Here is a 72,089-nt window from a genome sequence, read left to right on the forward strand (position 1 = left end):
AATCTGCTTTGTGTTACTTTCTAATAAATGTCAATGAGTAAAGTGTTTATAATTTGAAATATAGTGGGGGGAATCCAGTAGCTTGCCACATGGAAATACATCCTCCTTGTCGATTCCAGGAAAATGTCAAATCAGTACAACTGTTCCAAGACTCTTGGTCTTCACTGCTGCATTGACAAGCTGCACGTGCTGTGTTTTTAGCATAACGAGCTGCATTTGTGGTGGGCTGTATCCAATGGCTCAGTAAGAATAGCAGGGCCCACAAATTTCAATGAATTCAATATTCACATCTATTTTGCAGTTGTGCAAATTAAGACACATGGAATAAACAACTTGCTTCAAAACAAGTTAGAATTAGAAGTCAGCAATAAGATTCAAGTCCAGCTTCAGTGTCTTCTATTTACCATCTCTGGGATGGCTTAATTTTGGTTTCATTGTTCAATGATGGCTATATAGAATCAGTTCTCACTTTCAAAGCTACAACAGAATTATGGAACTCTCACTACAGCTTATTGGAAACCAGCTTTCTTCCATTTAATTTGGGTCAACTGACCTTTAATAAGGACTTTACTAGATCTGTAGGTGAAAAGGCTAAATAAAGACAGCCCTTACCCATCAGGACTTGAGATTCTAACGAAGGGGGAAAAAGACTCCCCAAAGCAGACAATTTCAATTAAATGAAGCTACAGGATAAGATAAAGGTATTGAGTGCAATGGGAAGCTGGAGGAGGGGCACTGAGCCCAAGTGGGAGTCCAAAAAAGGCTTCCAGGAGGGGATGATGTCTAAAATGAATCCTGAAGGGTAATGAGGATTTAGCCAATTGAAGAAAGGAGGTAAAAGCATCCCAGGGGAAACTGAAAGAGTAAATCCAAGAAACAGAAAACATCACAGGATATACTGGGAGAGCATGCTACAAGGAGAGAAAGCAGAACTACTAAGCTGAAAACTCCAATTCATGGCCTTCCTGAATGGGGAAAATTAAGTGTCTAGACAGCATTATCAAAAGCTTTAAATTTCACAGTGTAAACTGTAACTGAGAAACCTACTGTTATTATATGATGCCCATACGAGGATGGAGAATTTAGTCCTATAACCATCTTTTATAAAAAATGGATTTATTTCTAGAAAAGCTAGTTGGTGACATGGCTCATGCCTGTTCTCAGGTCAGTGCCCTCACTGAGTGAAAGCTTGCTGAGAATCCAGCTAAGACAAATAGAAACTCAATGGTCTCTCAAGGATAATTCCCTGAAAATTATTTACTGAACATCCTGCACACCCAGCGTTTCTTCCTAGGGCTTCTATGAGGTACTTTGCACTTCTATCCCAGAGTCGCTTGCTACAAGGAAAGAACAAGAGTAGGCAGGAAACCAAGAGCAGTGCCCTCTCTGCCCCAAGGTCATCACTGGTTACCTAGTTGTGGAATTTGGCAGGCAGCCACCCCAAAATTTGGAGGGAACAACCTCCATTATTAAAATAAATTCAGATCCACCCAGGTTTTAGCCTTGAGGGAAGATGCTCTACGTCGGGAAAGGTAATTGTCCAAGAACCTCCAGCTGCATCCCCATTGAGTTTTTGTTCTCCTCATTTCTATGCTTTGATGATGGGTATCACCACCCCCTAGATGGTGCCTCTATGACTTGGGCACTAGAGTGATACACGTTCTCCAACTGCACAGGCTGAAAGTTTCAAAAACAGCTAGAATAAAAGAACAACAACAACACTGGAAGGAGAGTCTTTAGTTAAACTAACAAAGCGCTGTTTTCTCACCAACCAAAATTTGATTCTTAGAGTAAATACTAACTCCAAAAGGAAACACAACTTCATTAGCACCCTACACTCATTCCTTTCTCCTGTCCTCTGACCTGTCCCTGTGAGATGCAATAACACTTTGTCTTCTAAAGGGTCAGGTACCTGGTCACCAAGGCCATTCCTGGCCAAGACCAAGAAAACATGTTCAATCTGCATTCGAGTATAGAAGTTAAATAGGCTCTGAGTCAGACTGCCTGGTTTTGAACACCAGCTCCATCACTCACTGGCTATGTGATCTTAAGCAAATTACTTAGCCTCTTTGAGTCTGTTTCCTCATCTGTAGGATGAGAATAATAATTGTACTTAGAATTAAATGAGAAAATGCATCCACTGTATTTATCACACATAGTATATGATTAATAATTATTAGTAGTTATCTGTTTCCCATCTAGGACTCTAAAATTTGGAAGCCATATTTTTGCATAAAAGACATGACTTTCCACTGAACTATGTTAACTGGAACAATAAATGGTGTCACTCTTCAAGTATGCGCCTGCTACATAGCTACCAGAGGTGGTATGATCTCTTACGACCCAATGGTACAGCAATATGCTAACCATAATAACCTCTGGAACTTCCTCCAGGCTGTTCTCTGCCTAGAATGCTCTAGCTCCCCTCTCACTACCACACTCTTTAAGGTGGACATGACTAATCCACCTCAACAATACACTGCTCTCCACTCCTTCCTGAGCATCCCAGCCCTTTGCAGTTAGGTAGGGCTGTGAACTCAGTGCAGGTTAATGGTCTGTCAACAGTGGAGAAAAGCACTGCATAACCTTCCCCCTTGCTCTTCCCTTTTGGTGGAGAATATGGCGGCCATGTGTGGAGATGGGGGTCTGTTTGATGGACCTGAGTCACCGACAGAGTACAGCTGTCCCAGAGAACAGACTTTGTGTAAGCAAGAGACAAACTTTCAAGTGTTAAACCGCCATGATTTCGGGGCTGCTTCTCACCAAAGCTTCAGCCTGGCCCATCCTGAATAATATACTGCACTTACACCTCACCCCTATCCAGCCTTACTTCCCCAACCTTGACCCCCACCTCTCCATCTACCTGTCTGACAGGTTTCTTGTGAATCTTCACATCACGACTCATCTGTTCCTCAGAGAAGCCTGAGTCATCCTTTCTTAAGTAGGTCCCACCCTTGCTCTTCTCTATTATTGAGACCTTTTTTCCTTTTAAAGTTATTTCCCTCATAATTCATAATTATATATTTTATACATCTGTCCACTTATTTTTTTCCTCATCTCCACCAGTAGACTGTAAGAAACGAAAGGAATCTATAAGATCATCTAGGTTTTACTTACAAATAAATAGATAAATTAGGACTTAGAATATCAGTAGGTCTTAGAATGGTGTATTTTTTTAATGAATATTTATCCATCAAAAGAAGCATATATAAAGCAGAAGGAAGTTTGTTCTTTCATAATATGGACAAGGACATTAGGAGAAAGACAAATTCCACTAGACTATGAGCCGGGCCAGAAATTTGCATAGAGACTTGACTACGAAAAAGTTCTGTACACAGAAGAAACACACAGGCATAAAAAACTTCACATCTAAGAGGAAAATCTGCAGAAAGTCTTGAGCAAGAACCCCAAGCCAGAATTGCCATTATACTCTCTTCCATTCTGGTAATCCTGTCCACAAGCACTAGCTTTTCCTCACAGTGGGAAGGAGTCGGGACAGGGTCACGTGGAAAGCTCTGGATCTTATAGGAGCTTGAGGACACAGCGCCTCACCTGACCCTGGGAGATTATATTGTGGATTGTAAGGGCCATTTCTTTGCTATTTATGGGTAGGGCTATTCCAAAAAAAAAGGAAAGAAAGAAATGAAGCAAAAAAGGAAAAGGTAAAAAGTGAAAAAGTAAATACGTTTCTATCTATAAGAGCGGAGATAATAAAAATTGGGGAACCTTTCTTCTTTCTCTAGAGAAAATTGTCTTCTGCACTCCGTGTAGGGCAGACTACAAAGAATCAAAAGGAATAACGAATTCACATTACCTTTTGAGTATTTCACTATGCACTTTCACCTGAGATTCTTCCTTTCCTGGGCCATCCATTTCTGCCATCACTTCTACGCACAGAGAGAAGGGCATGCACTAAAACACTGGGTCAGGAAAACTAGTCACCTAAGAGCCTTTAGTTATAACGCTTTTTATGTTGCTCTCTTTATAGCAGTTTTGTACAGGAGCTAGGACTAGATAATACCTCATCTAGGTAAAAATAGCAGATACTAAGTCCTATGCCAGACACTTATCATTTTGTAGTTATCCAGCACCCACTCTCTCCACACATACCTACCTTCCTAACAGCACCCCAGTCTTCCCTTGGGAATAATTCAAGTGGTGAGTAGTCTTAGTGGGAGGGCACTAAGTGGCATCTCTCATTGCCATTTCCCACTTCAGAAGGGGGGAGGCTGCTCCTTCCTCCACTAACTCCCTGGTACACCCATGGGCCAGGCAAACAAATATCATTCCTGTAAATCCTGAGTGAGTGATGCAAAGGAAGAGGGCGCAGGCAGAGGTCAAATCCACTGCAGCGGCACTTGAGGCTTGAAGACCAGGCAGCTCCTGAGTTGAAACTTTGGTTAACTAAGGTCCTGATGCCAGAGATGTTCCAGCTCTTGTCACTTTTTCAGATTCTTGCAGCCTCCAATATCCTGCCAATGAATTCTCCTTTGGCTTAAGACACTCAGGGTTGGTTTCTGTTGCCAGCAACTAAGAACTCAGACCAGGGCTGCTATACACAGCTACGTAAGTTTGACTTTGTATGAGAGAACACAACAAAAGAAACCACAGGGGTTAAAATCCAGTCTGTTCTCCACTTGCCAAGCTCATGGGGCCATATTTTAGGGGAGGAAGGGGTAGCATTTTCCAATTTCCACAGATGCATTGCATAGGCAGGCAGTGGTCCTATCCCTGACTGACAGATTCCCATTTTTCAGTTGTAAAACAGAGTCCTAGAGAGTAAGTCATTGACATATAAGCTATGATTACAGTAATGCAGTGATATTGCATTGGGCTATTCTGCTGCTTTTCTCTTTGCCTATAGGTTAAACCATTTATTTATTCCTGCAAGGAAAATGTGAAAGGAGAAGGAATGTCCTCATAACAATTCATCCTTCTATGATAGGGCCTATCACAGTTGGAAGTACCTATAATGTGCCTACAAGTATTAAAAAGGTTGAAATTTTAATTTAAAAGATATTTGTAAATATCTAACATTCTGTGCTATGCTACAGTTTTTAATAGTTAACCCTTTATATTCATCATCACTGGCATAAAAACAACTCAAAGAACTCAAGAACTTCCCAAGTATCTTTAAATTCCTGCAAGCTAGATTTTTCCCAATTTTATAGAGAGATATAACGGAAAGGGAAAGATCTCAAATTATGCTGCCAAAGTTGTAATCCAATCTCTTCAGTTTTCCTGTGATTGTTTTACATTTCCCACGTCTTTCTCCCAATTTCAATCATAAATTTATCCAGAAGGTCTGTGGGCTAGTATATGTCCCATGCTTAGCATATGAACGGCATTTATTGTTAAAAAGGAAATTAGAGCATCACTGCTCCTCTCCTCAGGAACCTGACAGCTAAGCGTCTTTTCCTTTACGAAGTTTCCTTTCACCGTATTAAGTCCTCCGGTCTTCCTTTCATGTTACCTTAAGATGCTGCTCAAAATCTTTTGTTCCTACTTCCCCTCCTCATAAAAGAAAATTAGATTTGTTTTCAGGCTTTAATCCTGCTAAGATAAAGTGAATCAGCTCTGTTTTCATCACTGTCCAGTTGTTCCATCAATCACTGAGGGGAATCACCAAAAGCAATCAGCGAACAAGGTCAACAGCACTCAGCAGAGGGCCAGCACAATGGTACTTTAACAGATCAAAATGAAGACTGGAAAAAGATGACAGTGCTTCACAGCCCTAAGAGGCCCAGGACGGCTTCTTAGGAAGTCACCTCTAAATGGGAAGAGAGAAGATAAGCAAGAGAAGGGAATTATATTTATCGCGTAACAGGTCTCCTGATTCGAAGCTTGTTAATGTAACTAAGAGCTAAAAAGTTAATTGGGGGGTTAGGATCATCATTTCTCAGTACAATGACTCAGGTTGTGAACTTTGAGACAAGGAGCCTAAACTTTCACAGTTCTTCTCTAGCAATTTGTGTTGTCACATCCAATGAAGAATTGCAGAATCCTTTACAAACAGACAAAGATATCAGTTGGGGTTAACCAGTTGTAAGCAACAGAAACCAACTTTGATTAACTCAAGCAAAAAGGGAATTTAGTGGAAGGAAGTGAGAGTTACGAGAATCAAAGATGAGGCTGAAGTGCCAGGCTTGAAAAAGATAGGATCCAAGATGATCTAATGGGCAGAGAGTCTCAGAAGCAGGAACTATTCAGTAGTCAGGACTGAAGGAATTCTGACAGTTTTCTCGTCTTTGTATCTCTCTGCTTGAGAGAGAAAGTTCCAGGGCAAAGAGTCTAATTAGCCTAGAATTGGCCTATGCTTTCACTTCTTTGGTTAGGGCTAGACAGGCGACCTTGATTTTGGCCCCATGAATACTGCAGAAAAATGAAGGTGGGGCAGGTGGGGGTGGAATATGGAGGTGGTGGTGTTAATTACCCATAAGGAAATCTGCGTGCTGTTATCAACATAAGGGGGGATGCATCCTGGATGGCCAAGATGAAACCAATGTCCACTATGGTGTTAAAATAGAAATTGTTTTAATCCTAAAGGCCAGGAGCCATCAATTTACATTAATACAGCATATAGCCCATGTAGATTTTTCATATGCAAGCTAATAACCTAGTTTTAGTAAATAATACATTACCTAATGCATGGTAGCTGCTCAATAAATATCTTTTGAATGGATGAACTTCTTCTCTAATGTTATTTGTTCTCTTCCTTTACTTTATGCCATTTATATTTCCTAATATTTAACAAATATTCATTATTTGAGATTGATGAAATGGAATGCTAAAAGAGAAAATTCACTGCAGTGGAAAGAGTACTAGAAGAGAATCTTATCTTGCTTCTGCCCAATGGTGACCTTGGGGACAGGTCATAACCACTTTGGGCTTATTTCTTCGTCTGTAAAATGAAGTGGTAGCGGTAGATGCTCTTTAAGAATCTGTCCTATTCTCTAAGTCTAACATCATGGTCACAAATATATAGATGACAGAGACTCAGCAAACTTAGAAAAAAATGTTTATAATTTTCACAGTATGAAGTGGCTGTACCCTGAATCTGGACAGAAAGTAAAACCTAACTTACTTGGTAGTATTTAGGAGAAATTGCCAATATTGTAGAAAATCTAGATCACTGTTATCAAACTTTAAAAGGAAGGCAGCAGAATCAATTTTTCAAATGAAATCTTACATTGAATCCCAATGTCTAAAACAAATAAAGGTCAAAAAACTCTGACTGAAACAAAGAGCGACATGTGGGCCCCCATCCTCACACCTTCTCCCACAGGCTCCTGGGAGCACCAGTTGACATCACTCATGCAATTCCTCACTGAGTACCCCTAGACTTTCTGTGCCTTGTGATAGTTCTAAAATGAGATTACCAATTTCATTCAAACAGGAAAAATTAAGAAAAAACTTTCCATGGAAAAGGAAAAATATATATACTTTCTTTAAATGGCGTTAAAAAGACTTAGATCATTTTTTAGTCTATCCACATTTTAATTTGAAAAATAAAATCTAACAGCAATTAATTAATCCTTTGTACTACTAACAACTAGTAATATGTAGACTATTGTATCAAACAGTGAAAATTTAGCTTCCAAAACATTTTTACTATACTTATTTAACAAGCTAAATTGTAAAATATGAAGAAATCTCTTCGATAAATAGCATTTAAAATTTTGCTTATAATTTTGATAAATTTTAGCAAGACATCCTCCTCTTATATGATTTTTCCTACAGTTCTGCCTCAGAGGAAAGATACATATGTCTCCAAAGCCAAAGTAATTGAGCACATGTCTCTTTTTTAATTGCCAAAAGGGAAATTACTAAAAAATATTTAATGACAAACATAAACTGTCATCTTTGTGTTAATGATAGTGACCTACTTAGCCTTGGCAAAGAGAAGCAATTGCTTTTTTCATAAAATCAGTGTTCTGTCTATTCCTCTACCTGGAAATATTATCATCAAAATCATTAAGTCATATCCTATTAACTTGCACCGTAGATTTCTACATATAAATGCTAACCATGAGTCTTTGAGTAACAGGTTTTCAAAATTCAAACATCCTTATTAAAGTCATCTTTATTTACTTATTAACACTAATGTAGACAAAAGCACATCATTTTACCTTAAATAAGGGATTAATCTTGAAAATATAAACAAGATTCATGTGATCAATTTATTGAACAGTTACTGAACTTCGCTGATACCATATTTTGGTCAAAGTAAAAAGTTATTAAGATTTTTGTGCAAGACATTTTCAGTGCAGATAATAAAAAAGTATATTTCATAGTCATTGGTGATCCTACTGACCTCTCTTGGCAGAACATAAGGTTTGAATTGTCTAGGTACTATCAGTTGGATGGCATGGCTCATTATAAGGATTTGTGCCTTATAACCAAGAAGGCAGGCAAAAGTCATCTCTCATTGTTAAAAAATGTCTCTACTTCCTGGTCTCTGCAGATTCTGTCAATTCTTCTCCTGATCTCCTGATCAATGGTTTTAAGATTCACTTTATAGTAAATATTTAAGACACGCCATGTATAGCCTAGGGATGTGTAGATGCTGTTGGTACCCTGCCCTTATCCCTGTATCACGTACCATTTCCAGGCATCACAGTTTCACTTCTAACCACCAGCAGCTATGATTCTGCCTGAAGGCTTTCTCTGGCAGCCAGTATCTACTCTGCATGTACGTGGGACAGACCAGAAGTTACTAGGGAGTTAACAATTTCCTCTGTCAGAGTAACCCTCAATGACTGGCTGAAGTTGGTGGATAAATACCCTGGCCCCCAAACTCTTGGTTCGGACAACACTGAGGTATGTTGTATATGGCTCCCCAGAGTTCCCAAGTAGAATTAAGGTCTAATTGCCCACAGTGGTAACTCATTTGATACACTCTTTATTAGCTTCCCTCTATTTCTTGCCTCACTTCCTCAATCCCCTATCACCTCTGTAATAAACTATGCACGTTCAAATCTTTCTCTCTAGGTCTGCTTCAGAGGGAACTCAAACTAAGGCAAGAAGGTATAAAGATGAATACAAATGGTGTTCTACCTTCAAAGAACTCACAATCTAAAACAGGAGACTAATAATAAACAAAACAAACAACAAAAACAATAACCAAGAGGAAAAATATATGATACTACATTGTAAATAAAGGTGTGCTAGCACAGGTGAAGATAGTAATCTGGAGTTTTAAATGTTCTGTGCACCATTGGAATGTCAGTTATGGTCCTTCCTGTAACTCTCAATATTACTTTCATTCGGAAAAAGCTGCAAGACTACTTCTAACAGTCACCTTAATCTAAGATGTCATCCTACCTTGTTGCCATCACTGATACTGTTCTAATAGTTCCTTAATAATAGACTGTAGCCAAAAGGTAATGAAGAGGGTAGGAGTATAAACTTCATTCAATTCCATGACAGCTATGGAACAATAGGAAGAGGAAACCAGAGTAAGAATACAGTGATTCCATTTTACAAGTGAATTCAAACTATAGCTATTATAAAATGAAATTTATCCTTGCATTAATCTTTTGGACAGTCCACTAACTCCCAAGGCTAACATATAGAGAACAAAACCAAATCAATATTCTGGCAGTTGCTCATCACTGGTTTCTAATACACAGGGAGGTGATCATTTGCAATGTAACATTAATGAAAAAATCAATTATTGCTGCAGAGCATTTTTTAGAAGGTAACGTTTTGTGGAGTGACTGGGTGGATACCTTAGACTGAGTGATCAGACAAGGCCTAACTTGAGAGGATGAAGAGGGCAAACATGCTTGGGAAATCTGGTACAAAGTCCCCTGGCATGTTCAAGCAACTGAGTGAGTTTAATCACTTCTGCTTAGGTGATTTAGCTTTGATTTACTCTTCAGAAGTAACCAAAACATGACATTATTGAAAATCAAGTGATATAAGCTGAGATAAGCAGAAGCCAGATCATGTTGGGTTTTATACGCAGTTTAGAGTTTATGCTGCTTCAAGAAGCTCCTGATGGAATTTAAGGAAGGGGGTGACATGATCCAAATTTTATAAAGATCCCTGATTTTTTCAGAATAGATTGTAGGGCAGAAAAAGTAGAAGTAGGGATGAGTTAGGTGATCATTGAAGTAAACCCCAATGAACGATGGTGGTGTCTTGGACTAAGATACTATTAAGTGGCAGTATATAGATTCTGGATGTTATCAGTTAAGATGGTTCAGGGTGCAAGTAACCAAATACCCAACCTAAGATGTCTTTTTTTTTTTAAGATTGGCACCTGATCTAACATCTGTTGCCTATCTTTTTTTTTTTCCTTCTTCTCCCCAAAGCCCCCCCAGTATGTAGCTATACATTCTAGTTGTGAGTGCCTCTGATTGTGCCATGTGGAACGTCACCCCAGCATGGCCCAATGAGCCACGCCATGTCCACACCCAGGATCTGAACCTACGTAACCCTAAGCCACTGAAGCAGAGCACACGAACTTAACCACTTGGCCATGGGGCCAGCCCCTAAGATGTCTTAAATAAGGAAATTGGCAGGCTTATTTTATAGGAAGCCTAGTGCTAGAGCAGACTCAATGATATCATCAACAAATCATGTTCTTTCAGACTTTCCAATCATCTTAACCCTCAAACTGGAATGGGTGTTAGATGACTGCCACTAGCAGCTGAGACTAGATATTCCCTTATTCATATCCAGAGGGAGAGGCTCACTTTATCTGGCTATTTCAAGAGCCAGAATTCCTCTTTGCCAGGTGCTCCTAGCCTATTGTTTCATTGGCCCAAACTTATTTAAACCTGTCTGTCCCTCATCCACTCATTTGTATGGGTCATGGAGTTATAACTGGCTAAAGACCAAGCAGAGCCCATTCTGAACTGGAATGGGGTTGGCTTGCCTTGAGTCATGTGGCCTATGTATAAGGATGGACACCTGAGTTAAAAAATAAGTATTTGCTGAAAAAAAGGAAGGGGGGAAAGGATGCTGAGTAGGTGAATGGCGGTATTGTCGACATGGGATATGATTTAGAGGTGGGGTTGACAGGGCTGGTCAATGGGTTGAATGTCACAAGGAGAGAGGATTCAAGAACAATTCTTAGAAAGTTGGCTTCAACAATTGGGAAGACAGGGGGCATTTACTGCAATGAAGACTGAAGGAAAGATCAGGTTTGGGAAGGATAATCAAGGCTTTTGTTTTCATATAAACTGTTAACTGTTAATTGTTTTCACAAGTTAACTTTAAGATACCCATTAGACACTGGAAAGGTGATGGAGTTTTTATTTGGATATAGGAGTCTGGGGTTTCAGGGAGATGGCAAGACCAACAACAGAGAATGAAATCATAAGGAGTTTTTGTTTTCGTTTTGTTTCCCCCAGCAACTGAGACTGACATAGTCTAGACCCATGCCAAGATCTAGAGGTGGAGTACAACAGGAGCCATTAAGGTGGCTAGAAAACTTGAGTCCAAATCCCATGTCTTATGTGTTGTGTGGACTGAGAGTAGTGCAAATTGTTAGCTCTCTGCCAAAAGGGTGGAAGACTTTCCCTCTCTCAACTTGGTAAGTGTGGGACAGAAAAGATATGGATATCTTTTAAAAATACAGGGCAGGTCATGACATGCCATAAAAAGGCATTATTAATACACCATATAATCTTATAAGAGAGTTGACATTATCAGGCCTCTAAATTAAATATTTAGTGGGAATAGGATGAAGGGACATGGCATCCAATGGCAACAATTCTAATCCAAGGCCCGATGAAAAACGCTGACCATTATTACATCTACAATTTTAATTAAAAACTACTTCGAATGGAATTAAGTGATTATGGAAAATTACAAGGGAAAAAACCTGGATTCTAGTTTATATCTGATACCTGTTAGCTATGAACGTTTGACCCTTTCACTTCCTAACTTATCTTCTAGGAGACTCAGTTTTCTATCTGATTAAATGTTTACAACAGACAGGCCCTTCATGCCTGCTTCACAGAGTCATTGTGAAGATCAAAAGTTAAAGAAATCTATTAACTATAAAATACCATAAAGACAATTTTCTTTAGCTGTTTGACTAGTCTCACTTCCTACCTACCACTGATGTGTTTCATCATTCTGATGCCAAATATCAATTTTCAGATACTCAATCATTAACAGAGAAAACCACCTAAACTAAAATTTTAAATTTCATTAAGTACAAAACACTGGATAACTAAGAGATGATCCATTAAAAACTCTGCCCAGAGTGACACCAGCACCATGGTAGAATGAGCTGTTCCCTTACTCTCTCCCCACTAAGTTACAACCAAATAGATATTCATTAACCAACAGAAGATTCCCTATAAAGCACAATAGGATGTGTGAGAGATCCGGAAAGCCATACATCTGAAGGTGGGAGTAGTGGATCCTAGGGAAGCAGTGGAAGGAGGTGAGCAGATCCCCTCGCTCTCCCCAGCATTAGCATTCTAGGTTGAACGTCCTCACGCAGCAGCTGGCGTGTGACTGTAAGAGGAGGCAGGGGAGCAGGAAGGCCTGGACATAAATGCTTTTGCTTTCAGAGTTGCAGCCCGGCCAATGGGAATGCTCCACCTCAAGTGGTGTGGCTCAGCCACATGGGTGCCCCCAACAAGGCAGTGGATCCGCATCAGAGCTTCTGTGTGGGTGTGTGACCCACTAAGTGCCAGCAGGAAAATGCAGACAAGCCACATAAGCACAACTTGCAGCAGACGCAGCAGGTTTAGAAAACAGTTCCCAGTGGTGGTAGGTGGAATCTGCAACCTGATACTACCATTATGCACTGGCAAAGGATCATATTATCAAATATCATGAAGAACTAAATCAACACTCCAAAGCTGAAGGAAAACTATAAGTCTCCACAAACCACCCCTGAAGTCACAGAAATTTACAAAATCTAAATGACAAAGAATTCAAAATACTTGAAACAAAGAAACTCGACAAGTTACAAGAAAACTCAGAAAGACAGTTCAATGAACTAAGGAATAAAATTAATGAGCAGAACGAATTCTTCACAAAAGGGATTGAAACTCTAAAAATAAAACAAAACCAAAAGGAGATTCTGGATATGAAGAACACAATGAATGACATAAAGAACAATCCAGAAACCTTAGAAAAACAGAGCTGACGTTATGGAGGAGAGAATTAGTAATTGAGAGGACAGAAATACAGAAATGCTTCAGGAGGACAGAGAACTAAGACTTTAAAAAAATGAAATTCTTCAAGAAATATCCAACTCAATTAGGAAATGCAACATAAAGATTATAGGTATTCCAGAGGGAGAACAGAGGGAGAAAGGAGCAGAGAGCTTGTTCAAAGAAATAATATCTGAGAACTTCCCAAACCAGGGGAACTGGACTTACAAGTATATGAAGCCAACAGAACTCCTAATTACATCAATGGAGAAAGACCTTCTCCAAGGCATATAACAGTAAAACTGGGAAAAGCCAACGACAAAGAAAAATCTTAAGGGCAGCAAGGCAAAAGAAAATAATCTACAAAGGAACCCCTACTAGGCTTTTAGCAGATTACTCAGCAGAAACCTCACAAGCTAGGAGACACTAGAATGATACATTCAAAATACTGAAAGAGAAAAACTTCCAGCTAAGAATACTCTATCCAGTGAAACTATCCTTCAGATATGATGGAAAAATAAAAGCTTTCCCAGATAAACAAAAGCTGAGGGAGTTCATCACCACTAGACCTCCCTTACAAGAAATGATCAAGGATGTCCACATATCTGAAGCAAAAAGGCAAAGGTCAATAAAGCCTTGGGCAAGGAGATAAATAGACAGACAAAATCAGAAAATCGCAGCTCTCTATCAGAACAGGTTAGCAAACACTTATAAAAGATAAAGGGAAGGAAAGCATCAAAAATAACTATAAACACTTCATTTTAATCACAAACTCACAACACAAAACAGAATAACTTTGTGATGACTTAGATGGGAAAGATGAAAGGGATGGGACCTGTTTAGGCTAACAGAGATAAGAAGTTATCAGAAAATGGACTGTCTCATCTAGATCTTTTATACAAACCTCACGGTAACCAGTAAATTAAAAATCAGAGCAGACACAAATCATAAATAAAAGAGAAAACTGAGAAAACCATCCCAGGAAACCACCAAACTGAAATGGCAGTCAGAAATACAAGGGAAGGGAAATATAGAACAATCAGAAAACAAGAGATAAAATGGCAGTATTAAGCCCTCATATATCAATAATAACTCTAAACGTAAATGCATTGAATTCTCCAATCAAAAGACAGAGTGGCTGGATGGATTAAAAAATAAGACCAAACAATATACTGCCTCCAGGAAACACATCTCAGCTCTAAAGCCAAACACAGGCTCAGAGTGAAGGGATGGAAGACAATACTCAAAGCAAATGGCAAGCAAAAGAAAGTAGGCATTGCCATCCTTATATCAGGCAAAGCAGACTTCAAGATAAAAAAAAACAGGAATGAGAGACAAAGAGGGCACTATATAATGATAAAAGGGACACTCCACCACAAGGACATAATACTTATGAATACATACGCACTGAACGCAGGAACACCAAAGTATATAAAGCAACTATTAATAAGAGACCTGAAGGGAAAAATTAACAGCAAGAGAATAATAGTATGGGACCTCAACAGCCCACTTACATCAACGCATAGATCATTAAGACAGAAAGTTAACAAGGAAATAGTGGATTTAAATGGAAAACTAGAACAGACAGACTTGAGAACATTCCATCAAAAAATAGCAGAATACCCATTCTTCTCAAGTGCACTTGAACATTCTCAAAGACAGACCATATGATGGGAAACAAGACAAGCCTCAATAAATTTAAGAAGATTGAAATCATATCAAGCATCTTTTTGGAAGACAATGCTATGAAACTAGAAGTCAACTACAAGGAAAAAGCTGAGACAGTCACAAACATGTAGAGACTAAACAACATGCTACTGAATAACCACTGGATCAATGAAGAAATCAAAGGAGAAATGAAAAAATACCTGGAGACACATGAAAATACATCATACCAACTCTTATGGGATGCAGTTAAAGCCATTCTAAGAGGGGAATTCAGAGCAATACAGGCTCATCTCAACAAACAAGAAATATCTCAAATAAGTAATCATAAACTACACCTAACAGAACTAGAAAAAGAAGAACGAAGTTCAAAGTTAGCATAAGGAGGAAAATAATAAAAACTAGAGCATAAGTAAATGAAATAGAGACCAAAAAGACCATAGAAAGGATCAATGAAACTAAGAGTTGCTGCTTTGAGAAGATAAACAAAATTGAGAAACCCTTAGCTAGATTCACTAAAAAAAAGAGAGAAGGCTCAAATAAATAAAATTAGAAATGAAAGAAGAGAAACTACAATGGATACCACAGAAAAACAAAGGATTATAGGAGAATACTATGAAGAACTACATGCCAACAAATTGGATAACCTAGAAGAAATAAATTCTTAGCCTCATACGACCTCCCTAAATTGAATCAAGAATAAATAAATAGAGAATATGAATAGACCAATCACAAGTAAAGAGATTGAAACAGTATTCAAAAATCTCCAGGGGGCCGGCCCTGTGGCCAAGTGGTTAAGTTCACGCACTCCACTTCAGTGGCCCAGGGTTTCACCGGTTCAAACCCTGGGCGCAGACATGGGACCGCTCATCAAGCCACACTGAGACAGTGTCCCACATGCCACAACTAGAAAGATCTACAACTAAAACATACAACTGTGTATTGGGGAGATTTGGGGAGAAAAAGCAGGGGGAAAAAGAAAAGATTGGCAACAGTTGTTAGCTCAGGTGTCAATCTTTAAAAAAACACCTCCAAAAAACAAAAGTCCAGGAACAGATGGATGAAACATTCAAAGAAAATTTAATACCTATCCTTCTCAAACTATTCCAAAAAATTGAAGAAGATGGAACACTTCCTAACTCATTCTATGAGGCCAACATCACCCTGATATAAAACCAGACAAGGACAACACAAAGAAGGAAAATTACAGGCCAATATTGCTGATAAACATAGACACAAAAATCCTCAATAAAATATTGGCAAACCAAATACAGCAATACATTAAAAAGCTCATACACCATGATCAAGTGGGATTTATACCAGGGACATAGTTCATAGTACATAGGTTCAACATCTGCAAATTAATCAATGTGACACACCACATTAACAAAATGAGGAATAAAAATCACATGATCATCCCAATAGTTACAGAGAAAACACTTGAAAGATCCAACATTCATTTAAGATAAAAACTCTGAATAAAATGGGCATAGAAGTACCTCAACATAATAAAGGCCAAATATGACAAACCCACAGCCAACATCATACGTAACAATGAAAAACTGAAAGCCATCCCTCTGAGAACAAGAACAAGACTAGGGTGCCCACTCTTGCCACTCCTTTTCAACCTAATACTCGAGGTTTTGACCACAGCAGCTAGGCCAGAAAAAGAAATAAAAGGTATCCAAATTGGAAAGGAAGAAGTGAAACTCTCGCTTTTGCAGACAACATGATCTTATATATAGAAAACCCTCAAGAATCTACCAGAAAACTATTAGAAATAATCAACAACTAATGAAAAGTTGTAGGGTACAAAAGCAACTTACAAAAATTAGTTGCATTTCTATACACTGATAATGAACTATCAGGAGAAGAAAGTCAAGAATACAATCCCATTTACAACCACAACAAAAATAAATTATTTAGGAATAAATTTAACCAAAGAGGTGAAAGACCTATACACTGAAAATTCTAAGACGTTATTTAAAGAAATTGAGGATGACAGAAAGAAATGGAAAGATATTCCATGCTCGTGGACTGGAAGACTAAACGTACTTAAAATGTCCATATTATCTAAAGTGATCCACACATTGAATGCAATCCCAATCAGAACCCCAATGACATTCCTCATGAAAACAGGACAAGGAATCCCAAAACTTCTACGGAACAACAAAAGACCCCAAACGGCTAAAGCAATCCTGAGAGCAAAGAATGAAGCTGGAGGCATCTCAATCCCAGACTTCAAGATATACTACATCGCTATAATAATCAAAACTGCATGGTACTGGCACAAAAACAGACACACAGACCAAGTGAACAGAACTGAAAGGCCAGCAATAAAACCGGACAGCTAATCTTCAACAAAGGAGCCAAGAACATGCAACGGAAAAAGGAAAGTCTCTTCAACAAATCGTTGGGGAGGGCCGGCCCCGTGGTCCAGTGGTTAAGTTCTCGCCCTCCACTTCTGTGGCCCAGGGTTTTGCCCGCCCAGATCCCGGGGGCAACCTAGCACTGCTCATCAAGCCATGCTGCAGCAGCATCCCACACAGCAGAGCCAGAAGGATCTATAACTAGAATATACAACTATGTACTGGGGGACTTGGGGGAGAAGAAGAAAAAAAAGATTGGCAACAGATGTCAGCTCAGGTGCCAATCTTTAAAAAAATAAAAAAAATAAGTGGTGCTGGGCAAACTGGACAGCCACAAGCAAAATAATGAAAGTAGACATTATCTTTCACCACGGAAAAAATTAACTCAAAATTGATTGAAGACTTTAATGTAAGACCTGAAACCACAAAACTACTAGAAGAAAATACAGGCAGTATACTCTTTAACAGTGGTCTTAGCACCATCTTTTCCAATACCATGTCTACTCATATATGAGAAACAAAAGAAAAAATAAACAAATGAGACTACATCAGACTAAGGAGCTTCTGGCAAGGCAAAGGAAACCAGGAACAAAACAAAAAGATAACCCACCAACTTGGAGAAAATATTTGCAAATCATGTATCTGACAAGCAGTTAATTTCCAAAATATATAAAGAACTCATAGAACTCAACAACAAAAAAACAACCAACCTCATCAAAAAATGGGCAGAGGATGTGAACAGTTTTCCAAAGATATACAGATGGCCAACAGGCACATGAAAAGATGTTCAACATCACTAATTATTAGGGAAATGCAAATCAAAACTACAATGAGTTATCAGTTTATACCTGTTAGAATGGTCATAATTACCAAGACAAAAAATAACAAATGTCGGAGACGATGTGGAGAAAAGGGAACCCTCACACACTGCTGGTGGGAATGTAAACTGGTGCAGCTGCTATGAAAAACAGTATGGAGATTTCTCAAAAAATTAAAAATAGAAATACCATACAATCCAGCTTTCCCACTACTGAGTATTTATCCAAAGAACCTGAAATCAACAATTCAAAGACTTATGTATCCCTATGTTGATTGTAGCATTCTTCACAATAGCCAAGATGTGGAAGCAACCCAAGTGCCCATCAAGTGATGAATGGATAAAGATGATGTGGTATATATACATAAACACAGTGGAATACTACTCAGCCATAAGAAAATAGCAAATCATCCCATTTGCAACAACATGGATGGACCTTGAGGGTATTATGTTAAGAGAAGTAAGCCAGACTGAGAAAAACAAACACCACATGATTTCACTGACATGTGGAAGATAAACACACACATGGATCAAGAGGAACAGATTAGTGGTTACCAGAGGGGAAGGTGGTTGGGGGATGAGTGAAAGGGGTAAAGGGGAACATATATATGGTGACAGATAAAAATTAGACTACTGGTGGTGAGCAAGATGCAGTCTATACAGAAACTGATGAATAATACTGTACACCTGAAATCACACAATGTTGTAAACTATTATGACCTCAATAATTAAAAAAAAAAAAAAAAACCTCTGCCCAACTCCTGTTTCAAAATTGTACCTCACCAATTTAAACTCAAATTATATGAGGTAGCCATCCCTCTGAGTACTGATCTGACACAGTCAAGGTGAACACTGATATGGGGTCTAAAGATGACCTTCTAACACTGAGCAGAATATTGAGAAAATGTACATCAAAACATTTCTTTACATGCTACAACATTAGGATGGTTGCCTGTGCTTCACTATGACTACAAAAATATAAGGTGCTTTTATACTTTCCAAAGTTCCTTCTTATCCTTTATTCCACCTGATCACCTAGCTGTTCTATCAGGTAGGCAAAGGAGATTTATGCTTGTCTTAGGAAGAAAAACACTCACGTTCAAAGTCATTTTGAGGCATAACTTAAATTATATTTTCGGTGCCCAAATCCCTATTCTGGTGTCAACATTACATTATGTTACATAAAGTTTACATTTTAATTTACTTAACAGTACTGATGAAAAATGAGTAACACATTCAAGTCTGAGAATATTCCTAATAAAAACTGTACATCAGCTCCATTCTAAGTTTTATCAGAAAGAATCCTTTACCACCTAAATTAAATCTCTCACTCACAAAAGTAGATGTGGCAACAGTAATCATTTTGCAGAAACTTAATTGTACTAAATGAATCTGTTATGTAGTATCTGAGAAAATGCTCATGTTAACAAAGTACCCTGAGCCCACTTCCCCACTTTTCACAGAGGACACCATTCTTAGAACTGTGATCAAACCACTCTGGAGTTTAAGTACTAATAATACTCTATCAACTATTAATAACATTATTAATGGGTCAGGAACTAATTACAGCAATTTAAAATGATTAATATTTTAAAAACAGAGGTTTTGAAGGGTCACCTTAGAAAGGTGAGTAAATGCTGACAAAGCTTTCAGAATACAGATGAGATTAAGGTTAAATATAACTTAAAAGAAGTATCTTATAAATAAGACCATTTAATCGATGTGGTTTCAAAAAAATCACTGAATTCTACTTCAAATCATTTAATCTCTTTGAACCTCAGCTAACATTTTTTAAAAAAAATTCCTAATAGGAAATGAACAAGACTAAACCAAACCAAGATTAGATCAAAACATTTATTTTTTGTGTTACAAAAACAAAAATAAATCCAAGCAGGTAATGAAATAACCATATTTTTTTTGAAGTGTCCCATCCTGGGTTCTTTGTCCTAGAATTTAGTAAATAGTTCAAGTTTAGGTTGCTTCAACACTTCTGGATGTTATGAGGTTTCCATCTTATAACCATGTTTCTCTAGTTCAGCTCTGTAATAAAACAAAGAAACCCAACATCACTAGATATTCTTTATGATAAATTAAAGACATATAGTTTTTAGAAATACAATTAATAATAAATGCTATCACATAGCTTTACTTTAGCGCCCTTACTTCTTTCTATAAAGAAATCTATATAAGAAGGAAATTAGATGTGAATCAACATAATGCTGATAAAATCTTACTTTCCCATTAGTAAACATATTTTATATTTCTTAATTTTCTGATAAATCGATTTATTTATGGAAGAAATGTTAGGGATTTACTGCTATCTTCCAAATACCATACAAATGTTCTGTTCACAGTAAATATTTAAACACAAATTTTAAGAATCATTAACCATATCGATAAGAACATAAGACAATGGTATCAAACTTTCAGAGAGTTTATAATCATAATAGGCATTACTATAATTTACACAAAAAGAATAAACAGAATGCTTTCCATAGTGACAAATATCTAATGCTCTAACCAAGACAAAAATTATTAATCAAATTTAAGGGTGTGTGAGAATTACTGTGCATTAACTATATGTAGGCAAAAAAATAAATAAGTTATAAAACATTAAACAAGACTTTCTTTTCTTTTCTTTCTTTTTTTTTTTTGAGGAAGATTAGCCCTGAGCTAACATCTGCTGCCAATCCTCCTCTTTTTGCTGAGGAAGACTGCCCCAAGTTCACATCCGTGTCCATCTTCCTTTACTTTATATGTGGGATGCCTGCGACAGCACGGCTTGTCAAGTGGCGCCATGTCCACACCGGGATCTGAAACGGCGAACCCCAGGCCGCTGAAGTGGAACGTGCGAACTTAACCGCTGTGCCACCGGGCCAGCCCCAAGACTTTATTTTCTTAATTTTACATGTGGACAAAAATCTCAAAAATTTATAGTGGTATAAGTACATTTTAAAAAGACATTTTTTATAATTTTAAATAATTTATTCACCATGAAGTTTCAATCATATTTTGAAAAAGGCAACTGCAGTTATTCATCTGCCTTGGATAAAACATTTGCACAAAAAGGTTTAGCCCTGTAATCAATTTCAGCTATTTAAACTACCATTCCAAATATCACCAGCAACTTATCTACCACAATTTAGATTTTATAAAAGTTCACAATAAGATTGAAGGCCAATCTATGATAAAACATTGTATAAATGTAAAGTATGATTAATGCGCCCTACATCATTACATTCAGTAAGATAAAAAGACATTTGTTCTCAAGTATAATTTAGCTCAAACACTATCACACCACCCAATGTAAACACAACGCAGAAAACACATGGTAGGAATGATGTATATTTATTACTCATTTCCCCAAACTCCTTCACTTGCCTAAAATTTTTACTTATTTTTAATACAAATATTGACCTAAAGTCCATGAATAATATTAAAGCCAGAGATTGTTCATATGAATCATCTTTGTCTTCTGTTCAGGTGTTGAGGGCAGTATGGACTAATGGTAAAACACTGGGTTAGGAGTCAAGAGAACAGTAGAAGTTTCTGACTCTACTCCTCCTTTGCTAAATTTAACTAAAATGCTTCCTTGGCTCCCCACTCCAGGAAATTGAAGATTATAATACCTGTCCCTTCATATGTTTCCTATTTAAAATGGAAATAATTTTAAAACTTTCTCAAACAATAGTTTTGCTGCCTTTAACAAAACCAATTTAGATTATTTACTTTCTCTTATTTTAACAACAAAAAACACCCTCGAAATTCAACCTAAGATTCAGGTAATAAGTACACCAAATCCATCCAGGTTTGTGTCTGTCTGCCTTCCTCACAGGAGGTAGTGACCAATTATATTGATAAATTGTTTACAAACACAAAGGAGATCATGATATGCTTCTCTATCAGCTAAATTCTTAGAGAAGATTAAAAGTTCTTTGCTAGAATTTAGGACATCGAAGAAACCAAAAGGAAAATAAATTGAGGCCATCAAGTACAAAATGCAAAACAACACGCAAAACACTAATATCACGAACTTGTTGAATAGAAAAATCTGACAAAGAGAACAAACAGGGAAGAAATCCAGCATAATTGGAACGGTATCGCAGGGCACACACAGTGAATGTACACTATTTGAAACAAAACCAGCAGCATTCCTTTTACAACAAAACAAGAATAAGACAAATAGCTACTAGTAGGTTTGATAATTATTCTTACTACGCAAGAAACTACTCTGCTATATGACAGTGGCCATATCTGACACAGTATCTCAGAAACTACATTGGCTTCTCGGAGTTTTTATGTAAAACGTGATGCAGGGTCAGGAAAATTTCAGAATCCTGCCTACTTCTATTGATATATGGAAAAACAAATGTATCAGAAGTAGCAAAAACAGAATTACTCTGAGTTATTTGGAGACATAGGTAGCCTTTTTCTTTCAACTTCTGCTGGTTAAAGCTAATTACACGGAAAGAGAAACAGAAACCTGGAGAGCGGAAAGCTAAGTCCTGGCTACGGACATGTAGCTAAGAGGCAGATCTGGAGTTGAAACCCAGGGGATCCGACTGACTCCTGAGTATGAACTCCTCTTCAAAGTTAGATGGGATTAGGGCCAAACAATATTAGAAAACAGTAAATATGTTCTTTACCATGGTTTATAATACTACATTAAGGGCCTTGATGCATTTTACAAAGACTAGGAAGAGCATCTCTGCAGGAGATTTGTTAATCAAGACAACTTTTTTAAAGCAAGGATATAAATATTATCTGATGCTGCACTGTCCACTACAGTAGTCACATGCAGCTATTTATCAAAATTAAATAAAATTAAAAATTCAGTTCATCAGCCACACTAGCCACATTTCATGTGCTCAACAGCTACATGTGACTAGTAGTTTTTCTATTAGTGCAGCTTATGAACATTTCCATCACTATACTAAGTTCTATTTGACAGCATTGGTGATATATCAACAACCTTGTGGGGAAAAAAATGCATGACTCAAATAGGGAAATAAAAAGAAAAATCTTATTCTCTAATGGAGGTATCAAGATTTATACACTTGTGGAAATCCACAAACCTAAAAGCAGAAACTAAACAGAGAAAAAAATAGCACTGTGGAGGTGTATTATAAAAACAAGCCACAACGAATATATGGATAATGCTCAATTTCCAAATCAGTACAAAGGCAAGATTTAGTTGTGACAAGAAATCCAGTTATCAATACATTTACTACTAAAAGTCCCTTGATAAAATCAAAATATTAAATAATGTCTTGATTTAATTTTTCAGAGAAAAGTGCTATTTTATGACTAATAAAAGACAAAAAAGAACACTTTGGAGAAATTTGACCTCAATAGCAAAGGAAGAAAACTCATTTCTCCTCACTTTAAAAATTTCAAGAAGATAACAGGAAAGAAAAAACTGATTATGAACAAGATTATGATTAATATGATTATCATTAAACAACACAGAATAGAGATCAACAGTGTTGAAAGGCCTAAACATAAATATTCTAACAGCATAATATGATTCTAATGAGGAAGAAAGGGTTAAATGGATATTAAAAAAAGGTAGCAGAGTGTTCTCTGATGTGGCTTAGTTTTAAAAGGATATAAAACAAAAGTAAATGCAAAAAGAAAGCCGCAAGAACTTGTATACAAAGAATTAACTTATTTCCAGAATGGACCAACATCTGTAAAAAGAACAAAAAGGGCTTTGAGAGCCATATATGTATAAAGAAGAATGAGAAGAGACAGATCCAATGCCTGGAACACATTGGGTAATATTAGCAGATTTTAGAGAAAAATCAAGATTATTGCTCAACAACTATTATTCCTATGTTGTCCATAAAACTGCAAAAGGAAAAACAACATATGACAAAATTGAAAACTAAGACAGATGAGATAACTTCAAACTGCATTAAGGAAGTTTAAAGTCTCACGGCTTCGAATAATTAAATCTCAGGATACTGAAAGAACAAAAAAATATAGTCAAAAGTCACAGTCTGCAATTCTGAGAGATCATAAAAAAGTGTGAAAGTACCAGAATAACAGTGAAAGGTAAATTGTACAATTTCCAAAAAGAGGAGAAAGGAGATGGGTGAAAATGTGATTAGTCTCTAGAAAAATACTAAAAAGAACAAAAGCTACTGTACTATTATTAAAAATAAATGTTAAAAATTCATTATAAATTATCTCACTTCCTTTTTGAATAAAGGTACTAGACTAGAAAATTAGAAGATTGTAATAGAACTTCTGTATCTTGATCTGAGCAAAGTATGTGACAGTTTACTGAGATATCTTTGTGGCCAAAACAGATACATGTAGGTTGAATCAAAATAAAATTAGAGGAGGAGCTGACCCCAGGGCTGAGTGGTTAAGTCTGAGGGCTCCGCTTCGGCGGCCCAGGTTTTCGCTGGTTGGGATCCTGGGTGGGGACATGGCACTGCTTGTCAGGCCACAGTGAAGCGGCGTCCCATATGCCACAACTAGAAGGACCCACAACTAAAATATACAACTACGTACTGGGAGGATTTGGGGAAAAGCGGGGGGGAAGAAAAAAGAAGACTGGAAATAGTTGTTACCTCAGGTGCCAATCTTAAAAAAAAATATTAGAGGAAAGAAGTGTCTCCAAAACAAATGGTGCTGGTACAACTGTATATCCACATGCAAAAGAATGAACTAGGATCCTTACTTCACACCATATACAAAAATGAAGTCAAAATGTACTGAAGACCTAATGTAAGAGGTAAAATTCTAAAACTGTTAGAAGAAAACATAGGTATAAATTTTCATAACCTTCAATTTGGCAATGAATTCTTAAAAAGTAGATGAACTGGACTTCATCAGAATTAAAAACGCTTGTGCAGAGAACACTATGAAGATAGTGAAAAGACAACCTAACAGTATGGGAGAAAATATTTGTAAATAATATGTTTGATAAAGGCCTAGTACCCAGAATATATAAAGAACTCTTATAACTCAGTAACAAAAAGACAACCAACCCAACTTAAAAATAGGCAAAGGTCTTGAATAGATATTTCTCCAAAGAAGATACACAAGTGGCCAACAAATATGTGAAAAGAGGTTCATTATTAGCCATTAGGGAAATGTAAATCAAAACCAGAACAAGATACCAGTTCACACCCACTAGGATGGTTATAATAAAAAAATAAATGAAAAATAAGTTTTGGTGAGGATGTGGAGAGATTAACACCTTTATACATTGCAAGTATAATGTAATTGTTCAGCTGCTGTGGAAAACAGTTTGGCAGTTCCTCAAAAACTTAATGAGAATTATGACATGACCTTGCAATTCCACTCCTAGGATTAAATCTCCAAAAATTGAAAACAGGTATTCAAACAAAAACTTGTACATGAATATTTACAACAGCACTGTTCACTATAGTCAAAAGCTGGAAACAACCCAAATGTCCATCAACTGATTAATGGGTAAACAAACTGTGGCATATCATACAACAGATTATTCTTCAGACATAAAAAGGAACGAAGTACTGATACACACTATGATATGGATGAAACTTGAAAATATGATGTTAAGTTAAAGAAGCTAGACACCCAAGATATCACCTACTGTATGATTCCATTTATATGAAATATCCAGAGACAGAAAACAAATTAGTGGTTGCCAGGGGCTGGGGGAAGAAAGGAATGCAGAGTGACCACTTAATGGGTATGGTGTTTCCTTTTGGGGTGCTGAAAATTTTTGGATATAAAGAGATAATGGTTACATGACATTCTGAATACACAAAACACCACTGAATTGTACACTTTAAAATGGTTAATTATATGTTATACGAATTTTACTTCAATCAATTAATCAATCACATTAAGTCGACCTGTACATGAATATGAAAAAGTACACTCCCATCACCCCAATCTCCATTCCAGTTTAAGAATCACCAATCTATTGGGTCCTAATACTCTGATTCTAATTTCTGCTGAGTTACTCAATAATGGTATAAAATTAACATCGACAGAATTAAACCTACAAGACAAAAAATAGCAAATATGCTTGTATTTAACTACTTTTTACTTGTAAAGAGACTAGAAAAAAACAAAAGTTCTATGCAATTACACAAAGTATTCATGTTTAGAAACACAGGAAATAAAGACAATGTCTTTTCATAATTCAAGAACATATTTCAAAGATTAATTATCTTTTAAGAGATCAATTATCATTATGTAAGTTACATATTTCGTGCTTATAATTAATACTAAGCTATATAAAAATGTGACTTGAAACTTACCGTAACTGATTGGAGAAGTCATCCTCTACATTGTCATCATCCCAATTATCCTCCCAGACATGTGCATCTTCATCTTCATCTAAACCAGCCCAGTCTAAAAACAGAAACAGATGTTGTCTAAATATCTCTCATATATTATTTCCCTAAATATAAAAAATTCAGAAAGTTTGCCACTGAAGATTCTCACAATTCAAAATAACTAATACTATATCTATGAGAAATGATAATCTTCCTCTTAAATCTCAATTTTATGCTGTCTCACTCTCTCAATTCCTGAATTTGCAGATAAAACAAAAGTTAATACAAAAAATTCTATTTGCCATGAAAACTTATTACAATTTCAGGAAGATATTTACTTTCCTGATTTTTACCTTGGGCTAATTTTTATAAGGTCTATTTCACAATCTTTCAAAACACAGCACCAAGAACACTAAAGCGAGTTGAGCAGGAAGATATTAGCCTGGAATTCAAAACTGCTAAACATAAAAAAGGTTAACTCATACACAGATAACAGAAAGTAGTATCTTTTTATATTCCTAATTATGACTGTAAAATTGTTGTAGAGAAAAACGTCCTTATTCTTGAAAACATCCATGCTGAAATATTTGAGTCAAGTGTCATTTTGTTGATAATTTACTTGCAATGGTTCCCTCAAATATATATATTTGATATATGATATATATTGATATATATATTTGATATCCCTCAAATACATATATTTGATATGTGATATATATTGATATATATATTTGATATCCCTCAAATACATATATTTGATATATACTGACATACGATATATATATGATAGAAATACAGTAAACATGACAAAATGTTAATAACTGATGAAACTTAGGTGTTGATCTCTTTACTGAGGTATAATTGACATGTAACATTATATTAGCTTCAAGTATACAACATAATGGTTTCATATTTGTAAATATTGCAACATGATCACCACAATAAGACCAGTTAAAATTTGTCACCATACATAGATACAGAATTTTTTTTTCTTGTGCTGAGGGCTTTTAAGATCTACTCTCTTAGCAACTTTCAGATATGCAATACAGTATTACTAACTACACTCAACATACTGTACATTACATCCCCATGATATTTATTTTATACCTGGAAGTTGGTACCTTTTGATCCCTTCCACCCATTCTGCCCACCCTCCACTTGCCCTCTTTTTTTTTAATAACTTTTCTATAGAGTTGAAAGTTTCAAGATTAAAATGTGGGAAAAACAGTTTAAAAAAAATCAGTTTGGAAATCACCTCTGGAGACTTCCCTATTCCCTTCTCTTCCTTCGTACCCTCAGAGATTAGGACCCCTCTTTTGTGTATGTCTCTATCATAGCACTTACATACTGTATAATCATAATTATCAGTTTATATGTCTCTAGTGTCTGAGCTCCTTAAGAGTAACAACGCTATTTATCTTTGTATTCTTAAGCTACGAACAGTACCTCGCTTGTGCACAACAAATGGTTGTGAAAGATACAACAGAACTCTAAATCAGACCTTGTATATTTTTGTTTGATCCTCTCCCCTGCAAAAATAGTAATTATGAGTTACACACTCAAGTATGTCCTAGCCATTAGCTTCATCTTAGTAATTACTTATTAGAAACATGACTAAGAACATTTCAACCTGAAAAGACAAATAACTAAATAACAAAAGGTATGATGATACAGGCTTTTCTTATAATGTACATACAGATTTAAAGCTGTGCTACAACGGCTCATAATACTTATTACATTATGTACCTAACAAAGTTGTTTAAATGCAATATATGTAAGTCATCCTTATGATTTAAGAATAGAAGTACCTCCATTTAACTGGTTCCCCAAACTGGAAACTTGGAAGGCATCTTAGCTACTCTTTCTCCTCCATCTATCACAATCACTCATTATGCTCTTTCCATTTCAACTCCTAAGTATCTCGAGTTGGTCTCCCCCTTCCTATTCTTACTGTCACTATGTTAATTTAGGAGTGATTATTCCTTTGATAGACTATTACTGTGGTCCTCCTTTCTGTCCCCTCCTCCTCAATCTTACACATTTTATACCTATCCTCCACTAATGCCTAAAATGACCACTGTCATTCCTGTCAGTTACTATTCAAACCTTCAGGTAGGAACCACATTTTATTGCAACTGTAATGCCTACAGCTGAGTGCTGGGCACACAGTAGACACTTAAAATGTTGGGTAAATGGAAGTCAAGTTCTCTCCTTCTGAGTGGTCAATCTCAAGAAAACAGAGGCCAGCGTGAGGTTTCAGTGAAGCCAAGAGTATATATTTCAAGATAGAAGAGATCAACAATATCATGATAAATTTATATTTATCAATATAAATATATTTATTCTAAGAATGTTTTTGAGAATAGCAGTCACCTCGTTCAATGCTTCCCTAAGAGAGATCATGCGGGAAATTTCTTTAAGACCTCAGTTTCTGAAAAGATGAAAAAGTTTCTCTTAGGCAATTTATTTCAGGTTTCTAGGAAGCTCAGTCAAATGTATACCCAACTTCAATCACTATATAGGACAGTGAACATATATTCATTAATAAATACTCTCAATAATCAAAAATATTGATATTTACCCACATAAATTTTCTGATATCTCATAGTAATATTATTGTTCTCAGAGGGAATATTACAATTACCTAAATTCAAATCCTTTACTATTCTCTGAGGTCCTTAACAACAGTAACACTTAATAACAGTAAGTATTAATTATACCTCAAAATTAAGATAACTGGGCTAGATATACACTTACATTTTCTCCTTTCTTCTAAAAGTACCTTGAAGCTCAAACTGAAAAATTTTATTCTCTGTCTGTGGAACTACCTATGTTTTACATGAAGAGTAGATTAAGAAGTTAAAGAAAAGGAAATAACATTCAGGATTTCCCTCAGTCTATGGAAGAGTGATCAGAAAGCTACTACAACTCAATTTTTTCATAGATATATCTACTCCCAAAGCTAAACTGAAAGAATAACATTTCTGCACTTTTATAGACTGGAAAAGAGTTAATCAGTAGTATAGGGATAAAATAGTACTGTTACTCTCATATTGCCGTTGCAATCAATAATAAACTGTTTTCTATGTATGTTATAATGCTATACATAAACTTTCTTTTTGTTCTTCCAAAAGCAGAGAAATCTCAGTCAGAAAGAAGGGAGCAATTTTAAGGCAAAGATAAAGGGGGCAGAAATTGCAGTATTAAGTATACAAGAGAGGAGCATTACATCAAGGTGACATGGGGTGCAGTCTAAGATCTACTTTTAAATTAAAAAGAAGCTTCATTTCAAATAGTAGATATATTTCCCTGTAATATTAAATCACCAAAAATCAACTAATTTTATTTTTTAAAATTAAAACTGAATAAAGCACCTCAAATAATCTCAAATTTATCTTTTACAGAAATTCAGATTCTTGAATGTTGAACTTATAATGAAACAATGAAATCCATTATCCCTTTTATAGCAAGTGAACGACTAATAATGCTATTTCTCCACATTCCTTCCAGTCTTACTGCAACCTACAGCTCCGTAGCTATCTAATAATGGACAGCTTAGAATTTTTGTTTGTTGTTTTGTTTTAATGACATGAAAGCCTTACAGTATAAAAAAATTCACACAAAGCTACTTCATTAAACTGCAATGTAGCAAGGTTTGGCTATACATCAAGTTTTTATAAAATGGCTAAGACTAAGGATTGTTTAAAATTACAGAATTCTGGAGATACAGAAAGCCTTAGAGATCACCGTATATCATACTCCTCTTTGTTGGAATGCCACCACCATTACCACTACCAAAAAAGAGAAATGAAGACTGTCCTATAAAAAAAATTAACTTTTTTCTACCATTATTTCACAACTTCAAATCCTAGACTTTAAATATATTTGGGTTCAGCCTAGAAATAGGAATTGTTAAATATATGTTTTACTGATATTTTAAGAAGTCTTTATAAAGATATCTAACAGAGTTTAATGTTCCACAAAAATAATTTGAATACATTAATACCAGATAATACCTTCTTGAGTAAAGGGGGTGACACAACTCAAGTCACAACTGTTTTAAGTTTCTAAGGCACCAAGCCTCACATCAGCTTGAACCACTTCTAACTAACCAGCTTCCTAAGCTGTTAACTAGGTAGTTTACACCTGCACTGGTCCCTAAAAGGAAATGATAATATATCAAAGATTCAAGTCAGAAATATAAAATAACAAGAACATTTATTTCACATTTCTCTGCTAACCTTGTAAGCCTACCCTTTCCAGAACACTAAAAATATAGGCCCCTAGGAACTTTTAATCTAACTATGACTTGATTCAAAATGTTGATTTCAATATTGTTATTACTTGATGTCATTCAAATGTCTTCAAGCTGGCTTTAATTCTTTTAACTTTGAAAGACTAAAAGAAACCATACTGGTTAATTTCTACTCAACTGCCTTAGAGAATCACCAACAAGACACATAACAGATTCAATAACTTGTTTGTAGAAATTCCAATCCTTAATTCTAAAAAGGCTGGAAAAAGTCAAAATTCTTAATACGGGAGACACTAGTTCAAACATTGTCCCTTTTTAATTTTAAGTGTGGTACAATTTTTAGTTTATCAAGTTGAATTCTGATGATTTGGCATAAGGATAAAGCATGTCTTCCTCCTTTAATAACCATCTTGTGCTATTTTAATGGCAAGGAAAGAAAAAAGAAGGTAAAAATAAAATCCCAAGAAAAAGTAATTGGCTCTTGGAGGGGGGGAAACCAGTATTGTGAGCAAGATTTTAGGTAGAATACATACACAAAAAAGATTCATGACAATAGCGCTATATTTCTTTGGTATCATTATGCAGTACTTCATAATTATGACACTATTGAGTATACAAAGATACCAAATGGAACAGTTGGTTAAATTCTTCATTAATCATCGAGTCGTAATGCCTTATCCCAGGAGTAAGATGCACTGAAGTCTACATGCCATATTATCCTTCCCATTACCATAGATAAGAATCCAAGACAATAAATAATCTTATGAATTACAACTTATTAAGCATTTTAAATTATTTAATACAGTACCATTAAGAACCTTAGCATTCACACTGACAAACCAGAATCTATAATCTATTTTAGCTGGAAACTTTAACCAGGAATCTAATAAACTATATTATGTAAAAAGTTTAAGTGAGAGGGTATAATACACCCAAATATTATTTCCAACACTTATAAATTCTCCATATGGTATATATGTTACAACACATGTGAATTACAATATTATTAAGACAAAACTGAAAACTAAGACTGGGAGATAACTCCAAACTCCATTAAAGTAGTTTAAAGTCTCAAGGCTGTAACACAAATTGTAATCTCTGGGATCTGCCTGACATCTCCTGCAACACATCTCTGAATTGTGTTTTAATTTTCAACCATAACACGACACTGATAACCATGCAATTTTATTTAATCACTCATTTTAAAAGCTTTAAACCAAGAAGTAGCTTTTTTAAAAAGGGCAAAATAAATAAATCAAACAAGGATATCTGATTCATGTCTAATGCCTTCCTTCAATACATAGATGACTTTATAAAGTATACACTTTATCTTCAACACTAAATGCATTGCCAGGATTGTGATTAATCGTTTAAATAACCACAGCTGTGTTTACTTCAGTGTGCAGGCCTCCAGATGTGTACTGGTAAAAAAAATTACCATATTTTAAGAAGTCAGAATTGGAAATAACCAATAGCAGATGCCTAATACATAAGTTTCTAGCAATACTAAATTATTTAAAACTTTGCCCCCAAGTTTGGCTTTGTTCATATTTGTCAGTGAGAATTACATCTCTGACTAGCTTTAAATTTCAAAAATCTCAGCTATCAAAGATCCCACATACTTCATCTAAGTGTCACCTTGACATTTAAGTGTGGAAAAAAAGGGTTTTCTCTCAACTTAATGTTTTTAAAATTACTTACTCTCCTCACCCTCCAACATACATTCTGAAATTTCTTAAAAGTATGAAGTATACCACTTTGGAGAAAAGTAAAGAGGAAATTCCATTTATACCAAATAGGGTTGCAAATGTTCCATCCTATACCAATTTTCAGTAGCATCAAATTTTCATTCATTCTTTAACAGTAAAGCTACTCTGAATATAAACAAACTAATCTCCAAGAAAGTTTTTTCAAATAAAAAATGTGCATGTACATGCAACATTATATGAAGAACAATATAAAAGAAACAGAAGAAAGTTCAAAAAAGTTCTAAATTGTACACTCACCATCACAGGTGAGTGTAAAAGAGAACAGCAATAGTTGCAAATAGCATCATTACACTCATGAATATAATAAGCCACACTAAATCTAGTCATTCTGAGATAAATTTACATGTGTTCCTGCTTAAACTGTATAAAATAGATTAAAATTTTTTTATAAAATTTCATTTCTGTAGGTTATCATGATACAAAAACATCTATACCCTAGAGATCTAAAGTCTACTCACTGGCTAAGAAATCAGTACCTAGCATAGCACTACTGCACTACTATATTTTCTCCAACGAGGACCAAAGGTGTCACTGGGGAACTTCCAAGCAAACAACCAAAAGCAAGTCATAAATGATGTTGCTACCAGACTACTGGTGAGTTTTCAGTTATTTGTGGCCAGGAGTCTGAAACAAAGGCTCAAAATAACTTACATAACCATTTATAATTTTTCTCACTTTTTTTTTTTAAGGAAGATTAGTCCTGAGCTAACATCTGCTGCCAATCCTCCTCTTTTTGCTGAGGAAGGCTGGCCCTGAGCTAACATCTGCTGCCAATCCTCCTCTTTTTGCTGAGGAAGGCTGGCCCTGAGCTAACATCCGTGCCCATCTTTCTCTACTTTATATGTGGAATGCCTACCACAGCATGACTTGCCGAGCAGTGCCATGTCCACACCCAGGATGTGAACAGGCGAACCCCGGGCCACTGAATCGGAAGTGCAAACTCAACTGCTGAGCCACCGGGCCAGCCCTTTTTCTCACATTTTTAAAACAAGGAAATTCAAACACAATACTTTTCATGAAAAATTTAGAAACATATCTGGCAGAATGGTTCCACTACAAAGCCATGCTGACGTTGGTTCTCTTTGTTGATTAGTGCTTTTGTTTCTCTTTAATTCTACAAAATTCCCCAAAGCCATTACTCTCATCTTTTCCAAGCCCTCGTGCCCTACACTCATCTTTATTTCCTCCATATTACTGTGTCAAGGGTATGAAATGTGAACTCCACCATCCGTCTTCGATTAGACATGCAAGTACAAAATCCAACCCCTGATTCTTCTTATTCCCAACATTCCATATCAAACTAGTTGCCAGAGCTCCCTTGTTATTCTTGCATCACTCTTTTCACTTCTTTCTTAGTAACAATCTATTTCAGGCCCTGAGTCCTCACCTAAGCTATTTCAACAGTTTGCTAATTAGCTTTCCTGACTCTGTCTCTCTCTTTCCATTTTTTCAAAATAATTCTGCTGGGTTAATTTTTCCTAAACTGCCTAATGCTGAAAGGAAATTCACACACATCAAACAAAAAAACCACTCCTCCAGGCTGGCCCTGGGGCATAGTGGTTAAACTTGGTGCACTCTGCTTTGGTGGCTCAGGTTCGTGGGTTCGGATCCCAGGCAGGGACCCACACCATTCATCAGCCAAGCTGTCGTGGCGACTGGCACAGATGTTAGCTTGGGGCTAATCTTCTTCAAGCAAAAAAAGAGGAAGACTGGCAACAGATGGTGGCTAAGGGTTAATTTTCCTCAGCAAAAACAAAAACAAAAAAACCACTCCTCATGTACCTAAGGATAAAGTCCAAATGGTCATTTGGCTTAAAGCATTCCAAGATTAGGCCCCAAACTACCTGTGCTTGCAACCACTATTTCACAGCCAAATAAAATATACATTGATTTTCTACTTCTAAGCATCTATTCCTTTTCCCTTCTTTCAGAAACCCTTTCGTACATTTCTATCTTTTGAAAGCTCTGTTCAAATGTTGCTCTCATGTTGTACACAACTGGAAATAACTTCCCCTTCTTTTGAACTGCTGTTGCACTTTACTGCTAGTTGCTTAATTCGCCATTCCCCAACCCCCACCCAATGGAAGGAAACCAAATAAAATCTTACCCAGAAGCCCAACAGATAAAAAACAGTCAAAAGCAAAGTTGCTCTGGTTTAACTGGAGGTGGAAAGGGAAAGGCTTGGAGCCCCACCCCCCAGGATAAAAGCACCTGCAGAATACTAAAAAGCTCAAGCTTGGTATGAAAACCACTGATCCATATCTCCCTTAACATTTATACCACTAAGTTCACAGACAAATACCTACCTAAGGAGTCAAATTTGCCTCAGTGCAGCCTCTAGTTAACTGTGATCTTGGTAAATTATTTAATTTTGCTGAGCCCCAAGTATAAAACCATCATAAGGCTGCTATTAGGATTAAATGAGATTATGTGTCTAAAGTACTTAGTACTGATTAATGACAGCTAATATCATTCTCTCTGCACCATTCAGCACCAGATTTACAGGAAAGACCCAACAAATATATATTGAATGAATACATCATTTACTATGTGCTAATCACCGCAAGGGAACTTGAGGGATGAGGGAGGTAAGAAGAGAAGCATGTTCCAGAATAAAGACAACAACAGCATTTCCACCAAGTATTATGTATACAGCAGAACACAAAACTGGAAAAAAAAGATACTGTGTGATTTTTTTTAATACTTCGGAAGAAGAGTACACGTTTTTGAAACTTATTTTCCCCTCAATATTTTCAGTGATATTTCACATCACATCTCGCAATGAGTATTGTTTAACAACAGTTAAACATTATTTAAGTCATAATTGTTTATTACTTGTGCATTCCATACAATCAGTGAAATAGCTAATCAAATAGTTTTTCAAAGTAGTTTTCACTGTTTAACATCCTGGGGTCACACCTTTCACCATCCCTTCCAAAGCACCGGTATCTTGATTTGGAGGTTTTTTATTCCACTGTATTTCTTTCTTTATACCTCATACATCTGTATGCATCCTTAAACAATGTTTGCTATTGTTTTATGAATCTTTATATTTTATATGAATAACCACATTATTTTTTAAAGTACTTTTGGAAAAAAATTTGGCAATATTTTTTATTTTATTTTTATTTATTTATTTATTTATTTAGAACCAAGTCTTTTTTTTTTTAAAAAAAAGATTGGCACCTGAGCTAACAACTGTTGCCAATCTATTTTTCTTCTTTCTTCCTCTCCCCAAAGCCCCCCAGTACATAGTTGTATATTCTAGTTGTGAGAGCCTCTAGTTGTGCCACGTGGGACGCTGCCTCAGCATGGCCTGATGAATGGTGCCATGTCTGCACCCAGGATCCGAACTGGTGAAACCTCGGCCGCCGAAGAGGAGCACGCAAACAACCACTCAGCCATGGGGCCGGCCCAAATATTTTTTAATTTAGAAGATTTTAATACTAGAAAAAAAATAAACTGTCAAATAATCCACAAACTCAACTAGCGTAATTTTGGATATATCTAAAATTACAAATATGTTTAGCAAAAATAAAATATATGTCAAAATTAGTTCAAATTCTAAATTAAATATCAAACATCATTCAAAATCCAAATCTCTATGTAAATCAGGGAGGAGAAAAGAAAGAGAACTAATGTTTACTGAATATCAACTCTTGCCAAACTTGATGCTCTGCACTTTACATATATCATCGTTACGGACCGGATGTTTGTGTCTCCTGGACCCCGAAATTCCTATGGTGAAACCCTAATCCCCGATGTGATGGTATTTAGAGATGGGGTCTTTGGAAGGTAATTAGGATTGTATAGGGTCATAAGCATGGAATCCTCACAATGAGATCAGTGCCACTATAGGAAGACACACCAAAGAGCTTGCTCTCTCTCTCCACCCTGTGAGGACACAATGAGAAGGCAGCAGTCTGCAACCCAGGAAGAGAGCCCTCACCAGGAACTAAATCTGTTAATACCTTATCTTGGACTTTCTGGGTTCCAGAACCTTGAGAAAATAAATTTCTGTTGTTTAAGCCACTCAGTCTATGGTATTTTGTAGTGGAAGCTCACGCAGACTAACACAATCATGTAATCCTTACATGAGTCTACCATCCCCAAATTAGATATGAAGAAACTGAGGATTAAGAAGGAAACAGTTCAAGGAAAAACATAATGATGAATCTCACTCAAATAAATCAATCCAAATCAAAATGATGTGACTACTTCTCAGCCATCAGGTTCTCAATGACTAAAATGTTTAATATGTAGTGTAGGCAACCTTATGAGAGAAAAGGCAAACTTTAGATAGGAATGGTAATTCGTGAAACTTTCCTCAAAGGCAATTTGAGAATATATGTCAAAATTCAAAATGCACCTAGAGCTGGATGAGGTGTTAGAGCCCAAGCAGACCCAGAAGGGCATTCCCGTGGAGGAGCAGCATTTCGTGGTTGGTGCGTCATGGACTGGACAGGGTGAAGAAGTCATCTAGTGCTGGCATAAGAGGGGAGAAGGTGGCCTGGAACAGAATGTTGAAGCCCAAGTGGGATAAAGAGGCCACCTGTGGGTGGAGGGGGCAACAGAGATCAGTTAGGGAGAAGGATGACCAAACTGACAATTTATTTAAGATAACGGAAGCCAGGTTTCTCACTGCTGAGGAAAAGGGTTACAAATATGGAAAGAGAAAAACTAGAATGAATCTTGTGGTGCTGAACTGTAACTGGAGAATATCTGTGTGAACTCATGGTTTTATATACACACACACATATATGTATACACACATTTGTATATTTCACTGAGAGTCCCAAAAGCAATTAGCACTAGTGGAGTTAAGATCTTGCCTTCTAAATCATTCTCCATTAAAAGGAACGTGCCTTGGAGAAATGGCTGATTCCAGGACTGGGGCAGGGAAAGTACAAGATTAGCCTGGAATACGTTCTTTTGCCAGAATGCTAGCAAATGACATGTCAGAAGGTCACAGAAAACAGCTTGAAGGGATTCCCCAAGTTCAAATATGGGACAATTTGAGGATTAAAATCAATAATAGCAGCAAATTATAACCCACTGAATATGAGAATCCATGACCCTGTACTGATATAAATAAGCAAATGAATAAACTGAAAGTTTGATGATGAATGGAATATTGTATTTACATAATTTCCAAGTCCTTTCTCACAAAATACGTATTCATTACAAAGCGAAAAAGAGTAATCTAACAATGGAAAAGTCTCACAGATACTACCTTAATAAAGTGATCAAAGTGAACATCATCAGTAATGGAACAAATGAGAATCATGTTCCACGTGATAGGATGCAATGAGAACATGGCATCACGACTATGATATTCCTGCCAAGGTGCACAACCTGAATCTAATCATGTGGAAACACAAGACAAATCTAAGTTGAGGAAAAGTCTACAAAATAACTGGCCTGTAATCTTCAAAGTGTCAAAATTACGAAAGTCAAAGACAAACTGCTCAAAACTGCTCTAGACTGAAAGCTAAAGAGACATGACAAGTGAATGTAATCCATGATTCTGAATCAAGACATTACTGAGACAATTAGAGAAACCTGAAAGCGATCTGTGGATTCGATGACACTAACGTATCAGTGTGTTAATTTCCTATTTTGATGGTTATACTGTGATTGTGTCTTTGTAGGAAATACACATTATAATATTCAGGGGTGATGGGCATCAGGTTGGCACCTTATTCTCAAATGGCTCAAGGAAAGAAGGTTGTTTGTACTGTACTTTCAATTATTCTCTAAATTTGTGGTTATTTCAAAATAAAAATTATATTAAAAAAATGAACCTGTCAATTTGACCTGGAAATTTCCTAAGAGTTTATCTTATAGATAAGTAGAAAAACATACACACAAAGATGTAAGAATATTCACTGCAGCATACTCTGTAATAGAAAAAACAAAACATAAAAACAAGCAAACAAAAAACCTATCTATCTATCTAGGTGGTTTTAGAGCTAGTTAAATAGATTATTCAACAGGCATACAATGGACCAGTGGTGCACAACTACTAAAAAGCAGAGGGAGATTTTTATAATTAATGCGAAAATCTAAGATATATACAGTAAAAGAATATTATAGGAGGAGAATATTACATATAACGTGGTCCTCTGTGTGTATTTGAAGGATATATCCAAACACTGGAGCATGAGAAACATTTTTGGGGAAAGGCAAGGAGAAACAGTGATTTACTTTTGAATTTATACCTATTCATAGGTTTAAACTTTTACTACAAGCAGTTACTTGTACAATTATCTTATATATTATACTATAAAAATATTTTTAAAAAGAAGTAACTAACATGAGCTGACAAGCCAAAAGTAGATGAACGATAGGTTCTGAATCTAGGTCTGATCCCAGATTCATCATGCTTATTCCATCGAGGGTTCAAAAACTTTCTTCTTGCATGTGATTACCATAAATGGACATTCAGTAGGTACTTTGTCATCCGCTGTATTTATCATTTTTCTTCAAAATTTTTAGCAACATGATTTTTCCATTTCGTGCTACCACCACCAATTTAAATGTGTGATGGTATTATTTATGTGTCCACTATGTTTTAATAAGTGAAAATAGCAAAACCCCTGTTGGCACTAGGTAAACTAACTAGTGCAATATCTGACATAGTCAATATTAGTTGTGTCTACCTTCTACACTTAAGATTCTAAGGAACCCTTCTGTTGATGGTTTAGTCCAGTTGGTATCCAATGTTCATGTAAATATTTCTCAATGCCATTTTTCATAGGACGATTCTTCCTTGTGCAGGACTGCTCTATGCACAGCAGGCAGTTAAAGTCCTTGGCCTCTATACACTAAATGCTGGTAGTTATTTCACATTCCCACCTGTCAAGTGAATGTGACATGCAAAAATACTCCCCTGGTTAAGAACCACTGTAAGATGTCCTACTATGTTAAGTACAGGTGAGAGTACCTCAGTTATTCCAGAACGTTGGTAGCATTAGGGGAACACCAGCCTGTTGTCTGCCTCAATAAATTCCCATCAACAGTGTTTTAGCCAGGAATTTCTCAATGAGGATGGGGAGGTGGGTGGTTCTTGATTTCTTCAGAGAATATAGCGGTTTCACTGGTTATAGAAAAATTATAGAATACTTTAATAGTATTCTCTTGTATATATTACTGCTTAAATAGTATCTTGTATATACTATTGCTTCCACAGGTTCATTTTAAGTATTCTAAAAAAGCTTTTCCCTCGAAAAAGAAAAAAAAACTCTCAATTCTGGCAAAGGAAGAAGAGAAAAGAACCTGAAGGCTCACTTGTTCTCACTTTTACTCACACTTCGAATTGTCAGGAAAAGGAAATTAATGAAAATATTTTTAATACCCTTTCATTATCTGTCTGATATGAAAAATTGTTTGAAGCTTCAAGTAAATTATAGAACATTTCAGTTTTAGACCCTGCTCTACTACTACCAACCTAGCTGCATGATCTTGACAAGTTCAATCTCCTCTAGACTTTGAGTTGCTTTCCAGAATTTTGAGTTGCTTTTAGAATTTTCTAAAATTCTAACCATGCCAAAGCCTCCAAAATTATAATCAATCATGCCCAGAACACTGAATGTCTACTCTCAATCAGTTGAGTCAATAAGATGCAGAATGTATTTCACAAAGATCCTAAACATGAATTTTTAACAGTTCCTGCTTAATAACCAGTAAATTACACACTCACCAAATAGAATTGTGAGAAACTGCCAATGCAACACAGATCCACAGACTAAACAAAAAAAAAAAGAGTATTTGTTTCTCTATACCTTCAGAGACTCACCCCACATGTTCTACGGCACAGTGAAGAGCTATTCAGAAAAAGCAATGAAGCCCCCATGAGAACATATTCTTAGTTTTCTTTTTAAAACAGAAATTCTTTTTTTTTTTTTGAGGAAGATTAGCCCTGAGCTAACATCTGTTGCCAATCCTCCTCTTTTTGCTGAGGAAGACTGGCACTGAGCTAACATTTGTGCCCATCTTCCTCAACGTTCTATGTGGGACGCCTACCACAGCATGGCTTCCCAAGCGGTGCCATGTCCGCACCCGGGATCCAAACCAGTGAACCCCAGGCCACTGAAGCAGAACGTGTGCACTTAACTGCTGCAGCACTGGGCCGGCCCCAGAAATTCTCCTTCTTTAAAATGACTAACTAACAGCCTACCAAACAAGTTCTTATCTGGGATAAGACGTAGCAACAACACTCGAAAAGATGGACAATCCTTCAGTCAAACTAGGGATACATAATTTCAATAACGGCTTTCATGCAGCAGGCTCTTAACTGCAAGTTATCCTAGACTATAAATATCATCCACTTGCTGGAGCACTGGGACACAAGGCCTTTGAAAGTAAGACCTCCTACAAATTGAAAAGATGCTTACAGGCAATTTTAAGCTGTATTGCTTAGTGAGTTTCTCAATGGCATATTTACCATAAAGACAATAACAAGAAAAAGAGTTTCCAAATAAGGCAAAGAACTTGGAAAGTAATTCAGGGCATTAATAACTGAACTGAAAACTCAAATACTGAAAGATTCAAAACAGGCTACTGTTTTAAAGTAGTGCTTCTCCAACTTTAACGTGCATACAAATCTTTTAGGAATCTTGGTAAAGTCCAAACTGATTCAGTAGGTCTAGGTTGAGATGCTGCGTTTCTAACACGCTCCCAGGAGATGCCAAAACTGGAGTAGTTCCCTGGATCACACTTGGAGTAGCAACTCCACGTGTTTAGTCACACATAGAGACTAAACCACTACTAGGCCAAAAAAATGTAACAAAAGTACAGTTTCAAAAGATGAATGATTCTTTGGTGATATTTTTCCAAGTTTTTTTTTCTTTTAGTTTTGTTATGTATCAGAACAGTTTTTATTAGTAAATATTGATTGGTTTCACCTAGTGGGCTAATTTTGTATCCAGCAAAATCTCACTAATTCAAATTAACATGAAAGGAAAACCTGTCAGAATTATAAACGAGAGAAGAAACATACAGAAACCTGAACAACACGAAGGCATTTCAAATCTTATTTCTTATTCTAAATGGAAAATTTCCTGAATGAATTAGGGTCTACATATTCAAACCTGAAGACAATAAATACTCTGTAAGGTGACCAAAAATGATGAGTTACTTAATGCTAATACTGTAAGCCAGTTTGTTACGAGGCCTGTGTCTTCAGAAAAAATATTATTTGCTTTTCCTTTTAACATTGATAAAAGTTTTTACTACATAACTACCAACATTTTGAACAAATTGCTGCTCACAACATAAATTTAGAACAAGAACAAACTACATATTCTGCAAAAGCTGATGCCATGAAAGTTGCCAAGAAAAATCAAGTGTATCATCAGGTGCACAGTTATCTGTACATCCTTTTTAAGCAGTCAATTCTCAACTACTTATTTTAAATACAAGTTCATTTAGTCAAGAAGCATTTATTGACCACCTATTATGCACCAGGCACTTTGCTACGCATTAGGGATAAAGCATGGGTTGGGGACTCAGACAGACCCTTCAGATCCTAGCTTGACTACTTAATGGCAAGCTTTTTATTTATTTATTTATTTTCAAAGATTGGCACCTGAGCTAACAACTGTTGCCAATCTTTTTCGGGTTTTTCTTTCTGCTTTTTCTCCCCAAGTTCCCCCAGTACATAACTGTATATTTTAGTTGTGGGTCCTTCTAGGTGTGGCATGTGGCACGCCACCTCAGCGTGGCCTGATGAGCAGTGCCATGTCCGCGCCCAGGATCTGAACCGGCAAAGCCCTGGGCTGCCACAGCGGAGCGGGCGAACTTAACCATTCGGCCACGGGGCCGACCCCAATGACGAGCTTTTTAAATCTACGAGCCTGTTTCCTCAGGGTTGTGGTGATAATCAGACTATATAATGTAAATAAAGTGCCTAACATTGTACTTTGCATATGATCAACAATGAATAAATGCTATTTGAAACAAATCTGAGTAAGAAGAGGACCTTGCCCTCAGTAAGTCAGTTTTCTACTACAGAGCTCAATATTGGAGGATTATAAACCAACTTGAAAGTGAGGTAAAGAAAACATGTCTAGACAGATAAATCCACTACCAAAACAAACAATCCCCACAATACATAACGAATCTCAGAATTGAAAAGAAATGTGCTTTGGGTTAGTTTATGTGTTTGTGTAGTATGCACACTAAAATGTCTTCTTTCACTAAACAAAATAATAGAGTACACTATAAATAAAAAGAACAATATTCCAGCTATGTGGTTTTATGCACAATAGGATCATGATGGGGTACAACTTAAAGACAATTTAGTGAAGCAGTAATTGCTTAATGTAACAGATTTGTACACCATAAACCACAATTCTCTTCCTACCACCTTCAGAAAGGCAACCCAATAGTAACCTTCAGTTCTTAGGGGATAAATGTTTATCCTACACATAACAATTAGTCTATAAAGCAAATAATTTTGAAAACCTCTAACTGGCAACAACCATGTAACAAACAGAAGCAGTACAGCTAGAGTTGAAGAGCTCTGGTGTCAACTGGGCCAGGTGTCTATCATTTCTAGCCAGTTACACGATACTGGACAAGTTTATTAACTGTTCAAGCTTCAGTTTCTTTATCTGAAAAATGGTTAATACCGATGCCTACTGGCTAGATTTGCGAAAATGATTTAAGCTAATACAAACAAAGCACTTAGACTAGTAACCACCCAATAAATATTAGCTATTTGCTATCACCTACAATGAGAAAGCTAAAGCTCTTCTTGGCAACCATGAAGTCAACAAAAACGTAGACGTTTGAGGATCTTATAAATCCTTAAACTTATGTTAGTTCGAAGTTAAGCGATCAAAAGTGAGGAATAAGAGTAAGACAATAAGGTGTATTAAGCACCAACAACTGATCCTCCCATCCTACTTAGGCTTTATTTGTAAAGTCCTAAAACTAAGCAGCATTGGCCTACCCAGAAACAATTTAATTCTGGAAGGTTTAAAGCCAAAGGAAGGCTGCTAAACCAAAAGAAAATAAAAAGAAAAGAGACTACGTAGACATGAAGGAGGTGGCGCGTAACCCAGCTGAAGAGCAGAAGGACCAACCATCCCGGACACGGGCTAGGGGCCCCGGGCCACCGTGGCTCCTCCCAAGGAGGAAGCGGAGGCATTCAGCCTCACCGGGGAGCGCCACCGTGACACTGCGAACCCAACGCTGGTCGCACAAAAGGTCGTGCGTGCAGGGCCTCGAGAGCGGCCGCGGGGGTCTCAACTTCCCGCAGGCGCCTCCGGGCTGGGGCCCTGCGCCGCGCCACCTCCCAGCGGAGGCCTGAGTCACCGTCCGCGCGGCCCAGCCGGTTACCTTCCGCAGGGAACTCCTCGAACTCGTCGTCCTCCTCCAGGAGACCCAAGTCTACCGGCTGCTTTTTCTCGGACATCACGACCCTCGCACCCAAAAGCCCTCGGACTAGTAGGAAAGTTGGAACCTTCACTCTTCCTCGCTGCCGCCGAGGCCGCCACTGCCGCTGCCGAGGCCGGCTCTACCATAGAGACGCAGGAGACCAGCAGCGGGAGCAACGCGAGGAATGCTGGGATACTGGAGGTCCACCCAGCGCTTCCTGCGGGTTTAGCAATACCGAGAGTTAGGTGAATTATTTTGTACCTTTACCGTCTTATCTGGACTCTCTGAATTGACAGATTTGAGATCAGTGTAGGTTTCCCTGACTGGAAAAGACTCATAAAGTGTAGAAAAATTAAACACTTCTACTTACTTTACGGCTGAGGAATGAAGTGTGTGCTAAGATTCATGAAAGGCCTGCTAAATGCCAGGCAGGCCCTTAGCATAGATTAGCTCCGTGTTCTTAAACTAATTCACTCTATTAAATAGAGTATGTGTGTGTGTAATAACCAGCTTACAGGTTATTATAAAATAGTACTATGTAAAACTCGATATATGTCGCATTTTGTGATGTTCAAAATATATCGTTTTGAATTTTTCAAATATTGAATATAATTTTGAATGTAGTGAGCTATATAAAACTTATATGTATATATATGTAATTTATAGATGAATGTTATGTAATATAATAAATATATAATTGGGTATTATTGTAAATTTTGAGACGTATGTTTGCTTATATGTTTAAATCCCGCTTCTTCATTCAACAACATTGGTTCATACCATGTACCAGGCACTGTGCTGGAAATCAAATATGTGTAGACGAGGTCCTTCTCCTCAAAGAGCTCATATTCCACTCAGAGGCTTGTAAACAGATAAATCACAATGAAACATGGTAATTCATTTGAATCTCTATTTTAAAATAAAATTGAGAAATGAACAGAGTGTGTAGGCATACAGAGAATGCAGCACTAAATAGAGCACAAATTTGGACAAGTATTTGAGGTAAATTTTTAAAAAATAAGATGGCCCTTATAATACTATTTTGATTCGTATTGATTACTGGAAACATTAGCAGTATTCAAACTAAGTTCAAAGTATATATAATTTGGCGTGTTATATAAATACCAAATTAATGAAAAAAGAGAAAAGATGAGGAAAATCTAATATTGGAAATAAATGTAGACAGTAGAAATGTAGAAAGTACGTAGCATATTTCTTCATAATAAATTCTATTTGTGTGACAGCACTTGCTAACCTTGATGACATCTCTTAGAGTTTCATACTCTCTGTCATGCCCTCTGTCACAGTGCTAAGAAGTAATGGAGCTATTGTATCCTAAGGGCTTTCTGAAACAATAGAAAACAAACTATCTCGGTGTGTGGAGAAACAGACAGTTGATACAAGAAACCCCAAAATCATTTTTTCTAACACTACTAAACATACACATGTAGGAAAATGGCAGAAACACATACATGTAGACAGAAGTGCAGAGGGCAAAAAGATAAAATAAAGAAAATCAAATCTTAGGATTGACTTAGCTCTCTGTGGCTAAGAAAGCTTCCACAACTCGAATGAGAAGCATTGTAGTCAAAACTATGCCTTTACCTACATGTCATATCTGTAATTGGTGGCTTATATTTAACTTCACAGGAAATCAAGTTACCAGCAGATTTTATAGTAAATGATTCCATTTGTCTCAAGCGAATCTTTTTTTTTCCTAAAGGTTCCATTTGGGGTCCACGTGATATTAGTTACATCACAAATACCTGAATCGTTAAATCGGCTATGGAGTGACCATTCAGTAACTAGGCAGAATGGCTCATATGAGATTGACCTTTCTATATGTATCTCTATCCAGGCTGATATCTGGAGGAAGGATTGATTTCAAAGGCACTTTCACTTTGACTTCAGGAGGCCATGAAGAACTGAGGAGGCCGATCCATTCAACCTACACCTCAAGTCTCTGTATCATCCTTTCAAGGTATGTAAAAAGCTTTGGCTCCAGAGTCACTCCACCTGAGTTCAAACTCAGGCTCTGCTACGTACTGGCTGAGGGGTCCTAGAAAATTACTTTCCCTTTTGGGCCTTAGTTTACTCATCTTTGAAGTGGGAGTAATAAATTACCTTCCCCAAGAGGTTGTTGTAAGGATTAACTGAGTTATTTCATGTAAAACACTCAGAAGGCTGCCTGGCATATGGTAAATAGGCAATAAATAGTAATAGTTTGAAGTAGAAAGGAGAATGATTATGCTGATTCTCACCCTGTAGCAATGCATAAAACTCAAGGTTAGAAGAAAAGTTTATTTCCAACAGCATCCATGCTTGTCATCAAGAAGTGCTGAACTTTTTTTTAGAGATTGGCACCTGAACTAACAACTGTTGCCAATCTTTTTTTTTCTTTTTCTCCCCAATCCTCCCAGTACATAGCTGTATATTTTAGTGGTGAGTCCTTCTAGTTGTGGCATGTGGGATGCCACCTCAGCATGGCCTGATGAGCGGTGCCATGTCTGCGCCCAGGATCCGAACCAGTGAAACCCTGGGCCGCCGAAGCAGAGAGTGCAAACTTAACCACTCAGCCACAGGTCCGGCCCCAGAAGTACTGAGCTTTTGCTGTGCTGTGGCTGTCTTTTTATCTGCCTTTTCTAACCTCCAGAGCACAAACATTTGCTGCAGCTTCCCTCTGAGTCTCCAAAGGACAGGTCCTAGATGAGCTTAAATCCATAAAGTACACCTTCAGGACCCTCTTTTCTCCACTAGGTCACAACATTTAGTTAGCTACCAACACCATCATCAAAATTCCACATACGTTTGTGATAAATGCGAGTGGAACTCTATTAGGAGAAAATGAAAATTTGAAAGGGTGGGGCAAACCAAACCATATGCAAATTGCAGCAATGGAAATACAGCAGGGGACGTGTAGGAAGGTTGAGATATTAGAAAGTAGAGATTGGGATATCTTTTATAGAACATCTCTTATTTCATATAAATCTATACTCTGTTCAAATTTTATTCCTTTGTATCTTTAAAATGTATTCATTTTCCCCTGAAACAGGTCTTGAAGAAAAGTGGCCTGTTGTAACTGTGAAGGCAGACTGGACACTTGCAGCTAGTTCTAAACACTACTGTGGTCTATGTTTTTTTAAGTTATTTTTTATTTATTATTTTTATTGTTTATTATTTTTATTATTCCGTTTCTCTGTTTTTATGTTTGACTATTTTAGATACCTCATGTAAGTGGAATCATGCACTATTTGTCCTTCTATGATAAGCTTATTTCACTTAGCCTGATGACCTCCAGGTTCATCCATGTTGTCGAATAAGGCATAATTTCATTCTTTTTTATGGCTGAATAATATTCCATCATGTATATATACACTACATTTTCTTTATCTATTCATCTGTCAATGGACATTTAGGTTATTTCCATATCTTGCTATTGTGAATAATGCTGCAATAAACATGGGAGTACATGTATCTTTTCGAGATCCTGGTTTCAGTTCTTTTGGATAAATGGCCAGAAGTGAAATTGCTGGATCACATAATAGTACTAGTTGTAATCTTTTGAGAAACCTCTACACCATTTTCTGTAGTAGCTGCACCATTTTACATTCCCACTGACAATATATAAGGGTTACAGTTTCTCTACACCTTTGCCAATACATATTACCTTTTGGTTTTTTTTAACAATAGCCATCCCGACAGATGTGAGGTGATATCTTGCTGTGGTTTTAATTTGCATTTCCCTGATGATTCATCATGTTGAGGATCTTTTCATATGCCTATTCGTCTTTTGTATGTTTTCTTTGGAGAAATGTCTGTTCAAGTCCTTTGCCCATTTTTTAATTGAGTTATTTGTTTTTTTGATAATGAATTGTAGGAGTTCCTTTTATATTTTGGAGATTAACGCCTTATCAGTTATAAATAGTTTGCACACATTTTCTCCCATTCTGTACAGTGCCTTTTCACTCTGTTGATTGTTTATTATGCTGTGTGGAATTTTTTAGTTTAATGTAGTCTTGTTTGTCTATTTTTGCTTTTGTTGCTTGTGCTTTTGGAGTCGTATCCAAGAAATCATTGTGCAGACCAATGTCATGAAGCTCTTCCCTATATTTTCTTCTAGGAGTTTTATAGTTTCAGTTCTTACGTTTAAATCGTTAATCCATTTTAAGTTGATTTTTGTCTGTGATATATATTTAATGGTTTGGCTTATGGGGAGTGAGTAAAAATAAAATAATAAGATATAATAAAATATAAGAATATTTTCTTTTAAAAACATAAAACTTGAAAATATGTCATTTTTGAAATAAAGGGATATTTTTTATTCTCTTTTCTCAAAATTACTTAATATTGTTTATGGATTCTGCTCTGAGTTACATAGTGTGCAGATGGCACACACAGGCATGGTTCCTCCCCTCTTAGAGTCTAGTAGGTTCTTTAGCTTCTATCAGTCCACTTGGAATAAAGCTTCTGAAGTTTTTCTGGAGCAAATATTTGAAACTGGCTATTTTTCTACTTAGCCCTGGTGGTCTAGTGGTTAAGATTCAGCACTCTTTCCACCGCAGCCTAGGTTTGTTTCCTGGTCAGGGAACCATACAACCTGTCTGTCAGTTGTCATACTGCGGTGACTGAGTGTTGCTGTGATGCTGAAAGCTATGCCACTGGTATTTCAGATACCAGCAGGGTCACCCCTGGTGGACAAGTTTCAGCAGAGCTTCCAGACTAAGACAAACTAGGAAGAAAGACCTGGCCATTCACTTCTGAAAAAATTGGCCATAAAACCCCTGTGAAGAGCAATGGAGCATTGTCTGATATAACACTGGAAAGTGAGCAGATGGCGCAAAAAGACCTGGCAGGTTCCACTGTCCTGTACACAGGGTCCCTAGGAGTGAGAATCAACTGGAGGGCACTAACAACAAATTTTTCTAAACTTTAGTGTGCAACCAAATCTATGTCGATCTTAAGATTGTTAATTGCAATTAAAATGCAGATTTTGATTCAATTGGTGTACCTAAGGCCTGAGATTCTACATTTTTAACAAGCTCCCAGGTGATGTCAATGTTGCTGGTTTGGAGAACATATTTTAATAAGCAAGGGTTTAGATGAAATGGAAGTAAAAGAAAATGAGTTTCTGAAAATTGATCCAGCTAACGGTACTGCGTGACTAGTCTATAACTTGTTGTGGCTCTTTTAACAGTATAGGGAAGAAAAGACTTTCCCTCCACTCTCCGTGGTTTAATAGCTGAGTCTATAAAATAAATTAACAACAGGCAGATTAACAGAGTAAACAAATTTATTAATTTTTAATATTATGCGCACTGGGGCATCACAGGAAAAAAAAAATGTGAATACCAAAAAAAAGCAGTGCGATTTAAGAGCTTAAATAGTATCTTAATAGGAGAAGAGGGGGAAATAGGCATCTTAGGGGAAAGTGAGTGATTTTTAGCAAAGATGAATAGGCCCTTAGAAGAATAAATGGGAGGTATGACAGTTTGTGACATAGTTTGTCTGGGTGTGGAGTTGCCTTCTAGTCACTCCAGTAATAAGAGTCTGTCCCAGGGAGGGGATTTATGACAATTAAATTCCTTTTGCAGAATCAGTTGTTAGGCAGATAAAGGGAGTTCAGAGAAAGCCTCTTCCTGAATCTGTCACTTTTCAAATGCCTTCAGCTCAAAATAATCAATATACAAAAGAGGCATATTTTGGGGTAGCATGTCCAGAACTCCTTTAACAGCCATACTAAATTCAAATGTTTGCCTCTCACTACTGGAATTTTTCCTCTGAGATCTTCTTGCTTCTTAAATATTAGGAGGCTTAGCTTTTCTTAGAAGGATATGTATCTGTGAACAATGCACACTCACGTCTTCATTAATATTATGAGTACTCTACTCAGTGAATGGTTCTGGACTTTGAGAAGAATTACAATCCCAATAAAAGAAGATTTCTTGGCTCTTTTATCATGACAAAATGCTTGGACAAATAAAAATGTGAAAAATCATAATTGTAAAATGATTCTCTAAAATATCTAGATCTCATTGTAGAGCAATTAATAATGAATAGAGAAATGGTTGTATAAAATCCAAATGCTAATAATGATAAGTACTTAATCTGCCACAAAGTAAAAGCCCCGCCAAAAAAGACCCATCTTGCACCAAAATACACGTTCAAAAATTGATATTTGCATGCCCAAGACTTGTTTGAAAAGGCGATTATGGTCTCACAAGTAAATCATAAGAATTTTTAAAATTTTGTAAATGCTGTATTTATATGACAGACAAGAACCACTCTGAAGGAATCATTATGGTTTGGGAAATGATATGCAATTTCAAAATCATCTAAATCATTTCAATTGCCTATATTTACATTTATATAATGGATATTTATAATGGTGATTATTTTAGAACTTACCTTGTTTTCCAGGATCTCACATTGGTTTCTATGGGAACGAGAATGGCTCTGAAGAGGAGCGTTTTAAGAACTCTTTTCACATTCAGTGACTGTTAGCTGAACTGCAAATTCTGTTTGTCTGTTAACGGTTTTTAACTCTTAAATTTTAACACAGAAATAAAAATTGGGCATTCTAGCTTCATAAATCATTTTAAATAATAAAAACTATTTTTATGAAACATCTGGTACATTGAAACATTTGAAAACAAAATAACTCGCTTTAGGAGCTAATAATCTGTTCACTTTATTGAATTTATTAGTGATTAATCCACATTGGCTGTGTGCTTGCTCTTGGAAAACTGTGTAAGGAAAACTTCATCAGACATGTTGTTTCAATGATTTTCTCTGCTATTGATATGTGTGTGTGTGTATATATATACATTATATATATATATATATATATAATGTTTTCTTACTTTTGTAAAAACCCCTTTAAAAAGCAGTGTAAAATGTTCTGCATTTAAAGTTTCCCTCTGCATATGCCTTGCCCGTCCTGTGCTATTACATACCTTGGTACTGCATTGTATCTTTACCATGTTCTCACACCAGCTGGAACTTATTTTTACTGTTTTTTGAAACAAGCTCATAAGTCTTCAAATTTCAATTTTTCTTTTTCTTGGAATAGATTTTTAGATCATAAAAAGCCCAATGTATAACTTGTGTGTTACATTTGTGTAGTTTACCATATTTAATATTTCCCCATGTTTCATGTTTTCCCATAAACTTTATTTTTTAATTCCCTAGAGAAATGATTTTTCAGTATATATTTATTCAATTCCCTCTCAAAGTAATTAAAGCCCACTAAAAATAAGAGAAGCCTATTTCAGAAAAGAGTGCTAAAACTAAATTTTTGTTATACCAAACTGTAAAAGATGCTGGTTGAAAGCACATGGCATCCTATAACCAGCTTATGTAATAGCTACTCCAGTTATTGCTGACATATAATCTGAGTCTTAAATCCAAAAAGTACAGGTTAATGGCAGAGTGCCAGGCAGGGTGGAATAAGCGAGAGTGTTTTTTACCTTTCTTGGATTGGTAGATTTCTGCCCATTATCAGTGTGGCCCTGGCCTTGGTCAGGATTGCTAGAGACTAGTGAGAGTTTGAGAAGTGAAACTGCTGGCATTGTGTGACCAAGAGACCATCCTGTAGCTCATTGATCTGGTATAAACTCCACAAAATTGTTTTTTTCTTTCTTAAAAGTATGTTTCAGTCAGATTTGATTTTATGAAATAAGTTAGAGATTACTACACTTTGAAGAAAGTGAAGATAGATAAATGGGAAGCACATAACCAGATGTGTTGGGGAAAATGATTAACTGATTGGCTCTTCTATTTTTTAAGAACTGGTTTTGAAGTGAAGCTGAAAAGTAAAGCTAGTATTATGTCAATCTTCAGAAGAGAAATATTTAACTTGAAAAGTATGTTAATCTGAAGGTGAGGAATATGACTGTGTATCAGGGCTTCTCAGAGTGAAGTCCATGGACCAGTGCCCACCTGAGACAAGATAAATACAAAAAGTGAGCCTAAGCATTTAGAAACTCTTGGAGCAGTTTGACATTGCCACTTCACCCAACCCGGTGATTTTGTATTTTACAAAAATGAGTCCACGGCATTTGGGAATTTTAAAAATTTTCCCTTTACTACAATTAGTTTGAGGTGTATTGATCTAGCATAAATTACTGTAAGCCAGAAAAAAAGAGTGCATTTGAACTTCATGGTATTGAAAATAATTTGTCCTGTGTGATTCTGTCTGAAAGCTGGAAAGTGAAGAGTTTTTATCTCTGAAAGATCCCTTTCTAGCCCTAGAATAACATGTTTATTTTCATAAGATTACAGCAAAGAAGGCTGAAGTGGATATTTTCTCCTTTTGCAGATATAAAAACAAAAAGTACAAAGGGCTTAAGTAAGATCTCTGATATCACACAATTACTACCAAAATTTTAAAGTGAAGAGCATTGCACAGAACTAGTTTAATATTCCAATGAATAAAATAAAAACACCCTAAATTGAATATGGCAGCGAATTGGATATATTTGCAATTTCATGTGGTAGATGGCAGTGCTTTGTCTTTCCTTCAGAAGGGAAAGCATTGTGTTACAGTCATTTGATGGATGACTAGTGAAACTACACATACTAAAAATCAAGGTGAAGAGTTTGAAGGAATTTAATAAGCAAAAACAAAATTAAACAAAGAGAATGAAGGAAGATTAAAGTAGGAATGCATGTATAGTTTGGCTAAAGAACCAATAGAGCAGAAATGTAAGTGCACACTTCCCTGAAAGGTGTAAAATCCCAAAGAGAAAGGGCTTGCTACGTTGGACTACGAATAGGAGAAATAAAATAAAAATATGAAAGGGAAAGTTTGGATAAACATTGGGAATTTTTGTGAATTTTTAAGAGTATTAGGTTAGTTGAGTGGGTACCAAAGGAATCAGTGAGGATATTTAAAACCCATTGAACAAAGCCATGGCCATTGTATTGTGGAGAGCAAGACTTCAATGGCAAGGGGGATGGACTGGATCAACTGTGAGGTCTTTTCCAGCTCTAATTTCTGCTATTCCATATCTCTGTGAAGAATAGTTGCTAAATTGCTTGATCAACCCAGACAAATAGAACTCAACACAAGAATAAAACCCCAGACAAAACAATGAAGTCAGCTAAAATTGAAACACGCCCCTCCAAAAAGAAAAAAAAAGACTCTAAATCTTGCATCATACCCCAAAGATGACAAATTCAGGCTCTGGCAACCTGCCCAGAGGAATAAATTCCAGAGACAGGACCCTTCAGTGAGCAAGCCCAACCAACAGGTTGGGAGAGTTCAACTTCTCAGACAGGCTTGCAAAACCTCCCAGCTGATCTTAGTACTAGAACAGGCTTAAAAAGTGAAAAGGGAATCTGTTAAAGAGCCTGGTCTGTGAGTGAGCTAATTCTTTATTCATTTTACTAGGGTTTATAGAGTGCCTACTATAGGCCAGTTACTACTCTGGAGTGTGGTACACAGGTAAACAAAACAGACAAGATCTCTGCCCTTGTGGCACTTAGATTCTAGTGTGAGGAACAATAAACAACACTGGATGATATGTCATAGCTTAAGGGGTGGTAAGTGCTAAGTGAGGGGGCAGCAAAAAGAGTAAGGAAGGTAAGGGGCATGGGGTGGAATCTGGGCAGCTGACTTGACTTTAAATAATGCACCAGGGTAGAACTTTTGGAGGAGAGAGATCTGAGCAAGACTTGAAGGAAGTGAAAGGAGGTAGCCCAGTGAATATTGAGGGAAGAGCATTCCAAGCCTAGAGAACTGTAATGCACAGCAAGAACGTTGGAACAAACCTGGTGTGTCCAAGAAATAGAAAGATGACCAGCGTGGCTGGAGGGGAGTGAGCGTAAGGAAGACTGTTAGGGTAAGATCACGGAGGCCTTCTATGTTATTAGGACCTCGTCTTTTACTCCCTCAGTGTAAACTACCTACAACATCTTGCTTCCAAAACCCTAGAAACTCAGTAAAGGAACTAATTCATTCCAGGTGTCAACTTCCTTGGGAAACCATTCCACTCACATATCAGCAGTGTTTCTACATGCTCCTTCAGTCTGTAAATTTTAATAATGTCAGCAGCATCCAGCAGTGTAGGCCCTTAATGTATAAATATGTCCTATAGTTGCTGCTACTGAGAATGAGGAAGACTCATCAATATTGGAACTCTGGATATTTGCTTCCATTTATTCTTAGACCAGCAATAAAAGAAATCCAAACAAAATTACTTTTGTGATCTTTGTAACTATATGAAATATGTATTTTGTCCCAGAAAATAAACCCCTAATATCAGCAATTCTATTATGGGCTTATGCTCTATGAAACCTAATCTTTACTAGGGGCTTGATAAATATTTAAGGGTAAGGAGGAGCTTAAAAATCAATTTAGAAGACAAAAAATGCATCTGCTTGTGAGAAGTAAGGGCAATATTAAAGGAATTATTAGATGTTTACAGATATTTGAAAAATAGTAGTAAAATTAAAGGTTAAGTTAGAAAAGCACTGTTAAAGTTCATTCATTAATTGAAAAAAAAATGTATTGAGTGCCTTCTGTGTACTAGGCAAGTTTTCTATACTCTATGCATACAAGAGCAAACATGAAAGTTACAATCTAATATTATTCCATTAAGATTCTCCTCAGGCAGTTTACCAGATCATCCTTGTGTAAAAATATGTAGTTGAGGACATGAGTTGGAGGCTCATCTGCAACCCAGCATTGCTTGTTAAGATGGGACATGGTCTGGAAAGTATTCTTCATAACCTGTCCGCATCTGATCATCCATTCTGACAATCCTCAGTCAGAGATTGCATGCTGAAAGCTCAGGAACTTTAGAGAGAGAAAAGAGCACAGCATTTAAGTAAGAGCCGTGTTGTCCAATACAATAGCTGCCAGCCACAGTGACCTACTGAGCAATTGAAATGTGCTTAGTCTGAACTGAGATGTGCTCTAAGTGTAAAATACACTGAATTTTGATGACTCAGGTTGAAAAAGAGAATGTAAACTATCTAAAACATTTTTATATTGATTGCATGTTGAAATGCTAATATTTTTAATACATTGAGTTAAATAAAATCTATTATTAATATTAATTTATCTTGTTTCTTTTTACTTTTTTTTAATGTGATTACTTGAAAATTTAAGCTTGTATGTGTGGCTCAATTCTTCCCAGTTAGGGGATCTAGATTTGATTCCCAGATCAGCCCAGTACTATTGCATAATAATAGCTGATTCTTATTGAGTATTCAACTCGTTAAGTGGCAGGCTCTCTTCCAAGCATGTTACTTGTATTTAAACATTTAATCCTTAGAATAACCCTATGAGGAACCGTTTCTCCAGATGAATAATTTGAGAAGCAGAAAGGTCAAGAAATTTGCCAAAGGCTACAAATCTAGTGAGTGGAAGAGCAATGAGGCTTTAAAGCTGTAACTAACCCAGTGACTCTTCAAACCTAAATGTTCTTCAGAATTACCTGCAGGGTTTATTAAAATACAGGTTGCTCTGCTCCACCTCCAGAGGTTCTGACTCTTTTGATCTGGGGTGTAACCTGAGATTTTGCATCTCTAACAGGTTTCCAGGTGATGTTGCTGCTGCTGATTTACAAACCACATTTTGAGAACCTTTAATCTAATCAATGTATTATATGCCACCTACCTCCATTAATAAAATCCTCAGCCTTTTTGAACCATAGATTCTTTACCTTGAAGTGTGGATATTTTATATACCTACCTCACATACCATAAAATTTGCCGTTTTAAAGTGTACAACTCACAGGTTTTTAGTATACACAACTTTACAACTATCATCGCTATCTAATTCCAGAAATTTCCATCACTCCATAAAGAAACTCAGTACCTATTACCAGTCACTTCCCATTTCCCCCTCCACCAAGCCCTGGCAACCACTAATCTACTTTCTCTGTGCATTTGCCTATTCTGGGCATTTCATACAAATGGAGTAATATAATGTGGTATTTTTTGTCTGGCTTTTTCCCCTTAGCATAGTGTTTTTAAGGTTCATCCATGTTATAGAATGTGTCAATACTTCCTTCCATTTTATGGTCAATGCTTCATATAAAATTGTATGGGCACCTCACATTTTGTTTATCCGTTCATCAGTTAGTTGGTGCACATTTGGATTATTTCCACCTTTTGGTTATTATGAATTTGTGTGGATTTATGTTTTCGTTTCTCTTGGGATACAGCCAGGAGTGGATCCAGTAGGAGTGCAATTGCTGGCTCATATGATGATAACTCTATGTGTAACTTTTTGAGGAACTCCTGTTTCTAAAGCACTACCATTTTACATTCCCATCAGCAATGTATGAGGGTTCCAATTTTTCCATCACCTTGTCAGCACGTGTCATTGTCTGCTGTTTTGATTATAGCCATCCTATCTTCTTTGGAGAAATGTCTATTCAAATCCTTTGCCCATTTTTCTTTTTCTTTTGGTGAGAAAGATTGGCCCTGAGCTAACATCTATGCCAGTCTTCCTCTGTTTTGTATGTGGGACACCACCACAGCATGGCTTGATGAGTGGTGTGTAGGTCCGCACCTGGGATCTGAACCCACGAACCTCAGGCTGCTGAAGTGGAAAGTACCAACTTAACCACCATGCTAGTGCGCCAGACCGCCTTTGCCCATTTTTACATTGGGTTATTTTCCTTTTATTGTTGAGTTTTAAGAGTTCTTTGTATATTCTGGGTACAAGTCTCTTATCAGGTACATATGATTTGCAATTTCTTCTATTCTTCAGGTTATTTTTTCACTTTCTTGATGGTAACCATTGAAGCAAAAAATTTTAATCTTTTTTATTTTAATAGTTTTAAGTAAAAACTGTATATATTTAAGATATAATACATAATTTGATATTCATATACATTGTGAAATGATCACTCCAGTTAAACTAATTAACATATCATTTCCTCACATAATTACCATTAAAAAAATTTTTAATCTTGATGAAATCCAATTTATCTGTTTTTCTTTTTATCACTGGTGCTTTTGGGTCATATCTGGAAACCATTGCTAATCCAAGGTCATGAAGATTTAGGTCTTTGATCCAGTTTGAGTCAATTTTTGCATATAGTGTGAAATAAGGGTTCAGCTTCATTCTTTTTCGTGTGGATATCCAGTTATCCCAGCACCATTTGTCAATCACAGGATTCTTTAAAATTTAGATAAAGATACTTCAGAGACTGTATTAATTATAATATGTTTATTAATATTAATTACAATGGTATTTTTTTCATCTCTGGTGCTTCCTTACTATTCTATCAAAGCTTTGTAATCACTGTGTTTAGAACAAAAAAAATGTCCTCTGAATTGAAAGCTCAAGTCAGTAATGACTGACCACAAGTTCGATTGCACTCCCTCATTTACCATTATATATTCAAGTACCAAGATCCCTCCCATATGTCATCCTATGTTAAGTCCCCCATTCACACATATAGGATGAGGAGCAAAGGAATTTTTTTTAAAGATTGTCACCTGAGCTGACATCTGTTGCCAATCTTCTTTTTCTTTTTTCTTCCTCTTCTTCTTCTCCCCAAAGCCTCCCAGTACATAGTTGTACTATATTCTAGTTGTGAGTGCCTCTGGTTGTGCTATATGGGATGCTGCTTCAGCACGGCTTGATGAGCAGTGCCATATCCACGCCCAGATCCGAACTGGCAAAACCCTGGGTCGCCAAAGTGGAGTGCTCAAACTTAACCACTCGGCCACAGGGCCGGCCCCCAAAGGCACATTTATCCTATGTGATGCTCCTTTGTAATTTTATAATACCATTTTGGTTTTTTTGTGCTTATGGTACCCATTCAACTGATGATGTTAATACAAATTTGAAATTTCGTGAATTATTCTCATATGCTATTATAGTAGTTGGATATACAAAACAGGCCAAAATAAGATGAATGCTAGAAAATAAACAAACAAAAAAGGGGCGGGTTTTACTGTAGGACCGACAGCATTTAATATACATAGATACTTCCTTTCCATAGGATGTCAGGTAAATGGAACATAAAACACATCGTCCAGATGTTGTAAGAGGGTTGCAATGGGGGGTGAAAATGTAGAATTCAAAAGGTGTGAGTGCATATGGCATGCAGAAAAATGAGAAATGTAAAGTAAGAATTTTTTGGTGTGTCCCTAAACTAAGGGCTCCCAGACTAGTGGTAGGTGGATTTAGGCTCCTGGGAAGATATAACTCTGTGGTGCCATAATTATAAGAGGGAGTTTCAGCAAACTGTCTCAGCTTAAAAACATTCTCTTTGCTTTGTTCCCTGGCTCCATAGTAATTAAACCCATGGCTGTCCTTAGTTCATTTTGGATGTCGCTATCTAGAGGAAAAATTAACTTTCTTAGTGTAAATACTTTGCATTATAGATTAATAAACTTTTCTGGTGACTTTTTGGAACCTAAACCTGTTAGATGAATTCTGGATCTAAGGACTAGGGGAGGAAGAAAATCCTAGACTAGCATTAAGCCCAAGCAACATTGCTGAGTAGAGAGATGATAATGGATTAGAAACAAAGTCACAGAACCTTGTGCATTTGTTTCAGGATCACATTTATATTAAATAAAATTCTGACTAGTTACTCTCTTGAGTCAAATGATAGAAATAAAATTTGAAGTCAAATTCTGCTTTTTCAGTATGTTGATTGAATAGCTCCTTAACACTCAGAGAATTCTGGAGAGGGGTATAAGTATTCCTAATAATATGTTAATGGGGGTTGATTCCTGTGTTGTGAAAATACCCCTGAATTTGGTAACACACATTTGAAAGCTCCTGAAAAATAAATATTACCCACAGATAGGATTGCAATCCATGTTTTTCCTTGTTGTTTCTTCTGAACGTCACTCTTACAAGTAAGAACTAAAAGCCAAAGGGTGTCATCCCACAACAGCAGACAAGGACTATGACTGGAAGAATTTTATATAGTTTATTAGCTTTTACAACTTACCCCATTCTTATTACATTCTTTTCTGGTGTCAGCATTCCTATAGTACTTTGTCTAAACTTCTAAAGCAGAAATAGTATGCATGTCTATACAGTTAACAAGAAAGTACTAGGGAGTACGTGATCCATTCACAGGCACTTTTTTTTTTCTTTAAAGATTTTATTTTTTCCTTTTTCTCCCCAAAGCCCCCCAGTACATAGTTGTATACTCTTCGTTGTGGGTCCTTCTAGTTGTGGCATGTGGGACGCTGCCTCAGCGTGGTTTGATGAGCAGTGTCATGTCCGCGCCCAGGATTCGAACCAACGAAACACTGGGCCGCCTGCAGTGGAGCGCGCGAACTTAACCGCTCGGCCACGGGGCCAGCCCCATTCACAGGCACTTTTGGAGATGAGGAGAGGAATCTCTAAGGATAGATGCAGTAGGAACAGTATTAAACAGAAAAAGAACGCAGGGTATGGAATTCAGCCTTACAACTTTTGATTCATGTAGTACTAGAAGTCAAGCCACAGAGCCCAGTGAATTTATGTTCCATAAAATTCTTGTCGGTAGCTACCATGAGTCATAAGTCTTTATCACCATGAGTTCCATGGGCCTACATAAGGGGAGGAAATGGTCACTTGGAAGTCACCTTGGGCCAGAGACGACCTGGCAGGTTTCACAGAAGAATAGCCTTCCTAGAAGAATAGTCCTGTTGGTCCTGCCCGGTGAGATTCTCTTGAATTAGGCACTGTTACCAGAAACCATAAGAACAACAGACACTACAGAAGTGATGACCATACCCCACCCTGGCTGCCTAGTTTCTGGCATACACATAATCAGGTCTCCCATTGGGAACTACAGTTGCCTTGTCTTGTGACTTCTGATTACACGTGGGGTGGTTTCTACACTCACATCTGTGACTGAATTGAACATCTGATTGCCTCACTCTACCTCACCTTACCTGAAGAGATCAAGCGATGATGTATTAACTAACCCTAAGGGTTCAGGGATGGTGAGCAGAGGCAAAGCAAGCACAAATATGAAAGCCAGCAATCTACGGTCTTATGAAAAGCATGCCTTTTTAGGGTATTAGAAAAGCAAGCTGTAGTTAGGTTAATTCTGAATTCTGGGGCTGATTCCAAGCAAAGCAAAATTCCCCATGTGCTGGGCAGAGCAAGTCTACACGTGTGGTGGCCTTGATGTCTTCTCCCTGGGCAATCACTTCTCTTACTTAGAACAGCGTGGCCAGGCTGCCAAGGATGTTTCCCCTCACACTGAGGGACTGATTCATGAAACAGTGACTTGCTGGGTTACACTGTGTCCTGGATTTTAAAAACTGAGCAGGAGCCAGGGTGTGGACTGTCTATGCAATTCTGCCCCCGGCTTGTGTCAGCATGTCCTGGTATTTACGCAAAGTTTAAGTGTGTGCTCATTTGTGTGAAGAAAATCCAACAAAGGAATAAAATCATTATAGGCCTCTTTATTGACAGGAAAATCAAATCTTCTGGTCAGCAGTTGAAATGGCTTAAAATTGGTTATTTTAAAAAGCTCTGATATTAGAATGCTAGTCATAAAGTAATTCTTTTTATGTACTATTTATCTATTTCATTTAATTAAACCTTATAAGCCTCCTATGAGGTAGAATTGTATCTATTTTACAAATGGAAAAATGACTTTTTTAAGATCACAATTCATCGATAATAAAGCTAAAGAAAAATAGCCCTGAATTTCTTCATTCATGAAGGCAAGATGGGAAAAGTCTAATTTATTACACTTCCATGCCAAACACATTTCCTGTGAGCTTAAAAAAAGATGCTGTTCTTTTTCTGTCCTTGGGATTTTTAAAGAAATGTGAGGAGAATGAAAACACACATTTTAGGGAATTTATTCAAAGCAAAATCCTATTTACATGCTCTTTTATTTGAATTATTTTTTAAATAAACTTTATTTTTTAGAAAAGTTTTATATTTATAGAAAAATTATGAGAATGGTATGGAGATTCCAATACACCATACCTAGTTTCCTCTATATTTAACACCTTAGTATGGTATATTTGTCACAATTAGTGAATTAATATTGATACGTTATTTTAAAGTTCATGCTTTATTCTAAGTTCCTTAGTTTTTAGCTAATGTCGTTTTTCTGTTCCAGGATCCCATCCAGGATATCACATTACATTTAGTCATCACGTCTCCTTAGGCTTCTCTTGACAGTGACAGTTTCTTAGACTTTCTTGGTTTTTGATGACCTTGACAATTTTGAAGAGTACATAGGTATTTTGGTTTTAGCTATATCATATCAATTTAGGTATTTTATAGAATGTCCTTCTCCAGAGTTCTTCTACTGTTTTTCTCATGATTAGACTAGGGTTACTATCTTTGGGAGCAAGACCACAGAAATAGAGTGCCATTTCATCCCATGATATCAAGGGTGCTATCAATGTAACTTGTACTATTGGTGTTGACCTTGATCACCTGGCTGAGGTGTTCATCAGGTTACATGCTCTTCTGAAATTTTATTTAAGTATACAGAAAGATCTCTTCTTTAAAAATTATTAACTTTAATTTTAAATGTAATTTATCCAAGTAGCAGTAGAATTAGAACTAGCTATCACTATACAGGTTACAATAAGTAAGATATGATATTGCAAATTTAGGAGAGTGACAGCAGGAGAAATGACACAACAGAAAAACTGGTTTAGTAAGTCCTAAGTTCATCATGTGTACAATTCCTATGGAACAGATTGATACTATCAGTTCTTCACTAGCATATTTTACTTTGCAAAACATGTTGCAATCACTCTTTGCTTATTTTTTCCCCTGACATACCTATGTGGAAGTAAAGTAGGGCTTCCTTCATTCACTTTCAACAAATGAAGAAAGGACTTTGAAGTCAGAGGGACTTGTGTTTGATTTTGAGCTTAGTCACTTTCTGCTGTGTGATCTTTGGAAAAATATTTCGGAGCACTTTATCTATAAAAGGAGGCAGTGGCCATAGGTATAAGAACACAAAAGGGGTAGGTTGGACAAAGAGGCATAGATTACAAGGTGGAGAATATGAATTCCACGGCTCTTATACATCCATAAACATGTTTGTTCTTAATGTTCATATGCTTTATGGCACATCAGAAAATATGAAGCAGGTACTTTGCTAAGGCCTAGTGGTGTGGTGGAGAGAGTCAGGCCTATTACGTAATCATCTTATCATCTCACAATCAGGTGAATCACATTTCAAGACCTCAGGATTTGGAGTCAAAAGACCTGGGTCCATATCCTCAGTCTGTCACTTTTTACTGTGTGGCATTGGGCACATTACTTAACATCTCTTAGCCTTGGTGTAGTTGTATATAAAATGAGTAAAATGTAGGATTAAATAAAAACATCTAGCATATCAATAAATATTAATTATATCTGAATTTTAAGCTACTTTGGAGAATCAGCTAAGAATCAACTTGCCTCTGGAATAACTAGCAGAAAGCTACAGAGTATTCTTAGCTGTGTCTTCAGTGAAGGAACTGGGCTCATAATGTCCTAGAAGGCCATTATTTTGAAATTTTGTTTAAGCCTAGTTCTTAATTTGACTCAGTTATTTTAGGCAAGAATGTTTTCAAAAGACTTAAGTGATGTTATTAACAAATGGGTTACATCTTCTCGTCACAGAGTTAAGCCTCTAATTATACCTTGAGCTGATTTATTAGTACTACAGGCTTAAACATTTCCTAACTATTAAGACTGACTAGAGACTCAGGATAACTGTCCGCATGCAAGGGATCTGAACGGTGAAAACACTGCAGAGGAAGAGGTGATACTTCATGGATGAGTCACAAGGAAAGGCTCAGAGAAAGGTATTAATTAAGGTAATAGGAAATTATAACTAGTAAAATATGGGTTAAGTATCAGTGAATTTCCCTTAAGGACATACTTCCTATGATAGGAGGGAAGAGTCTTCTAAAGGAGGTGATTAAAACCCCCAAGCTTAAGACCTTTAAAACGAGACTGAACAGAGTCCTTATGAACATACCAAAGAGAAGACTCCTGCCCTGGTGGGGGTGTGGAGAGGTGGTGGGTGATCTAATAGCCTTTTGCACTCCTAAGGACCTTGAGTCACTGATTTACCCAGTAATTGAATACATCACAAACCATCAAGTACAGCAGTTCCTTCCCTTGAGTGTGTAGCTGTCATTCCTATGGGCACTAATTTTTTTGGTGCAACCTTCCAATATTACTGATATTAACATAAAAATTCTATAAGTCTACCTTCATTTTTAAGATCCTTATATGTATTTTGATTGTTCTTCCAGCAAAGGAAATTTTGTTTCTCAGGACATAAAGGATAAGTCTTAATTTCAGTTTCCTCAAAAGGAATATAAATTTTTTTAAAATGCAAAACTGACTTTAGCTTTTTCAGACTTAGTTCTTTTATTTCTTGTTTAATAAAATACTATTAGTTTGGCAACATCAAATGAGTAGGGATGAGCAGCATCTCTTAGGAACCCCACCACTGGATATGTATTTAAGGAATGAAGAATTATTAACAACATCACTATTCTAAGTCCAATAAAGAGAGGATGCACGGAGACCCATGGTCTTACTTTCAGCAATGTTGTGCCCCACTTGTGATAACCACAAATGGGGTGATCTGTATCTCAGGCAACATTGGGCCATAGCACCCCCCTCCTAGGCCCATTGTGCCTTGAACTTAGTCTTACTCATGAGCAGGCTAGGTGGCCACCTATGTGGAGTGATTTCAGGGGTGCTTGGAAGGTCCTCCTTACCTGCCTGCTTGGTCATATCTACAAGAAGCATCATTCTTTAATTAGCATCAAGGCATGATACCCTCCCCCCACCATCCTTCATCATTCATCTCTTCATCCTGCTCCTGCCCTACTCTCCACTTCTCCATTTCTCTTCTTTTTCCTCTCAGGCTCCCCAAACTAGTGGCACTGCTATTTGCTTAGCACCCTTATTTCATTTAATAGCCAAATCCTGTTAAATCCACTTCCAAATATTTCTGAAATGATCTACTTTTCTCCACTACCTTAGTTTGATCCACACTCATCTCTCTCCTGGATTATTACAACAACCTCTTGAACTGGTCTCCTTGCTTCTCTTCTTGTCTCCTGCAATCCATGGTCCACAGAGTGGCCAAGGTGATCTTTTAAAACACTAATCTGTTTTAAAAGGTTTGAAACAGGAGAGGAAGTAGAGAAAAGGGAACCCTTGTGCACTGTTGGTTGGAATGTAAATTGGTGAAGCCACTATAGAAAACAGCATGAAGGTTTCTCAAAAATTTAAAAATAGAACTTCCATATGATCCAGCAATTCCACTTCTGGGTGTTTATCAAAAAGAAACAAAAACGCTAACTTGTAAAGGTAGCTGCACCCTCATGTTCACTGAAGCATTATTTATAATAGCCAAGACATAGAAACAACCTAAGTGTCCATTGACACTTAGGATGAATAGATAAAGAAAATGTTATTTATATATATATATGTATATATATATATAAAGATATATAAATATATAGATATATATAATTCTGGCATAAAAAAAGGAAATCCTGCCATTTATGACAATATGGGGGCATTGAGGGCATTATGCTAAGTGAAATAAATCAGACAGAGAAAGACAAATATTGTATGATCTAACTTATATGTGGAATCTTAAAAAAGAAAACTGAACTTGATACAGAGGATAGATTGGTGGTTGCCAGAGGTGGGGGGTGGAGTGGGTGGGAAATGGGTGAAGGGGTCAAAAAGTACAAACTTCTACTTATAAAATAAATAAGTCCTTGGGATGTAATGTACAGCATGGTGACTATAGTTAATAATACGGTATTGTATTGAAAGTTACCAAGACCATAGATCTTTTTTTTCCCCAAAGATTGGCACCTGAGCTAACATTTGTTGCCAGTCTTCTTCTTCTTCATTTTCTTCTTCTCCCCAAAACCCTCCAATGCATAGTCGTATATTCTAGTTGCAGGTCCCTCTGGTTCTGCTATGTGGGACTCCACCTCAGCATGGCTTGATGTGCGGTGCTAGGTCCATGCCTGGGATCCTGGGCCATCGAAGTGGAGTGCACGAACTTAACCAATCGGCCTTGGGGCCAGCCCCAAGATGGTGGATCTTAAAAGTTCTCGTCAGTAGAAAGAAAATTGTAACTATGTTTGGTGATGGATGTTAACTAGTCTTGTGGTGATCATTCTGAAATACATAGAAATATTGAATCATTATGTTGTAAAACTGAAGCTAATACAATGTTATATTTCAATTATATGTCAATTAAAAAAAACCCTGAAACACTGATCTGATTATGTCATACTCCTGCTTAAACATACGACCTACTTCCCTACTGCCCTCAGTATGTTTCAGATTCCTTATACACAGCTTTCCTTTCCAGCCTCATCTCCCTCCTCTCTCTGTCTCCCGTTCAATGCCCCAGCCACACAAAGTAATGGGCAGCTCTCCAAATATGCTGGCTCTTTTTTCTTTGTCTTAGTTCCTTCTACCCTTAATGCTTTCTGCTAATCCTTTTTCACCTGAGTAACTCTCACTCATCACACAGATTTAACCATAGGCAACTTTTCTCCAAATATCTTTCCAGTCTCCCAAGAAAGGATTAAATGCCCCTCCTGTGTACTCCTATGCATCCTATGTTCACCTCTCTGCAGCTCTAGGACACCCTAATATTCCGTAAGAGATCGCCAACCAGCACATTGGACAGGGACTGGGTCTTTCTCCCTATGTTATCTCCAACACTTTCTACAATGCTTGGCATCTAGTAAATACTAAGTAAAACTTTGGTGAATCGATAAGTGAACAACAGATCTTTCCCTGAGAGAAGTAACATACTGATTCAATAGAATAAAAGGGAGACAAATTCGGGTAAATTAACTAGGGTACTTTGTGGAAGAGATGTAGTTAGGACTGGGGAGAAAAGGTGGCATTTGGGGTGAGAGGAACTGTACGGACAAAGGTACTTAAACTAGAATAGATAAAGGATGTTCATGAAATATTGAAGAGTCTGGCTACATTAGAGTGGAGGATGTATGTTGGGTAAATGGAGAATGGCCAGATTATGAAGGGTTTTGAAAGACAGGAAGAAGACTTCAGACAGTGTAATTGGAAATCATGACCCATTCACAATTTTAGAGCAGATGAATGACATGATAAAGTGGTGTTTAAGGAAGATTAATCTGGGAAGTGTATACAGGAAACATTGGACAAGGATGATTCTATAGTCATCAAAAGCAGCTAAGAGGTTGAGGTGCCATAATATATGAATAAGGGGATGTGGTATGTTATATTACTGTTCCAAATATTCATTCCCTCTCTCTCCTACCCTTCTCTCGCACCACTTGGCTCTGGACTTGACTCTGTGAATTGCCTTGGCTGATAGAATATTACTGGGACTCAAGAAGCACTTGTGTGATTGGACTTGCTTCTGGCATCACCAAGAGAAGAATCTGTCTTGGCTAGCCTATAGAGAGAAAGCTGGGGAGCCACTGAGCCTCAGCTAGCCCTGTCGGGTCCACAAACACGTGATAAATACTAAATAATTTTCTTATGCCATTGAGTTTTGGGTGGTCTGTTATTCAGCAATAGGAACTGATACGGAGGATAAGGATGTGACAGTGGTATAGATAGAGGGGGAATGATTATGTCATACTTTGAAGGACAAATTAATAGGTTGAAATAGGTTCTGACCATAATGAAATAAATTTAAATATTAAAAAATGCAAATGAATAGCTTTAAAAACTATTTTCTTTATCGAATAAATTGGGAATATCTGAATAAGAAAATTCAAAGTAAATGAATAACATTATTATTCCTAAGAAGCAGTTACTTAGGTATATTCTTTCTCTTTCGAGAGTAGATTTATTTTTCTATTCAGCAAAAGTGTGCTTTGTGCATTTGCATTCGCAAAGACCCTTATTTGGTGAAATCCTTCTTTTGCAAAGTATATCAGTCTCTAATTATCTGCTTAGAAAGGAGAGAAGATGATGTCATTGGAAACCATTTATTCTTGTGGATCTACATAAATGTAGAATGCAAATAAAATATCTTCTAAATAGTCCCCTGCACATTTTCACTTTGGGAGAAAAAATTGACTGTAGATTTCTGGTAATTTTTTTTCTTTTGTAGACTATAGGTAATTCAGAGTGACTAATCCAGCTGTCTTTACTCAATTATCCAGCTTGCTTTTGGTAAGAAGCACATTAATAGTAGAAATCAGAGGGGATATTACAATTAGAAGAGCAAAGAAGAAACCATATAATGCTTTGCTTATAAGAATTACCTATTATTGTTGGAAAAATTACATTGCAACATTTTAATCTTGAAGTCAAATCAGTCATCGTTGTCTAGACATAATCCTCTGACCACAGAGAAAAGTTTTTCTCTTTGCCCTGCCACCGAACTTCCTACTTCAAATCCGCTTTTACCTGAGTCCCACTGTGTGGATTCACATTGCTGTGGGCAAGCAGCTTCTGATTATTTTGCATGATCAGGGTAGGAAGGAGGGAGAGGGGGTGGGAAGTTAGAAAGAGAGGAGAAGAAAAGAAGCAAAGAAAGAGGAAAATGAATGAAAAATTTTCTTCAGGATTATAGGAAGTCAATAAATATGGCTGAGGTATATGTCCTTGTCAAGGCCCATCCTACTGTGTTGCCCTGGCTGTGTTCTTTCTAAAACTTACATACCTTGGCACAAAACTGCCAAGTTTGTGAAATACCCTATATCATTGTAGAGCTAAAACTTTCTGGGTGAAAGACTTAGCTTTAACATACTTCTGGGCAGGCAGGTTTTTTTAGACACATTTTATAAGTGAAGACTGGGATACAGTTAGGAGGACCCAGAAAGTGCTTGGGTGGTTCTGTCAAGAGAGTAAACCAGCTCTGGGTACTGGCTTTACCCTAACCCATGGGGATGCCAAAGGAGAAAGAAAAAGATTGAAGAATCCTAGAATCTGATGATGGAACTGTGAGAAGCTCCTGGGAGCACAGAGGGAGATTAGGCCCAGGTGTGAGGGGCCCAGCAGCCTAGAGCAGAAGGCCATCCTGTGCTCTGGATCAGAGTCTGCTGGGGAAGAGCTCTCTAGCTTGGGTGGATAGTGATTAAAAAAGACACATGCAGGGGCTGGCCTGATGGCACAACGGTTAAGTTCACATGCTCCACTTTGGTGGCCTGGGGTTCTCCAGTTCCTGGGCGTGGACTACAAACTGCTTATCAAGCCATGCTGTGGCAGACGTCCCACATATAAAGTAGAGGAAGATGGGCACAGATGTTAGCTCAGGGCCAATCTTCCTCAGCAAAAAAAAGAGGAGGGTTGGTGGTGGATGTTAGCTCAGGGCTAATCTTCCTCAAAAAAAAAAGAAAAAACACATGCGGGAGGCCAGCCCTTAAACATTCTTTCCTCCCTCTTCTCTTCTCCTTTTCCATGGGATGGGTGATTGCAATTCAGAAAGGCAGCTCTTGACAAAGAGGAATGCCATAGGCCAAGGCATAGGAAGAATTCAAAGCAGGACTGCCTAGATGATAGTGAGGAGAGCAAGCAGAGTGAGTAATAGAGGGTGAGTTATAACACTAGAGACCTTCTGCATTGAGGAGCATCCCCTGTCCAATGCCAAATGCATTCTGATGGGTACTAGACAGGGCCTAGGCTTTTGCTACTTCAGCTTGGAAACATTATCAGCCAAAGTGGCAACTTTTTGAGGTGCAAGCACTATAAAAGAAGACAAACTGAACAACTTGTACTAGATGAAGCACAATTAATGTACCAGATAGAAGAAAAAAATTTTTTAAGCATAATACAAATCATCAAAGAAATAAAGGTGAGTATTAGGAACATGAAACAGACACAAATCATTGTAAGAATGAATCAGTGAAAGAAATTGGGCATCAAAACATGAAAGTTGAAATAAAGAACTCAATATACCTGAAGATGGATTAGTGAACTGAAAGATCAGATGGAGAACTCTCCCAGAAGCAGCAGGCAGGAAAATATAGAAGGAAAGGTAAGAGATAAGAAGATAGAAGTTTGAAAAAATGTTGAGATCTGTATGATAGGAGTCTTGAGAAGAGGAAACAAATAAATGGAGGAAGGAAATCCTGCCATTTGCAACAACATGGGTGGACCTTGAGGGTATTATGCTAAGTGAGATAAGTCAGACAGAAGAAGACAAATACTGTGTGACATCGCTTATCTGTGCAATCTAAAAAAGCTGAACTCATAGAAACAGAGAGTGTGGTGGTAGTTCCCAGGGGCTATGGGTGGGGGAAATAGGGAGATACTGAAGAGTACAGACTTCCAATTATAAGATAAATAAGTTCTGGGAATCTAATATACAGCATGGTGAATATAGTTAAGGATACCACGCTGTATTCCTGAAAGTTGCTAAGAGAGTAGATCTTAAATATTCTTACCACAGAAGAAAATGGTACTTACGTGAGATGATGGAAGTGTTAACTAACCTCATTGTGGTCATCATTCATAATACGTAAATGTTTCAAATCATCACCTTAAAGTTACACAGTTATATGTCAATTATTGCTCAATGAAGCTGGAAAAAAAAAAAAACCAAACCAAATAAATGGAGGAAAGGAAATACTTGAGAAGATAATAAGAATTTTAATAAATTAAATAGTGAAAAAAAACTATATAATATACAACTTTCAAACCAGCTGAAGAAAGTTCCATATTTCTAAGCAAGTTAGAAGTCTTAGCCTGGATATTCCCAAGAAAGTAGAATCGGAGATGAGGCTGTGTAGATAGTTTATTTGAGGAAGTGAATATGGTGAGCAGGGGTGGGGGACTAGGGAAGTGAAACAGAAGGAAAGAGGGAAAAACCAACACAAGGATACATTATGGAGCTGTGGACAAGTGAAGTGTGGTCCCCGTGGGACTCTTCAAGGAGCTGTAGCAAATGTTCCTCATAATTGTCTGCCGGCCCAAGGATTGGAAGAAGCAAGTGTGTTGTCCCATGGCATGCAAACTCACACTTCCAGGCTGCCCATGAATCAGCTAAGCCTTAGAGGCAGAAAGCAAGAAAGCAGAAAACAAGGTGCAGGTGAGGCAAGGTCCTGTTATACCCATTTAAAGCCGATCGCGGCAGGCAAGACTGGAGTAAAAGGTAGGATGAGCATATGTAAAGCAGGGCACAAGAGCTGCCTGAGACTGTAGGGAATAAAGAAGGAAAAAACCCCATAAAAATAATGATAAAGAGAACACACGAAATTATATAGTAGAAATAAGTCCTAGTAGAATAATATTACAATAAATGTATGTAAACCAACCAACCAAAAGACATAAATGTCCAGGTTGGATAAGAGAACAAAACTGAGCAACGTGCTCTTAAGAAGAGCTAGATTTAAAATAAAAAGATTCAAAACATTGAAACTAAAAGATTAGAATAGTACCTAACAGGCAAATATCAAACCATTGAAAGTAGGGTTAGCAAGCTGGAGTTTCTAAGATATGACTCTTAGTAATTGATCCACCAAGAGTCAAAAGTAAGAAACAATTTAAAATATTTAGACAACCTAATATATTTGAATGAATAGATATTTATAGAAGTTTACACTCATCAAACAAAAAATGCGTATTCTTTTAAAGTACAAATGGAACAGTCATAAAAAGTGACTATGACATAAAGGAAGAAAATTCCTCAAAAAATTCCAAAAATTTTACATTACATGGACTACATTTTCAAACCATAATGAAATAAATTTAGATGTAAAAAAATGTAAAAGAATAGCTTTAAAAGTACTATGTGGAAACCAAATATATATATATATATATATATATATATATATCTCCGAACATGTATAACTAGATAACTCTCAGGTTAAAGAAAATCTATAAACACAAAGAACATACTACATTTCAGAATTTCTGGGATATAGCTTATGATGGGAGGCCTAAAATTAAGATTAAGTATTATGTGCTGCCTTGACACCTGAAACTGAGAGGAATTCAAAAGGCCTAACCATGAGTTTCCCTACTTTCACCAAATATGATGCAGTGGGAAAAGCTCCCCACCTGACTAGTTCCCCTATCAGCTGGACTAGCTCCACTTCACCTGGTCCTCAACCAAATGGGTTTCACTCCCCCGCCAGCTCATGAAATTATTCAAGCAAGCCAGTCATATCCTCCTGTGGGAACCAAGGGTCTCCTCACCCTCTTGCTACTACAACATCTGTCCCCCACAGCCCCTGCTTGTTCACTGCTCCTGAGTACAACCCTTGTGGCCCTCTATGGTGTGTGGTGTCCTTCCCTCTTGGGTTGTGAATATATGTGACTAGTATACTGCTGTCAATCTCATATATCCAATGTCAGGTGTCTTGTGTTTGGCCATCTCATACTATTTAGGGTGGGAGAATCCCTCCCTTAACAATGGGGGTGACTGGAAGGCAATCAAAACATAGCTGATGTGCAATATGGAGGCTATTCAAAAGATATGAATATATTTATCAGAAAACAAGGAAGTCTGAAAACAAATGAGCTAAGAATTCAAGCAAGGCAGCTTGAAAAGGGGCAACAGAGTAAACTCAAAGAAAAAAAGGAGAGAGAGGATATTAGAGATAAAGTTCAAAAAACAACAACAATGAAATAAAGAATAACAACAACAAAACCTAGGTAAAATATATAAATTTTGAGAGAAAGCATAAAATGTATGATTGGCCTAAGAAATAGAAACATTTAATAGACTAATACAATTAAAATTTTTATGGTACTCAAAGCATTTTTACAGTTTTACAGTTGAGTTTTACTAAATTTACTAAATTTACTAGAACTGTTACACTTTATATGAGTTATTCCAGAAAATAGAAAAAAGGGAAAGCTGCCTAAGTAATTTTATAAAGATGGTACGACCTTGGTTTCAAAGCGAGATGAAAACAGTGTAAGAAAAAAATATATATATAGGTCCACTTATGTACATAGATAAGAAGATTCTAAATAAAATTATCAGCTAACGGAATCAAGCAATGAATTTTAAAAAACGATAGTGTCATGATCAAGGAGTTTTTCTCTTGAGAATACAAAGGTGGTTTAACATAAGGAAATCTACACATTAAAGGACTAAAAGAAAAACGTCTATGTTATTCAAGTAGCTGTGGAAAAAGAATTTGATAAAGACTATTTTAAAAAATTGTTACTAAAAGAAAACTTTTTTGCCTAGATAAACCCTATCTACTAAAAATTTACAGCCAACACTATACTTTCTAGAGAAACTTTGAGGGTTGCCTGCAATGGTTACCATATTTGATATGATACCAGAAGGTGTGGCCAAATAATAATATTAGAAAACAAAATAAGAAGTGTAGGATTAGAATGGAACAAACAACTGCCATTTGTCAGATCTGCATTAAAAAAACTTCAAAGGAATTAGCAGACAAAATATTAAAGTATTATAAGTATTGAAAGAGTTCAGCAAGTTTGCCAAATCATTTAAAAAATTTAACCAGCAATAATTAGCTAAAAACATTAACAGAAAGGAGATACCGTTTAAGG

General features: G+C 36.8%; 1 protein-coding gene across 1 annotated transcript; it reads right to left on the bottom strand.

Annotated features, from left to right (window-relative positions):
- Positions 1–19,818: 19,818 nt before the first annotated feature.
- SEM1 (SEM1 26S proteasome subunit) lies at positions 19,819–43,858 on the bottom strand. Its single transcript, XM_044766856.2, has 3 exons — positions 43,634–43,858; positions 26,246–26,339; positions 19,819–20,018 (listed from the first exon to the last, which is right to left on the bottom strand). Exons 1-3 carry the CDS (start codon positions 43,707–43,709, stop codon positions 19,976–19,978), a joined length of 213 nt encoding a protein of 70 aa, XP_044622791.1. The 5' UTR covers positions 43,710–43,858; the 3' UTR covers positions 19,819–19,975.
- Between the last annotated feature and the right edge of the window lie 28,231 nt (positions 43,859–72,089).

Source organism: Equus asinus, chromosome 1 (genome assembly GCF_041296235.1).
Source record: "Equus asinus isolate D_3611 breed Donkey chromosome 1, EquAss-T2T_v2, whole genome shotgun sequence".
Classification (NCBI taxonomy): Eukaryota; Metazoa; Chordata; class Mammalia; order Perissodactyla; family Equidae; genus Equus; species Equus asinus.

Coding starts and splice junctions, on each gene's coding strand:
- SEM1 (XM_044766856.2), bottom strand. CDS start 43,709: ATGTCCGAGAAAAAGCAGCCGGTAGACTTGGGTCTCCTGGAGGAGGAC. Junction 26,340..43,633: donor CGAGGAGTTCCCTGCGGAAG/GTAACCGGCTGG, acceptor TTCTGTTTTTAG/ACTGGGCTGGTTTAGATGAA. Junction 20,019..26,245: donor GACTTCTCCAATCAGTTACG/GTAAGTTTCAAG, acceptor GTTTTATTACAG/AGCTGAACTAGAGAAACATG.